The following is a 72089-nucleotide window of genomic DNA, read 5'->3' on the forward strand; positions in this document are numbered from 1 at the left end:
CATTAAGCCAACATTATGTTTGTTAATATGGCATTTGGATATTATGAGTAAATTTAATTGATTCAAGCTTTTTAAATGAATCGACATAGTTTTATTTATATTTAAGATATACCTACATATTCATAAAATATTTGCCAGCAAAACTACCTAACATTTTACTTAATAAATTGTGATTATTCATATGTTTGTGAACAAGAGGTTTACTGAATGACAACGTTGTGAGGACGTCGTGGTAAAGTTCCTTTTTTTTTTTAGAATCTTGGCTAACGTTCCAGAAACGTCGCGGGCACGTTCTCAAAAGACGTCGCTGGTTAATCCCACGGAGAACGTTGTAGCGACGTGGTCCATTGGTCTCCTGATAACTTTCCAGATATGTAACTTTTTGTGTTCAAAATTTACAAAAGGTATACAATGGGAATGTACAACATGAATACATTTTCCAAACCGTGTTTTTGTTGGACCCTGAATCATTGGTACACCTAGATAGTGTTTATATTCGGACTATTTTAGACCAGTCTGGTATGAACCGCTGCGGAGTAGCACAAATACCTGCGTGACTCGTCATCTACATAAACAGAGAGAAGTAGCTCCGGCTACAATGTTCTTCCGCAAGATGCATGCCGTTCTGTGTAACCGTTAGAGCGCCAAAAGTTATGGACATGTTTATAGATATTATACGTTGTGTTTGTGATGTAGGAGATTTATTGGATGGGGCACGCGCGAGACAAATTCGAAATTTTAAAAGAGCAAGTCAAACGGACTTTTGTAACGGTCGACTTCCAGCAGACGGACACGGAGTAAAAGGTAAGCCCTACAAATCTGCTTTTATTCATCGTTTTTGCCCATGTGACACTAAATATCACTTGTGATGAGTAATGTTAGTGCAGTGTTTTTGGTTTTCTAAATGTATTTCATAAATTACGTTTGGTTAATGTGTCCCCGTACGGCGGTCTGAGGTAACGTTAAAATCTGAGACGCAGTTTTATATATATATTTTTAGTTATTTTAAGTGTAACGTTCACTGTTTAATGCTATAAACGGCAGAATAATCACTTATATTCGTTAAACGGCAACTGTAGTAGAGTGTTTGTTAATTTTAGACCCTGCCTGGCCTCCCTGAAGCTCATATGAACCATATTGAAAATCCAATAAAATCTGTATTAAACGATTAATCAGACACGGTTAATTACTTCACGATTTGTTTACTTAAATTCTTTGTAATGACAATGAACCAGACAAATCAATGACTTTAGAGTTGTTTATAACAAAATATTTTCGTTTGTCGCCACTTAACTGTTACTGGTTTAACGATAACGTTATGTGTGGTCTATGTGTATGTCTATTCATTCTAATAAATCTAACATACTTTTTATTTTCAGCAGCTGGAGTAGAGACAGCCTGTGCAGCAACAAGACAACAATGAGCATGGGTGGGTATTAAATTTAATTTCTGACTTATTCAGTACCAATAGATATAAGGTCCTGGACTAATATTGCTGCTATCGGTATGTATGTAACGTTCAGTCATTAATTACTCTTATACAACCACATATCATTCAGATAATCTCCAGGTGGACTGCATGGATCCAGGATCAAGAGATCATTCATCATGCAGACCATGTTCCAGGAGAAGCAGCGTATACTGGGTAACAACTTTGCCTCATTTTTCCAATATCACTTAGGTAAGACTAAATGGATTTAAAGTGATTTCAATCATGGGTCATTTCTTTCAGGTCTGCTTGATCATTTTGTTGTCCTGTATGTGAGAACATGGTCAAAAGGTGTGTCAACCAGCATCCAGCCATAAAAGCAGCCTGCTTGTTAAAAGGCTCAGGAGGACAAACAGGTAATTCACAGGGTTGAATTTCACAATTCAATTACTCACAGAGACAAGGAGATGTTAATAATTCTGAATTTGAGGGGTCAGCAATTTTACTATTTGATACATTTACATTTTTCATTTAATTCAGAATGACATCATTGTGATTGATTGAATCTGAATATAGGTGATGTGTACATTTATTTAGAAATCGGATTTGATATTTTAAAATGCACTGTCTGTCCAGAATTACAGACTTTCCAGCTTGTTCCAAAGCTGTATACATTTCTTCTGTTAAAAACCACCATTGACTTCCATAGTTTTTTTTTTTTTTTTTTTTTCTACTATGGAAGTCAATGTTGGCCCAAAGCAGCCTGGTAACAAACTTTCTTTAAAATATTTTATATAGCTTTGGAACAAGCTGAGGGTGAGTAAATGATGATAGAATTTTCATTTTTTGGTGAACTATCCCTTTAATTCGACTGTGCAACTAGTCCGATTACAAATTAATTATTAGGGTCCATGTAAATGCAGCTATTGTATAGTCCCAAATTATACACAATCACATTACATAGGCTGCTTGGCAACCCTATAACTTTTTAAAATCTGAAGCTATAGCAGCAACATTAGCTGTGTTTACATGGGCTCTAATAATCAGACTTTAATCAGACTAGTAGCACAGATGGAATAAAAAGTCACATGTAACCACATTAGTTGAAATGAATTGGCCGATTGGCATTTCATTCGGATTTAAAGGGCATGATTAAAGCTTTTTTTAAATCTGTTCGATTAAAACTGTTCGAATCAATTCGACTATCATATACAATCCAAAATCTCCTTCCTCCCAGGTTACGTTTTTACAACGTGCCAGTTTGGTTGTTGAGACGTTACTGTCACGTTTCAGAGACGTACCACTATAACGTCGCCACGACGAATATGGGAATCACAAAGTTACGTCCCCAGAACGTTATTTGGTACGTCGCTACAACGAATATGGTCCGGTCCAGTTACGACGTCACAACGTAACTGTGTTAAATTTCTGACAAATGTGGCTTTTTGACAAATGTTTTTTTTTTTTGAGGGTGCAGTCAAAAATGATTTTGCCAGCTAAAACAATTCAGACTGTAACGAGGTTAGTAGATATGGGAAGGAGGCGGAAACCGGCGAACGTTCAAACAAACTTTAATATAAAATAAACAAAGAACAAAACGAAAGTAATGCCGGCAGACCCTCGCGGACGTCTGCCGGCCACACAAACATAATAAAACATAAAATAAAGTCCAGGCCTGGTCCTCTCTCGTCCTCCACCGTCGTCGCTCCTCCTTTTATGCTCCCGGAGCTCCTCAGTGAGAGACTCAAGGCCGGTGCGCCTCCCAGGTGATGCTTGTTATCACTTACGTCACCGGCCTCGTGCCGTTCCCTCACGGCTCTCGCCCGCCCTGGTCGCCACATACCCCCATCACCCCTCGCAGGCCGGGGGGTACTCCCGCGACTGCGCTTACTCCCCCCCGGGGCCTGTCTCGGCGGCCGCAGCACCGGGGGGTAAGGACAGACGAGACGAGAGAAAGAAGACGGAAGCAAGGGGAGCGACAGGACGAGAGAGGGGAGAGAGGAAAAAGAGAAAAAAAAAATTCTTGGTCCGGTTCCTCGACACACTGCCGCTCGGTCCTCAGCCTGCCAAGAGGCTCTTCTTCGCGGTGCCATGCGGTGGCACTGGACGCTTGGTGGACGGCCCGATCCTCGACTGCCTCCTGGCGGCTGGCCATGGCTCCTCCGACTGAGGGCAGCCGGCAGCGAGTCCCCCGTTCCCTGCTCCTCCCCTTTATGGCGGACGGCAGCAGGCTCCGGCCCACGGCGAACGGCGGCGACTCCTCCGCTCCCTCTTGGACGGCAGCCACCCCACCTCGTCCCAGGGGCACGGCCTCGAGCTCTCCGTCCCACCTTTCACTAGGCTCCAGCACCACAGCCTCGGGCAGCCTCTCGCGGTCTTCACTCCCGCGCTGCCCGAACTCCGCAGCACCGCGATTCCCCTCAGCAGCGAGGGCTCTCAGACAGCATGTCCTTCCTTCCTCCCGGGTTTCGGCACCAATGTAACGAGGTTAGTAGATATGGGAAGGAGGAGGCGGGAACCGGCGAACGTTCAAACAAACTTTAATATAAAATAAACAAAGAACAAAACGAAAGTAATGCCGGCAGACCCTCGCGGACGTCTGCCGGCCACACAAACATAATAAAACATAAAATAAAGTCCAGGCCTGGTCCTCTCTCGTCCTTCATTGTAGTCGCTCCTCCTTTTATGCCTCCGGGGCTCCTCCGTGAGAGACTCGAGGCCGGCACGCCTCGCAGGTGACTTATATCACTCGTGTCACCGGCCTCGCGCCGTTCCCTCACGGCTCTCGCCCGCCCTGCTCGTCACACAGACCTTAATTGATGAGTTCATGGAGGTTCATACAAATAGCATGACACATGTCAGATCAGACTCAGAAGTCCTTTTTCAAAAAACATTTAAATTATGTGGAGCCTTTGCAGGTGTACCTAGGCTGCGATGCATCAGGGAAAGAGCGCTATTGTCAGTACATACCAGTGAAAGAAATTCTGAAGTGAGTTCTGAAAAACAGATCTGTTAAAGAGCATGTGGTATGCCTGCATGTTTAATACCAAGGGTCAAACACCACAAAATCTAAAGAAAACACTTCATGTAGATAATCATATTGGCTCTGGAAGAAAAAAAAAACAAACTAGTTGCTGTGTACATGACACTTTCAGAAATGGAGAGACAGTGAGGGGAACAGTGATTGCCATCACAGGAGATAACTTGGGGCCACATAGCATCTGAGGGTTTACTGAGGATTTCAGTAAAGCGCAGACATTTCTGGTGTTACTGTCTTAAACAAACCGATACATTTTTGAAAGCAAAGGCACAGAGTTAAATCCAACAAGAACAAAACAGAATTGTTTCAACAGACCTGGCTTTATACATAAAACACTTCAGCTATGTTAAGCTGAACAGAAACATCTAGCTTCAAATATTGTGGATGTGACATGAATAATATGCCATGTGAAGTAAAATCTGATCACACCTTTACCATTAAGGGACAATATTTGCCCCCTATTTGGCTGTGAATGAATCATTGACTCTCACGATTCGTTCAAAGCCGCAGAATTGTTCACGAAACACAGACGTGTGTTGTAGTTCTGCTGTGGTTTCCATTAGAAGTATTATTTCATTGCAAAATAGAGCAAATACTGACAGTTCTGTGTTTAAAATGTATGTTTAGTTTTTTTTGGCCTGTTGTTTTTTGGCCTGTTGTATAATAATGTCACGTTTGCAGTCATGTGGATATTTGGGAACAATTTCGTTCTTGCTCGTTATCATTAAATACAAGAACTCATACAACAAGGTATGTTTTTGTATCAGAGAAAGTTCGAGTTTTAAATAGAAATTAATCCACTATATGTGTCTATTTGTTCTTCATGTGAGTAAGTGCTAAGTCCCCACTTTTACAAAGGTGCATTGTCGAGAACGGCAGTAATTTAGCATGATTTAAGGCAGCAGACTGCACGCAATGTATCATATGTGGATACACCCATGTGAAAAAAAAGTGCACTTTAGTATACTTTTATAAAGTGTACTTATTGCAAAAATAATATACTTTAAAAGAACACACTTAAGTGTGAATTAAATGTAATGTTTTCATCGCTTAAGTGCATTATATCTGTACTTAATTTCAAATATATCACAGATTAAGTTCATATTAAATGCAATAAATTGAACTTAAGAGTGATTTTTTTGAACAACTTAAGTGGTACTTTAATACAACTTTGACAACCTTCGTAATTGCTTCTAGTACCTTTAAAATATAGTTGAAGTGCACTGCCCAATGCACTAACAAGCAATTAATGTGAACTAAAATATATTTTAATATCAGATATCAATACACTTAAGTGTGAATTAAATGTAATGTTTTCAGCCGCTTAAGTGCAATCTATTTGTAATCAATTTCAAATATATCACAGATTAAGTTCATATTAAAAGCAATAAATTGAACTTCTGAGTGATTTTTTTAAAGCACTTAAGTAGGACTTTAATACAATTTTTTATGTACTTCAAAATATGGTAAAAGTATACTTCCGAATGTACTGACAAGCAATTAATGCGAACTTAAATATACTTTAATGTAATTTACATGTACACTATTATTTAATACATTTGTAATTACATTTTTTGTACATATAATAATGAAGTTACAATTTAGTATATTTCAAAATATTACAATCAACACAAATGCAAATTGAAACCCTCTACATTTACTGACAAAATAATCTCTAAAACAAATGCACAAAAACCTTTTTGTTGATGCACAAGAAAAACCCAAGAAACACTATACACAATCACAAACAATTACAACACTTTAACTCTCATTTAGAAAGAGTCTGGAGGACAGTGAGGCTTATATGCACTATAATTTTCTCCATCACATACAAAGGTACCTAAACCTACCATCACAATCTTTCTGCATTTTTACATTTTCAGATAAAATAATTCTGTATAAGATGATAAATAAGATAACACCCATGAATTAATACAAACAAAATGTAAAGAAAAGAAAAGATTCAAAACTTTGGGTAACACTGTATAATAATTTTCTATTAGTTAACTACTTTAGTTAACATGAACTATGAATGAAAAATACTTTAAGCATTTATAAATCCTAGTTTATATTACGTATGCATTATTAAAATCAAAAGTTGCATATGTTAATAGATAATGCACTGTAAACTAACATGAACAATAACTATACATTTTATTAACTTGAGAAAAAAAAAATTATTGCCTAATGTTAACAAATATTGATAAATACTGTAAAAAAAAGTCAATGCACATAGTTAGATAATGTTATCTAATATATTAATTGATGTTAACAAGCGAGACTGTTACGACCCTCTATTTGTACCAAGTACAAGTATATAAAAAGTATAACATGTTAATTGTTGAAATTAAATAATGAGAAAAATAAATAAATAAATAAACGGGTTCAGTTACGCTACTGAAAAACTTGTGTGGTGAGATGAATCAGACAGAGACGGATTAGAAATAGAACTTTCTTTAGTATCTCATTGAGAAAACACCCGATGGTATATACAATACAGTGAACTCAGAAACAAATATTTACAAAAGGAAAATATATATATATACAAATAATAAACCAAACACGGAACACAGGAGGGAGGGGAAAAGAGCGGCGCTAAAAATCAAAGAAATAAACAAAACCAAACGTATGCTAACTTACCCCATTTAACATATTAATCTAAGAAAGAAAATAAAGCATCAAAATAATACCAATCGTCAACTAAACTACACTAACTAGCAAACATAAGTACAAAGGGTAACGTCCGCTCCTACCTGGTGTGTATAAACAAACTCAAACTAACGTGTTGCATTGTGTAAGTCACGTGACATGCTAGCTACCTCTCCTCTCCGAGTCCGGGAAAAATCTTTGGAATGAAATCAACTCATTACCAAAGTGAACGCCATAAGTTTTCCAAGATTGCACACAAAAGGAAAAACAAACAAACTAATAAATCAGGATCGTTAATAACAGACAGCAAGTCACAACGAGAGAAGTCACGCGCGCCTCTCCTCTCGTCACTTCCGGAACTTTATACCAGACAGGCGAGTTCAGATTGGTTGTTTAGGAGAAAGGTGTCGACTCATTGAAGGATGTGATGATGATTGACATACCCGTCAACCAATTGCGAACCTAAGAGTTATGACAGTAGAGAAAAGAGAAAGGAGACCAACCAAAATACAACAACCAAAATACAATCGCAGACGTAACACCCACACCCTTAAAAATAAACATCTACAATTAAGTAGAGATGTTTAACAAAAAGGAACCCAAATGGTTGTTACCAAAATTGTCATCAAACCCGGGACAGAGCGTCTGCCACCACATTATCCACCCCTTTCTTATACCTTATTTCCAGGTTGTAATTCTGGATGATGAGAGACCATCTCATCAGCCTCTGGCTCTGATTATACATGCGTAAGAGAAAAGTCAGTGGATTATGATCAGTGTAAACAACTACAGGAAGAGCAGAGGAACCAACATATACCTCGAAATGTTGAAGTGCCAACAATAAAGCTAAAGCCTCCTTCTCTATTGTTGAATAGTTACATTGGCTTTTATTGAACTTTTTCGAGAAGTAACAGATAGGGTGATTGATCCCATCCTTATCCTCCTGTAAAAGTACAGCCCCAGCTCCCATCTCACTTGCATCGACCTCCAACTTAAACGCAATGGAAAAGTTTGGGGCCGATAACACTGGCTCACTACACAGCAATGTTCTAATGCTTTCAAAAGCTGTCTGACATTCGGGTGACCATACAAAAGTTTTGGAAGGACTAAGTAAAGCAGTTAATGGGACAGCCACAGAAGAAAAGTTTCGGCAAAAACACAGATAATAACCGGCCATACCTAAAAACCTACGCAACTCGCGTCTGGTCTTCGGCACTGGAAATTCACCAATTGCTGCAATTTTTGCTGTAACTGGTCGTACTTGTCCTTGCCCTACTTGTCTACCTAAATAGGTCACAGTGGCTTTACCAATCTCACATTTAGCAAGGTTTAGAGTCAAAGATGCTTTCTCTAGACACTTAAACACAGTTTCTAGTAACGATACGTGTTCAGACCAGCTCTGTGAATAAACTACTAAATCATCCAAGTAAGCACTACAGTTGGGAACATCAGCAAGCACTAAGTTGACTAACCTTTGAAATGTAGCAGCGGCATTTCGCAAACCAAACGCCATGACGTTGTATTGCAGAAAGCAGTCTGGTGTGACGAATGCTGAAATCTCAGATGCTGTAGGCGTCAAAGGAACTTGCCAGTAACCTTTAAGAAGATCAAGTTTACTGACAAATTTTGCTGATCCTATGCTATCAACACAATCTTCCATTCTTGGCATTGGAAAATTATCAGGTACCGTTACGGCATTCACACGACGATAATCAGTACAGAAACGTTTAGTGCCATCTGATTTCTGTACCAATAAACATGGGGAACTCCAAGGACTAATACTAGGCTTCGCCAACCCCTTCTCCAACAAATACTGAGTTTCCTGTTTCATCATAGTTCTTTTCACAGCATTCACCCTATAAGGATGTTGCTTAATGGGCTGGGTATTACTTACTTTGATGTCATGATATAGCACACTCGTCAGTGTTGGAGCGTCGCCTAAGATAGAAGAAAACTTATTAATCAGCTCGATCACATCCTGCTTTTGATCGGTGTCAAGATGAGCCAGAAAACCTGACAAATTTGCAATCGTTTCAGAATTTAATAATCTAGCTGATAATAATGGTGTATCGGACTCCAAAAACCCATCAAGGTTGGTGTCCCGCTGCTCCATGACTGAACTTGTCTCACACACAATTCCTACAGGAAAGACAGCATCACTTCCTTTATCCATGGTAAGAGAATCTGTGACATCTCTAGTATGATAAGCCTTTAACATATTAATATGACACACTCGTTTTTGGCGCTTTCTGTCAGGGGTTCTCACCACATAATCTGTCTCACTTTTCTTCTCTAGGATCTCATATGGCCCGGCAAATCGTGCAGACAATGCAGATCCAGGAACAGGAAGTAAGACCAACACTCGATCACCAACTGCAAAACATCTTTTCACAGCCCATTTGTCATAACGCATTTTCATCTCCCCCTGAACTTTAGACAATGATTCTCGTGCTAGGGCACAAGCTTCCTGTAGTCGTTCACGAAACTTACTTACATAATCTAGCACATTTATTTTCTCACCATTCACAATACCCAACATCCTCTCTTTCAGGGCCTTCAGAGGTCCTCTCACCGTGTGTCCGAAGACCAACTCCGATGGACTAAATTTGAGAGATTCCTGCACAGTTTCTCGAACTGAAAATAAAAGCAACGGAACCCCTTCATCCCACTCGTTTCCTGTCTCAATACAATATTTCTTCAACATTGCTTTTAGGGTCTGGTGGAATCTCTCCAACATTCCCTGACTTTCAGGATGATAGGCACTAGATACTCTGTGTGTGATATTTAACGACTTAAAAACTTGTGAACACAATTTAGATAAAAAATTAGTCCCCTGATCTGTTTGTATAACCCTTGGTAGACCAAAAGTTGAGAAAAACTTCGTCAAGGTCTTAACAACCGCCTTGGCTGTAACTTTGCGCAGAGGGATAGCCTCTGGATATCTAGTTGCAGCACACATGATCGTAAGCAGAAACTGATTACCCGATTTTGACTTTGGTAATGGCCCCACGCAGTCCACGATCACGTGCTCAAAAGGCTCACCCAACACAGGTATTGGAACTAAAGGTGACAATTGTGACAAGTCCTACAATATTGTGTTACATCACGCTTAAGACCATACCAAAAGAAATGCTGAAGGATGCGGTTGTAGGTTTTTGTAATGCCCAAATGTCCTGATAACAGGTGGTCATGTGCAAGTGACAAAACCTGCTGGCGGAGAACAGTAGGAACTACTACCTGATAAACTGTGTTCCACTCACTCTCTATAGAATTACTTTTATGCCACTTCCGCACAAGTAAATCATCAATAAACAAGAATGAAACATTGTCCGATTTATCGTCTTCTGCCAATTTGAAACACTTAGCTAATGAGGGATCATTCTTTTGAGCCTCAATGAGTTTCTCACGAGTTATAGTTAGAGATAAAGGGTCACTCACAACAATTCCTCTCACCTGGCTATTGCCACAAGGTTTGGTTTGCATAACCTCTTCAGTCTCCCCATCTGTACACAAGAAAGAGTCAGATAAAGATATGTCATCCTTCCCTTTCTTAGATTGGGCTCTTGTGACAACACACGCAGGAAACGCACTTGGGTATCTCTGAAATAACTCGTCAGTTTTGGGTTGGATCAACGGAGTGTCTACCACTTCCAGCAAAGGTATTACCTTGCCCCCAGCCAAATCATTACCTAAAATGAAAGATACCCCCTTTACTGGTAATGATGGACATACTCCTACCTCCACAAAGTCAGTTATCAAGTCAGATTGGAGATGGATACGATGTAAGGGTACCTTCATAACCTCCATGCTGAAACTTTGCACTAACCTACTAGATCCTACAGATGATTGATCTGAAAAAGACAACACATCAACACGTACAAAAGACTGCGCAGCTCCCGTGTCACGTAACATCTGGACTTCCACCTGGTCCTCTTTTTTGCCTGTTAATGAAACAAACCCTTTAAGTAGAAAAGGCAAGTAAGTAGGGTCTGGCATGTCATCTTTCTTCTCAGAATACAAATCCAAATTCACAGTGTTCACAAATGCAATTTCTTTCTTCTGAAAGTTCTGTTTACGCTTCAAAGATAGACAATCAGCTATCACATGTCCTTTCTTGTGACAGTAAAAGCAATCTCGAGTCTCTTTAGACTTCTCACCATTCTGTTTAGGTAACTGAACATTCACTGAAGACCTCTGTAAGGAACTCTTTTCAGCACCTGCTAAATGAAAAACACTTTTATGCGTCAGCACAAATTCATCCGCTAGCACTGCAGCCTCCGAAAGAGTTGCCACCTTCTGTTCATTTAAGTACAGTACTACTCGCTCAGGAAGACACTGCTTAAAATCCTCAAGTAACATAAGTTCTCTCAGTGAAACAAAATCGTCCGCCTTACTAGAAATGCACCATCTGTCAAAAAGAATTCCTTTTTCTCGTGCAAATTCTACAAAAGTTTGAGTAGCGTTTTTCTTGCGATTTCGAAACTGCTGCCTGTAAGCCTCTGGTACTAACTCATACGATCTAAGTATGGCTGATTTGACTACTTCATATTTAAGACCATCTTCTAAAGATAACGTAGAGTATACTTCAAGTGCTTTGCCAACTAATTTGCATTGTAATAGTAACGACCAAACATCCTTCGGCCAACCCAAAGATGTTGCTATCCTCTCAAAAGCGTTAAAATAACTATCCACTTCCGATTCCCTAAAATTAGGTACCAAAGCAATGTGTTTTCCCACATCAAATGTGGTAGTACCCGAATTAGACGAATTATCACTCACCGATAAGAAGTTCTGCTGCACAGCGGAAACCGGAGTAACCTTAGCCGCCTCGATCTCCAGCTTACGAAGCTTCACTTCCTTTTCGGCTTGAATTTCGAGCCTGCGGACTTCCAAACGCAGATTGAACTCTGCTTGGCGGGCGTGTGCTCGATCCTCCACCTCCATACGGAGTCGTGCGATTCGCACCTTCGTTTGTGTCTCCCCTGCCGTGCTGGGAGTACCTGGTGAAAAGGGTTCAAAGGGAGGTAAAACTGCCCCGACATCGGCCTCAACCTCCGTCTCAGCCGTTCCTACCTCGTCTTTCCCTGTTTCGATCACATTCTGCACCTCGCCAAAAGGATCGGTCTCTTTGTCTACGTCAGGCAAAATTTCTAATTCAACCAGCCGATCAATTACCTCGGCTTTAATTTCTTTTTTTAGCGATTGCTTTGTTATAGAAATACGGAAGTGGGTAGCGATTGTCAACAACTCGTCTTTCCTACACTTTTCGATAGCCTCTAAAGAAGGATTATCGAGGAAATTCTGCAAATTAAACGCCATGAGTAAGCTTAATATTATCACAAAATGCTTTAACATACTTCAGAACAAGAAGAAAGGCACTTTAGGAGTCAAAATCAGCCGTCCACACTGAATCTCTGCCATTAACAAACAACCACCCAATTTCTCAATAAACAGTAACAAACGACGAGCCCCCAATTATGTTACGACCCTCTATTTGTACCAAGTACAAGTATATAAAAAGTGTAACATGTTAATTGTTGAAATTAAATAATGAGAAAAATAAATAAATAAATAAACGGGTTCAGTTACGCTACTGAAAAACTTGTGTGGTGAGATGAATCAGACAGAGACGGATTAGAAATAGAACTTTCTTTAGTATCTCATTGAGAAAACACCCGATGGTATATACAATACAGTGAACTCAGAAACAAATATTTACAAAAGGAAAATATATATATATATACAAATAATAAACCAAACACGGAACACAGGAGGGAGGGGAAAAGAGCGGCGCTAAAAATCAAAGAAATAAACAAAACCAAACGTATGCTAACTTACCCCATTTAACATATTAATCTAAGAAAGAAAATAAAGCATCAAAATAATACCAATCGTCAACTAAACTACACTAACTAGCAAACATAAGTACAAAGGGTAACGTCCGCTCCTACTTGGTGTGTATAAACAAACTCAAACTAACGTGTTGCATTGTGTAAGTCACGTGACATGCTAGCTACCTCTCCTCTCCGAGTCCGGGAAAAATCTTTGGAATGAAATCAACTAATTACCAAAGTGAACGCCATAAGTTTTCCAAGATTGCACACAAAAGGAAAAACAAACAAACTAATAAATCAGGATCGTTAATAACAGACAGCAAGTCACAACGAGAGAAGTCACGCGCGCCTCTCCTCTCGTCACTTCCGGAACTTTATACCAGACAGGCGAGTTCAGATTGGTTGTTTAGGAGAAAGGTGTCGACTCATTGAAGGATGTGATGATGATTGACATACCCGTCAACCAATTGCGAACCTAAGAGTTATGACAGTAGAGAAAAGAGAAAGGAGACCAACCAAAATACAACAACCAAAATACAATCGCAGACGTAACAGAGACCTTTTGTAAAGTGTTACCTTTTGTAAACCTTGTTACTTATAAGCTCTGCAACCCTTACTAGCACAAACATTAAACAGGACAAAAAGGTTTCTTCTAAAATCTTACTCCAGCATTACAGTGAATGTAATTTTGAAAAGAAAAAACAAAACAAACAAAAAAACAATGAATTCCAAAGGCACAAAAACAAGAAAACCAAAATTGTCTGTCACCACCTTTTTTTAAGTTGTATGAAAAAGTGCTGTTTATGTCAATGTCCCAGAAGCTCTTCATCGGCAGAAAACCTTAAATGTCCATGAAGCTGCGAACCACCTCTACACAGCATGCGTAAATGAACATGTTCCAAAGAGGCAAGAAAGTAAAAAAAAAAAATACCTGGAGGAAAAAACAAACAAAAAAGAAGTAAGAGTCAGTCCATTATTATAATTGGTTCAATCGAATGAAATCAATAGATATAGAGATATAGACAGAACTCCAAAGTTTACAGTATATCCACCTTTGTAGGTTTGAAAATAATAAAAACCCATTTGGTATTCCCTAAAGGCAAAGAGTTGCTGATAGTGATTGAAGCCTGTGGCCAAGATGTTTACTGTGTACTGATAATTTCCTCCACTTTAATACCAGTTACAGTGTGAAATAAATATGAATGAACATCTGAAGGTATGTTACAAGATACAGTACAACTGATCCATAACATGCACATTTAATCGCTCAATCAGTGTTTCAACGCGTGGAAAGACGTCAATGAAACAGCTTGTAAACGATGTCACGTAACATCACATTTACTTCAGAAAAATCATATTCAGCATAAACTCATTAGTCAGCTATAGAGAGGAGCATTCTGCTAATTATATGCACCACATTACATATTCATTATAATTTTATTTAAATGTTTTTTTTATAATTAATTTATGTATTTAATGTTTGAATACATAATTTATGACAGCTACAATTTAAATGTTTATATTTCAAAAAACAATTTAGAGTAGAAATATGATTACATAATCATAACTTTATTATAAAACAAATAAATCATACAAATTAGCATTGTATTTGTTTCTTTATTTAGTACTTCCCTGATGAAGCAGTTTATTCTGCAAGGTGTAAGTAAACTTTTGACCGCAACTGCATCACCCAAGATGAATTACCTCAGTCATCAGGACAACACTGTTGTAGAATCCTGGGAGAAGCTCCTTCACATTTCCCACAAACACCAGGATTCCAGTGACCACACCATCTTCACTGACACTGGCCTTTCAAAATAGAGAACATTTTTATAAACATTTTTATACTTTACAAGGAATTAAACATAACTTTATCAATTACACAAATATAGATAAATAACCCAAGGCCCAAGCAAATTGAGGGGTTTTGCTTTGAAAATAATTATATAATAATATCATTATATATAAATATAAATATATAATGATTAGATGGGGATTTGTAAGTGCACAGGTGAGAATTTATTACTTGCAAACAGAAAAGATTCAAAGCATTTAAAAGCTATAAGGACAGTTGATGGCAGTGTTTTAGCTTGTAGTGTGTGATCAGGGTGTGCTGGCTGAATTAATGGAAAAACATGGAACATCACCTCATCAATACAGGTCTTTGATTCCATACAGCTTGCACTGTATCTCCAATAACAAATCTGTACTGATCCTACAAAATGAATATATAAAACAACAGATAAGCACAAAAATATTACATATTACAAACACAAACAGTAATTGAACAACTAACTTTTCAAATGCAAAAAGAAAAATAGATTATAAGCATTACTGGTGGTTATAATAGCGATTAAATGTATATAATTGTCTTGTAATTGTTACAAGATCAGATCTTTGAATTTAGTTCTGCAAATTTAACTTAAAGTCATTTAAAATGATTTAAAAAGTCAGAGTTCAGTGTTCTTTGAACATGCCCACACACGCGACCACGTTCATATTGTATAAGAAATTATTATAATGCAATCATAAATAAATTACAGGAAACATGATTAATTCACCTCCATATTGCGATTAAACTAAATAAGTTACACTCATAAGAACTGCTATGTTCCGGTGAAAAAATAAAAATAAAGAGAGCATATATCAAGATACTTACTTGCTTCTTTATTTGTAATACATAACGTCTCATTTGTAGTCATCCAAACATGCGCTCCTTTGTTTACTTCTTTGATCAGCAAAGTTGCCTCGCGCATCGCGATCACAGAAAGATGGCTGAAGGTGCATTTTTCAAACTCTGGTGAAGTAATGCGCCGTCATGACGTAGTATTGTGGCGCATGCGCATGATTAAATTTGTTCAAGTTGGAAGTTTTTCTAATTCATTGTTGTAGTTAGACTGTACGTTTACAGAACTTGACTCATTCACCTAACTGAAATTCAATTATTTTTTTTAGTTTAGTCTGATTAAAATTAAATGTATTTTAACTGAATATGAATTCAAATTATTTTTTAGATCTGTTAAACTTTTGCTTGCAATTAAATAGGTTTAATCAACTTAGAACAACAATGATATTATAAGTATTATACAGATATGTAAAGTACAGCACTGTTGCATTAAGTATCACAAATACAGCACTCCGTTAAAAAAAAAAAAAAAAAAAAATTTTATGTCAAATATTATGTAGAAAACTGACACTAGTCGAGTTTAGAGCAGGAGCTGGTGATAAAAATTTCAACAATAAGTTGTACAGGATTATACACTGTATAAGCAAGTGTTTTGAAATTCAGAAAAATACATTTCAAGTGTATTAATGCACACAGTATTTATTAAAGACTAAGCACATTTAAAATACATTAACAAATGTCATCTTGGACAACACACTTAAGTTGAAATTAAAATTAATTATTTTTCATGTGCTTTAATATATAAGTCAATACATCAGAATAAGTTTACTTATTTAAAACACTATAAAGTCATAATTAGGTAAAAATTAAGTGCATTTTTAAAAAGTGCTCTTAAGCATGTTTAGAAATATTGTCATGAAAGTGTACTTTCTTCAAGTACAACTTAAGTCATTATTACAAAGTGCATTTTTAAAAAAGTGTTAATAAATATTGTCATTTAAGTGTACTTTCTTTAAGTACAACTTAAGTCATTATTACAGTGTATTTTTAAAAACTGCACTTAAGCGTGTTAATAAATATTGCTATTAAAGTGTACTTTTTTTAAGTACAACTTAATTAGACATTATTACAAAGTGCATTTTTAAAAAGTGCACTCAAGCGTGTTAGTAAATATTGTCATTTAAGTGTACTTTCTTTAAGTACAACTTAATTTGACATTAATACAAAGTGCATTTTTAAAAAGTGCACTTAAGCGTGTTAATAAATATTTTCATTAAAGTGTACTTTCTTTAAGTACAACTTAATTTGACATTAATACAAAGTGCATTTTTAAAAAGTGCACTTAAGCGTGTTAATAAATATTTTCATTAAAGTGTACTTTCTTTAAGTACAACTTAATTTGACATTATTACAAAGTGCATTTTTAAAAAGTGCACATAAGCATGATAATAAATATTGTCATTAAAGTATATTCTATTTAAGTACACTTAAGTGGCCTTTAATTTTAATTATATTGTATTATCTGCAAGTGCATTTTTAAAAAAGTATACTAAGTACACACAAAGTACACTTTCAATACAATTAAGTGCACTTCTTTTTCACAAGGGCATTCATATTTGACTGCAAATGATTAGGTCATTTGATTAAATGTACTGGATTTACGGCATTTTGGCAGTTAAAATAATATTAAAATTGATCATGTTTTTCTAAGGTAGAATTAAATGAACTACTCAGCAATTTTTTACGCGTACCCCAGTTTGGAAACCAATGCCCTAATGTAATCGGAGCGATCGACTGTACACAAATTGCTATAAAGGCGCCATCTGAAGATGAATTTGCATATGTGAATTGGAAACATTTCCATTCAATAAATGTGCAGATAATATGTGATGCAGAAATGTGCTTAAAGGGATACTCCACCGTTTTTTCATATTAAACTATGTTATTCCCTTAACTAAGACGAGTTGATACATACCTCTCTCGTCTCAGTGCGTGCGGCGAAACTTTGTTAGCACTTAGTTTAGCCCAGTTCATTCAATAGGGGCCAAGCAGAGAAGCTACCAAACACCTCCACGTTTTCCCTATTTAAATACAGTTACTAGAGTAGTGTAACTCGACCTAGGACGGTGACACAAAACAAAACGTTGCGCTTTTCTAAGCATGTAAAATGGATAACTATATTGTATGGCGGAATACCATAGCAAGTGCTCGGGAGCACTTTGACTTGGCGCAGTAATATCTTCACTCGTGAAAAGTCCTCTCACCGGCCCCCGCTCCCTCTCCTGTAAAAGTCACGTTGGTTCTATTGACGGAAATGAGAGGGAGCGGGAGCGGAGGCCGGTGAGAGGACTTTTCACGAGTGAAGATATTACTGCGCCAAGTCAAAGTGCTCCCGAGCACTTGCTATGGTATTCAGTTGTAGAGCGGGCAATTGGGCAGCTGAAATGTCGGTGGCTGCTAGACTAAATACATATAAATAGTTATAAAGATCTCATTGATTTACATTTTTCATCTTATGGATTTCTTACAATAACAACAACTGAATGCTGAGAAAAAGGAGGCCTCAGAGCTTGTCTTAGCTGTGACCATGCAAAAAAGGCTCTGTTATGTCCCTGATCGGCGTGGGGGAATTACAGTATCTATGTATTCCTGAACAGGGAACTGAAGTAATGTTTAAGTTTGTAATACTGTGGTGTTTCTGTCTTTGTTGTTGAGTTTCCATTTGCATTTACTTACATTTTGCTGATGCAGGTTTCATGTTATATGTTGTCATGGTTTTCCAGGCGATTTCTGGCGGTAAGATTCCGCTTTATTAATTCAGAATTAACAATTCCATCTAACTGTTTTAAGTCACTTTGTCATCCAGTTCAACATAACCTGTACGTTGAATTTAGTTTTTTTCCTGAATGTGATGTTATTTTCTTGTTCAAATGTTGTGGATACATTTACATGTAAATTGAGGGATGTTATTTGAGTTAGTGACTTTTTGGTTCAAAACCATGTTAATTTCTGCCCTACATGGTCTGTAACTGGAAGAAGTCAAACGGATATGATTTACTGCCATAAAATCCTGCTGTACATAAAGCAAGATTAACATGATCCAGTTGGTTTAGTGTTGGTCTGCTATCTGTGTTATTAACTTTAATAATGACAGTAATCCTGATACTACAGCATGAGATCCAGCAGTGTTTATGACAAACATTAAAGAGTTTTAAAAGATGTTGAGCACAAAGATCTTTGATCTACTGTATCATTCAGACATCAACAATCAGCATATGAAACTAAATGCTGACAATCAACAGAAAGCTTCATGCCACAATGCATGCTAGGTATCAATATAGTATAAAGCTCATCCATGACTCCCAGCATGCATTGCAGCATGAATAAATTTTGCAGCTAATTTGTCTTAGTATTTTACTTTTATTTTTGTGGTTGTATTTGTTGTGAGTTTGTAGGAGCTTTTTTTGTGATGTTAAGAGATATGTGCTCATTGCTTCTGGTTGTGTTTGTTGATTTTTGTTTAAGTTCATAATACTGTAAACTGATTGCATATAGATCCTGTGACCATATTACAGACAAATGAAGTGCATTATGTCCTTATTATCTGTTCAGTGTTTCAGTTAGGATCTGTTTGCTAATGTTTAATTGAACTTAAGACACAGGATAGATGGATAACTCTTTATCTTTCCAGGATCAGGAACAAGGAAATGTTGCCTGGGAAATATCGCCTCTGCTCACATCTACCATGACATCCAGGAGAGAACATTAGCGGCAGAGATGCAAATACTGTGTCAATAGATTACTCACTCATGCCTAGATCAAGTTATTTTAATATCAAACATATAATTCCCAATGTCCAGTGATCAATGTACATGAATGTAACTGGATTACAAATGCAAAGTTGTGTTTGCATGGACATGTTTAAATGAAAAGATGTGCATATTAAATAGAATTACATTTAAAATCATATTAATGACAAACATAAAAAGAAAACAACAAAAGCATAAACTTGATTAAAATATAAATACACAAAAACATGTAAGATACTGGGTATACATAAGAACATAATAGAATGATTTGCCATTTACTTGCATGGTCAAATCAGTGTCATACAGAGTTAAGCTCATACAAAAAGTTAATCAATCCATTTTCTAAACCCCTTGTCCTATGTAGGGTCACGGAGCCTATGGACAGTCAGGATCAGAACACCACACATTCTGAATCACGACTGCTTTTACTCGCTGTTCGGTTTTATCACTGGGCTCTGGAAGAGTTGGTTTGTTTTTTTCACGACTGCTTCTACAAGTGCAGAGGAAGGTCAGGAACACTGGTATGAATGCAATGCCATGGACAGCCCCAAACAGAATGACTAAGAACATGATTTTGAAGAAGGTCCTGAAGATGTAGCTTTTAGCAGCCGCGAGCACCACCACACCTGCAATGGTGGACACGGCACCCTGAATGATGGGATAGCCCAGTTTATTGATGGCATCCACGGCTTTCTCATTCGCTGAGGATTTTTCACTTGAAACAAAAGCATAGGATATATGAGCAGAGAAGTCGACAGAAAACCCGATACAGATAACAAGATTAATCATAGACACAGAGTCTAAACTAACATCCCATAATGCCATGAATCCGGCCACTCCCACAATGACAGATGCGATAGCAAATGTCACCCAGAGAGAGCAGAGAGGGTTTGGGATCAACAGGAGTGAAATGACTAACATTGCACATGTAGCAACCACTAAGTTTTGGATTGTATTACTGATGATGACGGCATATTGATCGAAATAGATGAATGCAGGGTGGTACACTATCAGATCAACGGGTGGCTGCAAATTCCCACAATTTTCTGCGGTTTCTCTAAACGCATCCAGCATATTCTTTTCATCGATCGCTGTGCGTATGTTCACAGTCTGAATGAACATGCGTGATGCATGAATTTGATTATTAGTGAAATTAACATCTTGACTAAAACCAGACTGATTAAGAAATACAGTTAAATTGCTTTTGAATTGTGCTTCATTGTTTAAGCTGATGCCTGGATTCTGTCCAAACTTCATGTATTCATTTAGCCAAGAAACAGGCGAAATGCCTGAATCTGCCACTGTCAGATTTTGAAAACTTTCCAAACACAAGTCAAGACTTTCACGAGCAGTTAGGTTCCAGTACTGAAACTCTTTATCCTTTATAACTAACATGACATTTGGACCAAAGGCAGAGAAGAATTCATCTTCTTTGTCATAGTAACTACCAACATATGAGCCGTCTGTTGCTAAATGTTTCAGATCTAGACCTTCCTGCATTTGGAAGCATCCATAGATACTGACTGCCAAATACCCGGCATAGATCAGACACACAAGCGTCTTAACCCACACTCTTGTCAGAAAAGGGCCGTAATAGTTTTTAAAGAATAAATCCACTGGCATTTCAAATTCCTTCAGTGTGTTTTTATCGTACGCCCCACCAACACAACAACCTCCATCATCACCAGTGGCTTCTGGGACTTTCATGCAGGTCAGCCAGTGTCTGTTGCCTTTCTCTCTCCGTCCGTTAAGTGCAAGACACGCGCCGAAGAAGGTGATGTTGAAGATGTAGCAGAACAGAAGAGCTGTGCTGGTGTACATGCAGAAAGACTGAACTGAGCGGAAGGGAGTCATGAGACCAATGTAGAAAGCCAGAACATCTGTCAGTGTGGTGATAGTGATGGACACGCCGGCCTCTTTATATGTTTCTGCTAAACGAATCTCAACAGCTTTATTAACTTCAGTCTTCTGCCAGCAGGAGATCATAATGAACATGTCATCAACACCAATACCTGGAGGAAAGCAAAGACTGTGAACATAAGCTGTGAGACACCTACTAGGTGATGAAATGAATAAACTTACCGAGGATCAGAAAGGGGGATGAGGCCACAGTTATGGCAAACGGCATCCCACAGAACTGGAGCAGTCCAAAGCTGGCCAACACGGCCAAACCAGCGGAGACGACACCGAATGTGGCAACCCACACCTTCGTCCTGACACAGTCTAACCTGTGGCAGAATACAAGGGATAGATGAAATAGCTAGTGATGGAAATGTGCTAATGTGATTAATTTTAATTCTTTATACCTTGAACAAGACATAATTGAAATGGTAATGGCCAGGAAATATGTAACAGAGAACAGGGGGATGATAGAGTCTGAATTGGTCTCAAACTCATTCTGTCTTGATACTGATGTAAAGTAAGACACATGGACCTGTAAGAATTCATCACAAAACACTGTTCAGAATAGTTACTGTATACATGAATGTTTTGCAGTGTTTTGAAGCACACTGAAAAAAAAATATGGCAATTTATAACAGGACATGTATAGCCTACAGAGAAATCAAGCAAATGTACATCAGTTTGATTCATTTTATCAAAATATTTTGTTGTCCAAAAGACTTTTGGTGGTTGAGTTACGGTTGTTCTAAATGATTTGATTATTGATTTTTGAGGTACTTCAATTGTTGATATAATTCATAACTGGCAATCATTTTTTTGACTTACCTTACTTGAAATTTTCTGTTCTGTGTAGTTTGAGAGGAGTTTTAGAAAGCCATCAATCCAGTCAGAGTTTTCCACTGTCTTCTTCTCGTCTAAGAAATAAAAAAGCCTGACCGCTTTGGCACTGATCAGCTTTGAGTTATCCAGCTTTACACCGCCGATGGTTGTTCCCAAAAATGTGCCATTATTCATTGGATATGTTATATCTAAAGAAACTATTTTAGTAGCACTGTAATTTATAATGTCTAGAATTGCATTTGACATGCACCTTCCCTTTGATTTGGCACAGAGTTTTTCAAAAGTGTTTCCTGTCGACATATTTTTCACTTGTCTGTCTAAGTCTATAATGTTGCTAAAAGCTGCTTCATTTAATATATTTTCTCCTTGCAAGCCTGTGATGATCAAAGAGGCATAAGTGCCTTCAGACGCAAGTCGTAACTGAGAAAACTCTTCAGATTGTGGGAAATGTTCAACCACAATCGCCCTCTCCAACTTGGCAGGTCCATTGATGGGTGTAAACTGGTCTTCAATATCATTGGCTTCCCGCTCATGAAGAAAGATGAAACCAGCTCCAAGAGCAGCCACAAATAAAGGTAATAAAAGAAACACATATGGATGTCTACCAACAACACAACCAAGCTTTTCAAAGACCAGAGACAGAGGTTTTTCAATGCAGTCTGTTTTACACTTCGCCATCCTCCATACACTTCCACAGTTTACGGTGAATCTCTTGCTCTTTTGTCAAGCCTCAGCAACATCCTCCTTCTACAATAACTCAGTGTTGTCATAACGTACTTATAGGCTGAGTTAAACACTAATAACTCATGTGTTACTCATTAACAAAATAAGGTTACTCACTAAAAAACTTCCTTGTTGGCAACTGCCCTGTCCATCATTGACACTGCATGCCATTTTCAGTCTTAAGGGACTGTAACCAGGATGTAGTTACATAAGTACATTCTAGTCTTTAAAGAAATAATTGACTACAACACACCAGGATTTCCTCCATTCAGGGAAATTTTTGATAGAACTCAAAACCTGCACTAGCTAAGCAGATTCACTTCTACAATGAGGGCAAAAGACATGGGTCCAGTATAAAAATGGAAACAATATTTTATGATACAAAAATTAATTCAGTTAAAAAAATACATTTAAACAAATAAACATTTTTCCTTTGAAATTACACTGTCTCACAACATGATAATAGAAAAACATGGTTTAGTTTTGTTGTTTTAGTTTTTTTATATACATTTATTTTGATCATTTATATGAGTACAATCTTAGTGCTTAACTCAATCACAAAATATCTTTACAATATACAAACATGTATAAAAACCTAATGTGTTTTAAATGTAAATTGTACTCCAGATTTGTTCAATTCTTTCAGAGTATAACCTTTTTCCTGTGTTTTAAAAAGAAATAAATAAAATAAAAATAGGAATCAAAAAGGGTAACTATGTACATCCAGGGAAAGAACATGTGTCCTAATTAAATTCCATCCTTAATAACGTCAAATGACATTATTATTATTATTATTACTATCTCATAATGTGTGTATGTGTGTGTGTGTGTGTATATATATGTATATCATATGTCATTTGAGAATTGCATATATTTATGTATAAGGTATATCAGCAAAATCAGACCTTATTTCTGATACATATTCAACCCCTTCAAACACATTCTTCTTTAAATTAACAAAAAAAGAGATGTTTTCCATCATGTTAATCTCTATGGTCACATCTATCTAGTGATGTAATGTTGATCTCTCTTGTTTTAACCATTTGCGTGTGTTTGCCTTCTTACTGGCTGCCAAAAGCACACCCATCAGATATGTATTATCTGGTGTTACTATATCTGGAAATACACAACTTTCTATTCATAGCTCTGCAGCTCCCGTAAGCTTTCCATTACTTCCTGATCTCCATTTATGAGCTCGGGAAGGCATGGAAAAACCCTAGCCGTTCAAATTTGTATCTGGGTCCAGACAGACGGGAGGGGGAAGAAGCAAGATTGAATGGATGATCGATTGTAAACACCGCAGCATTTGTAATCGATCCCCCAGCTGCAAGAGCTGCAAGGGCATTTTACATCTACCCTCTCCTATTCTTCTTCCACCTCCTATATATATATTATAGGCGGGACTCGGGTAGGGATCCAAATGCAAAGCTTTATTAAACGTGAGCATTGTCATACAGGCAGGGTCAATCGGGAGCAAACAGGAACAGCAAGAGACAGGCAGAGTCGTAGTCAGAATACAGGCACAGATCAGGACTGGCAGTTATCACTCACAGGTCGGTGTACAAAGCATGAGTCAGGACAGGCAGCAAGGGGTCAATAAACAGTTAACAGGCAGGAACGGTAACACTACACAGGCAGACTGGATATAACGCTTGGAATTGCTACACAGGGTAATCAAGACTTTGCAAACAGGTAGTGTGTGTGTGAGTCTTTTATAGTCCAGGTAGTGTGCTAAGCTGTATGTGGCAACAGGTGATTGGTGTAGAGCAGTGGTCTCAAACTGCCGGCCCGCGGGCCATTTATGGCCCGCCCTCCCCCTCTACCCGGCCCGCAACTGATCTCAAAAATAAAACATAATCCGGCCCGCTAAATTATTATTATTATTCTCTAGTTGCTACCTGTCTGATATGCAAAGAAAAAGTCACCGTTCTATGGGGGCATTCACATATCGCGTCACATAAGCGGCCAAGCCGCATTCTCCTTCTTTCCAATGCGCTTTCGCTCCAGTTGTGTATGTCGTTGCTATGCAACCATGAGCCGCGCTCTTAACCGCGTTGCTTCTATTATGAGCGCGTTTGCCTAAATTACAGTAAAAGCACTCGACTTTAAGTCACGAGCGTCGATTTAAACCACCGAAACACGTCCGATGCAATCATTAAATGTTACCGATGTTCAAGCGGCATCTTGGACAAATGCGCTGCCAGGTGTCTGTCAAGAAACAGAAGAGTGTACAAATGTATTCAGGGATTGTTTTTGTTCAGTACAGTGTTGGTCAGTGCAAAATTTTAATGTTATTTAAGCTAACATAAAGTAAGGGAAAATACTTCCACTAAATATTAAAAGCTAATAATGTATGTAACTTTTTATTTTTTGGCAAAATAAAGTATATATAGCTCCAGTTTTTTATTTCTGACCTCTCCATGCCACAAGTGTTGATGGTTTTGTTCCTAAATTACTAACTTTTTCACTTGAATGTTAATATGGCCCTCCTATGAGGTGTCAATCACAGAAACGGCCCCCCGCCAATTTGAGTTTGAGACCCCTGGTGTAGAGTGAACATGTGACTGGCAGGGAGGATTGTGGGAAATGTAGTCCGGGAACTGACAGGAACTGATGGTGATCGTGACATATACACCCACACACACACACACACACACGTATATATATTTTATGAACATATATAATGCTCAGATACTTCTTATGGTCAGACTGATGGCTGGGCCCATAGTGATTATTTTTCTGACGGCCCGCTTTTCCGGTTTGATTTTGAGAGGATCTCTTAGGCTTAAAAGAACCCTAGATTCCATCCTTTCATGTAGAATGAGGAGCAGAGAGAAGACATGCTTTAATTAGCTCTGCTTTGCCAACTTTATTTTGACCTTGAAAAAGTATTTTTTTCTCATTATAAAAGACCCAGTTCTCTATTGTTCATCTCAAGTTAGTTATATATATGATACTTGGTTGGCTTGTGGTGGAAACATGTCTTTAAAGCAAAAAAGAAAAGGATCGAACACAGGTGCTAACTCCATCGCTACTACCAATGTCTTGATGGACGTCTGTCATGATTATGTCGAACAGTTGATTACTGTTAATGACTAAGACTTCCCTCAACTGCCAGTTACTCCTAGGGAATCTCCTGCTCCAAAAAGAGAAAGAAGAAAAGAAATCACGATGGATAGTGACAATATCATCACCACGCTCTCCCAGCTCATTAATGATCGGGCGGACGGAATTGAAAAAAAGTTGGGTGCTAGATTGGACGAGTTGGAGAAAAAAATTGAATCAAGCTGTGCTGAAGTTGTTATGCTTAAAGAAAACGTGTTCTGCATGGAACAAAAGTGCAAAAGTGTACCACTTCGGTCGATCAGATTGAAAAGCGTGTGTACGATTTGGAAGCATACTCGTTGGAACCTCAAATTATATGGAGTTCGCGAGACCGAGGCAGAGGACGTCTGGAAGGGAAGTCATAAAGATCTGCCAAGCTTTGTTACCTGAGGAGAAATCTAGGCTTGTGGATGGCATAGAAGCAGTACATCGCCTGGGTCCCAAGAGGAAGGAGCAGGATTCCAGAGTGATCATCATGAAGTTCATCTCTCGTGCACTTCGTAACGCAGTTTGGAAAGCGGCCAAAAAATCGTTTTTTCTGCAAGAAAATAAGCTTTGATTCACCGAAGACCCGTGTAAAACTGATCGCGAAAAGAGACAGCTGTTATGGCCTGTGATTGATACCGCACGCAAGGCGGGTAAGAAAGGGTACTTTGTGGGTGGCCGAGCTTTTCTTGAAGGTGAAAGTGGTGATGTCTGACTAACGCCTGTTTCACACATAATCCGTCTGCAGTGCGTGTGCGGTCCGTATGCAGTGCGTATGTGTTGCTGAAACAGGAAGCGGCCATTGTGCTTTCACACAGCACACGTTAGCAGTGCGTTACGAGATTCTCTAGTTTCGGCTTTACCAATACAACAATGGGTAAGTTTTTTCTTATTCTGTGTGTCGTAAATGTAAATACATATTGTAAATGCTAAAAATATCGTGAAAAAGAATTATCAGCATTATTACTTTATTTATTTTGCATGTAGTGCGTGTTGTTGACAAGAGAAAGGCCGTCGCGCTGTTTATGCTGTTACGAAGATTACGGAGGAGTAGAAGACGAGTGTGGGTTCACCCACTCAACCAGCGGAGAAGACAACTTGGAGCATATCACCACCTTGTCTCTGAACTTCGTCTCGACAGTGACCGGCACATGAAATACTTCAGAATGTCTGCTGAGCAAATGGATCAAGTTCTTTCTTTGGTTGGAGCAGACATCACAAGACAAACAACAACTTTTCGGTTGTCCATCGAACCAAAGCAGAGGCTTGCTGTTACACTGAGGTAAGGACAGTTTGAATACTTAAAAAGTACATGTGTACAGTAATAAATACAATGCTATGTTTCTTTAAATTTGTATTTATTAATGTATTTTGCATATATTTAAAATTTACAAATGAAATATTCAACAAGTGTAGTTATAACAAATATATAATACGTATAGTATATTACTTAACTATCTGAAGTGTAATATTCTAATCAGTCTTGCACATATGGAAAAAAATTTAAATATAAGATTAATAACAGCAACACTGCACACCTTGAAAAGAACATGAACGTAATAACTTATTGGCATGACCTAAATGAACAAATATTAAAATATTGCACACATATTAATAATTCACAATAAGCCAATAAGTGTAGTGTACATGTAACATTTCAGAACTAAGGTAACTGATGGTAAACAGCACCGGAATCCTGTTCTAATCCATGGTGATGGTAGGATGTAGTTGGGGGGGGTGACACATGGTGTGGGTGATGGGTCTGGACATTGTGGCAGGAGGTAATGGGGTGGATTGGCTGAAATCCTGGTGTTTGGGTACGTGACAACACAGGGCCAGCTTGAGTGGCTTGATGTTGTTGATTTTCATCGTCTAACTCCAAATTTGAAAGGTAATTGAGGATATGGATCTGTGCCCTATTTCGGTTCCTCGGATGAAGCCTGCTTAGTTTAGGCACTAAACTGAGTGCAAAGTAGTACATCTCATCCTCCTGTCTTGGTACATGTGGTGGAGCAGTAGTTGTTGGTTGAGTGATAATATCCAGAAGTTGTTGTTCAGTTGGACTAGGTGAATCAACTCTTCTCCTTTTTTGTCTCTGTCGACCTTCATTCCTTATTGACTGCACTCTGGGATGTAGGGCGGGTGTATCAGGTACTTGTGTTGATAGTGGAGGAGTACACGTGCCTTGGAGTGGTGTGGGGGCTGGAGATATTTGACTTTCCAGTGCAGGTGTTGCTGGCCTTTGCATAGCAGTAAAGGGACTTTGTGATCTGCTTAGCTGGCAGATCTCTGCATCAACATCCTCCTCAGCCACACTCATATCCACTGGTTCATCCTCCAGTTCCAAAGTGTTTTTTGAACTGAAATAATAACAGGTGTTATTAATTGTACATGTACAATGTAATATAGCTATGCATTTTGAAAACATTTAATCATTAATAAAAAAAGGTACTTCTGAAATGTTACAAGTATTGTTTCCAATACGTTGTTGAGTTATAATGTCAACATCTGACATATACTAACCTTCTGACTTGCATATGGGGCAACAGGAAAGACATCACTCGTTCATACTTCCACTCCTTGACAGTGCCACCAGCAGAACCACTAGGCATTTTCTTTTGTTTTTTACTTCTTACAAAAGCATCTCTTAACAGCCTCCATCGTCGCTTGCATTCAGTAACTGAAATAGAAAGTACATTTATAATTTAATACATTGTTGTTTCTTTTGTTCACAGATTCCTTGGCACAGGGGAAAGTTTCAGCAGTCTAGCATTTCAATATAGGCTCGGGATAAGCACCGTGGCTCAATCTGTGCACATGACATGCAGAGCAATTGAGCGGAAAATGATGGCCTCACAGTTTCCTAAACCAACAGAGGAAATGTGGCAAAATATTGCTTCAAAGTTTTGGGAGAAATGGAATTTTCCTAATTGCATGGGTGCAATTGACGGAAAACACATCACCTTAGTGTCACCAGCACATTCAGGGAGCTTGTATTTTAATTACAAGGGAACATTCTCTATCGTCCTCCTTGCACTGGCTGATGCTGAGTACCGATTCACTTTTCTGCAAGTGGGTGACTTTGGAAGAACAAGCGATGGAGGAGTGTATAGTGGTTCAGCACTTGGACGAGCAATGGAGGCCAAAACGTTGTCTGTGCCTGCTGACTGCCCTTTGCCAGGGTCTGGAGCGCAAGGGCCAATGCCATACACCATGGTGGGAGATGCGGCATTTCCTCTCAAGACATATTTGATGAGGCCATTTCCTGGGAGGCAAATTCCACAATGGCGACGCATTTTTAACTACAGATTGTCTCGGGCACGAATGGTTATTGAGTGTGCATTTGGCATTCTTGCATCCAGATGGAGGGTTCTCCACACAAAGATGAATGTGAAGCCATCGAATGCTGATTCTGTGGTCACTGCAGCCTGCATTCTCCACAACTTCCTCCTGAATCCTTCCGAGAACCAAAGGTGGCTGGATGAGGCTGAAGAAAGAGGGGAAGTGCTACCATGTGTGAGAAATATGGGTGGCAATAGGGGATGCAGGGAAGCCTATGATGTACGCGAGAGGCTTTGCACATTTTTCAACTCCCCAGAAGGCTGTGTTTCCTGGCAAGAACAGATGATCTAGACTTGTATTATCATAATCAAAGAATTTGAAAATAGTCCTGCGTTGAACGTACAGGACATGTTGACTTGTAAATAGTTATATTTTTGTGTGTGGTGGTAGAAAAAAAATTATGGAAAATTGTTGAAAGGAAAAATAGTAAAAAATATAAAATACTTTAAATAGTTCTTGTCTCATTTTGTGTAAGGACAAATGTTTAGTTTTTCATAACATGAAATATTGAATATACATATTTGTACAAAAATATTTCCTTTATTTTTTTCAATCTAAATACATTAATGTTAATCTTAATATATAACTGTTCATATATTTGTCTGCCTGAATACATGGAAGTAAATCCAAATATTTATGATTATAAATATACACATGACAGTGACGTGACATAAAGCCAAGTATGGTGACCCATACTCTGAATTCGTGCTCTGTATTTAACCCATCCAAAGTCCACACACACACTGTGAACACACACCCGGAGCAGTGGGCATCATTTATGCTGCGGCGCCTGGGGAGCAATTGGAGGTTCAGTGCCTTGCTCAAGGGCACCTCAGTTGCGGTATTGCCAGCCCGAGACTCGAACCCACAACCCTAGGGTTAGGAGTCAAACTCTCTAACAATTAGGCCACAAGTTCCCCATTGACATTGATAATATGCAATTTTTACTTTTATTATATTAAGAACATAGACATTTAAACTAAAAATTGCATTTCTATATTCAAAATGTAGAAATGTATAATATTTACTAAAATGAAAAATCATCAAAATAGTAATGTGTACTCCAGATTTATATTTATACATTATGTACACTTTCAACATACTTATTTAGATGTACATTGATACATTAAGACGTTTTATAACAACCTCATGGTCTGCCCTATATAAATGACATGTAAAAACATACAAATGTATGTACAACGAGCTATTTAATGCGTAAACTTAAATGTATACACCTACATGCTAATGACAAAAAAAAGATAGCAACACTACTGTATTCACGAACAACACATAGGCTTTACAGCAATAATATGTTTGTAATCATTTTGAAAAACCATAAACATAAATAACGTAATGTTATATTCTTTACGCTTATATATTGACAGTTGCTGGAGTAGTTTAGTACACATAAACATGACACAAAGATTTGAAAACTTACTGTCGACACCAACAGCCGACGAAACTGCTTCCCATGCCTTTTCCTTTGTAGTCAAATCTTTGTACAATGCATTCTGCGGGTCATACAGAAGTTTGTGTTTTTCGACCTCAACGATGAGCCGAGTGTCATCCATGTCGCCTTGTTTTTGAAAAGGTTGGTTTAGGTCCACCTGTCATTGCCTGCTGGGATGCGAGCCTCCAACGATGGGGAAAAACATATCTGATCGCATTATGCAACTAAATTTTTCATTTTTTTTTTTTTTAAATAAAATAATTGTTTTGAAATGATACAACTGAACTGTGAAATTGAAATGTTTCCTTTTGGCATGAATATAGCCTGTTGCTGGCATGCCGTTAAATCCTTAAAAAAAAAAAAATTCTTTATGTAATGTACTAAATGTACAAAGTAGTTTAAATGTGCATAATTTCAGTTTTTTTTACAATTTCAGGTCAATTCATGTTCATTTTGCCCACACACAATCTGCTGTGCTGCACTTGCAGCACAGCAAAAATAGACTCGGTACGTAAACGATCGCTGCACTGCTGCAGACGCACCGCTCCTGGAACGCAATGACGGACCGCAACTGCGTGCAGTGTGAACGCTCTAATCCGTTAACATGGGTGCGTAAAAAAATACGCAACGCATACGCACTGCAGACGGATTATGTGTGAAACAGGCGTAAGTTGCACTAACGGTGCAGTTGTATGAAGCCATGACTGTTTTGAACTTATTTGGTGTAAACACTAAATCTCAGGTTTTTCTGTTTTATGTATATAAGTTACTTTTTCACAGTTTATTTTGTTTATTGGCAAAGTAGCCTATAGTATTGTTCAGCTGACTGAAGCAGCTCTTGTTCTAGTTGGTTGTTGACATGTCGTTGTCGTTTGTTTCATTAAATGCCAGGGGGTTAAGATGCAATATTAAACGTAAGGCGTTGTTTTTGTTCACTAAAACACTTAAAACAGATTTTGTTTTTTTTCCAGGAATCACATTCTACCATTCAGGATGTAAACTTTTGGCGTTCACAATGGGGCAATAATCTTTGGGCTTCACATGGTTCAGAACATTCAGCAGGTGTTTGTACCTTTCAAAATAATTTTTCTGGATGTATCGTACACAGTGATTGTGATCCTACGGGACATTACCTTCTCTTGGTGATTGAGTTTAACTCACAGTGTTCCAAGATTATTTTGCTTAACTTGTATGGGTATAATTCCAAATCTGATAACGAAGGCTTACTAGACTGTGTTGAAATCGAGCGCAGCGTTAGTTCAGTCAGGCCACGTAGGCATAGTGCTGCGACCAGCTGACGCGGTCAGCTGTCAAATCGCTCCAATCATTACCATTCTCCTATTAGACACGGGACATATATACGTGGCATTGCTGCTCGGTAAGTATGCTCAAACTGCTCCCAACCCTCCCTCCATCCCCATTATAAGCATGAGCATATTACTGTGCACCTTCTGGTTGTCATCTTCTTTTGTTTCAGATCACTACCTTAAAGTCAACAAGGCTTCAAGTCCCGGCTGGCATGGACCGCACTGCTGAGAGACACACACTACAGTATAGACGTCCCACATATCTACATGATACCACGTTCGCTCTTAAAGACATTACTAGTGTCTTAATTGTCTCTGTATTTCCAAGCTGATGGTTCCGGGGGGTTAATGTTAAAGCTCTTGTATGTTCAATTAATTTTGGAGCAAGAACCCCCATAAGGAACCATACCGCCAAAGATAATTGTGTTCAATAAACTCAAGTAACTTGCCAAAGTGGTCCTGTCTGAAATACGGTTACTGTTTTGGCTAGATAAATACCCTGATTCCTTAATAGTTATGGGAGGCAATTTTAATATTGTTCTTGACACCACTCTAGATAGATGGCCTCCTCGCCCTTCAACCTCAGGAAATTATTTAAAAGAATTTATGGAACGCTTTGAACTGGTGGATATATGGAGGGAAAAATTTCTTTCTAAAATATCATATACATGGCAAAATAAAGTAGGCTCCTACCAATCTCGTATTGATTTTTGGTTAGTTTCCAAACAATTTATTAACAATTCATCTGTTGATATTTTAATGACCCCTCTTACTGATCATAAAGCTATATATATATTAACTTGTCTTTTATTCAGGATTATAATTACAGAGCATCTTTCTGGAAAATGAAGAACTCTCATTTGAAACATGAGTCTGTTAAACTTTATTTAGAAGCTTTAATTTTACAGTATTTGGGTAAAGCTACAAAGGAAAAAAACGTTAGTCTTTTTTGGGAACTGTTCAAATTTGAAGTGGTCAAATATGTGACCAGTCACGGAAAGTAGGGACACAAGTCGTTTCTGGGGCATTTTGAGTTATTCACTATATTCAAATTGTAGTCTCCAAGCTTTCCAACGAAATCTGATAATATTTGGAGAAGTTGTGGCCAGATTTTGGCCAGACGGCTGGCGTGTGTACACGTTAGTTCTCCTCTAAGTTTGCTTAGCAACCATTTAGCACATTTTAGCAATCACTTAGCACATTTTGTTGAAGTCTCCCCTCATAGACTAACGTGTATACGCACGCCAGCCGTCTGGCCAAAATACCATAGTATTCAGGCGTCAGACGTCAGATATGAGATGTTAGACGTTACGGTCACGTGTTGGAGCTGCGCTCAAAGTGCGCGGCGACGTAGTGAGAATATATATTTTTTACTTTGCGTCTGGATAAAGTACGTGTGGATAAACGCCTGGATAACGTACGTGTGGATAAACGCCTGGATAACGTAGGCTACATGTGGACTAACGTCTGGATAATATGTGTGGATAACATTGATAATAATATTTTAGCTTTATTCCTATTTTGTCCAAAGGAAGCTTTAATTAAGGTGTAAATTTTCATAACTGATTGAAGCTTGGCCATTCCTCCGGCCACCTCTGTTGCGAAAGCACCGCATAAACTGCTGACTTTACGCCGTTTAAAGGACACACCGGCCATTCCAGCTGAACTAAGGCTTTCACCTCTTAATATGGAAAATAATAATAATAATAGGCTAATAATAATAATAATAATAATAACAATAATAAAATAAGCCCAAAAATGCATATAAGTGGCCATGGTAACACTGCAAGTGCGCGCTTGGCTTGAAGCAGCTAAACAAATAAAACAGCAGAGACGAACTCAACTGTCAAAGATGTTTTTTTTGGCGCATGTTTACTTAGAAAAATAATGTAAAAGTGCTGCAATGGCATAAAAAACCTTAAGGTTAGCACAACGAAATAAACAAATATAGCCTATTGCATGGCTATACACGCTCGTTTGAGATGTGTTGCATTAATTATTATTAGTAGGCCTAGACTTTTTTATTTGTTCTCATGTGCTTGCATTCGATTTGTCTAATACAATAAAATGAATTATATTTAAGCTTTAGTTATATTTTAGGTGATGTTGCTGGGTAAGTGAATTAAGCACAGTGCTCAGTCATAAAAAAATAAATAATGTTGTGTGTGCGTGAGGCGCCGGCGCAATCACTTACATTTTCTTATAAAAGCGGGAAAAATTAAAATACTCAGACATTTATGGTCACATTTATGTAACACATTTCAAATCTGTGAAGGGTTAAATAGGCCTATTATTTCTGTACACTCACAATAAAAAGAAAAAATTGCCTGTAAAATAAAGAAAACAAAAAGAATTTCCTTTCTGTGGACTTATCAAAATGAACCGAAACTCAGATAACTTAGTTACTTGTCGCAGTTTGTTCCTTTCATTTTGTAAATATGTTTATTATTTAGGTGAATTAAATTTCGTGCATAGGTTATTTATTCCTTTTATAGGATATAATCCTGTTTTTTTCCACTCAGAAGCGCTGCTGCCCAGTGATGATGATGATGATGAATCCTCATGTTGTTTATTCTGCTATTTGTTCATGTAGGCTAAAACTAATTAAACCCCTGGGATTTTATTAATGGGTCACAGACACGTATCCATTCTAATTTTATTTTACCTTGTCGGTTAATAAAAAGATAATGATCTCGTCAGTTGAAAGTCAGGGGGGGGAACAAAATGGCATTGACAAGGCAACATTTAGTTTAAGTTTTTTTTTCTTCTTATATTCAGGTTTATTTCGATTAGCATAAATGTTTTAATAGCTAGTTTTATTTTTTCTTAGTTAACTATAATAACCCTGCCTGGGAAAAACATCCAAAACTGCAGTACAGTCAATTTTCCAGCTGTTTAAGCCATGAATATTTACAAATTCACAAACTATTTATTGCCGTCTGGGACACAATCTCAGGCCGGAAGTCTCAGCTTCCCGAGCATCATTAACTGTATTTGGCTTCGATGAGTCTAACAGCAATTTCTTAACGTTCAGCATTTCATCTGAAAGAGGTTCGCCTGAAAATGTTGTCCAATAGAGGGAGCCACAGGATAAGGAATATTTTAAGCTTATTTTCCTTATTTTTAAGCTTATCTGTTTCCATACTTTTGAACTATAACCATTAAATTTCTTTAACCATGTTCTGACAATATAGTTTTACTGTACATTGACATATGAGAAATGCTTATCCCATGAATAATTATTTTTATTTATCCTAATATGCTGTCTTAACTAATATGACAGTTTGTTCTGCATGTGTATTTCTTTTTTCCGGTATATAGAAATTATAATATTGTTAGCTAATAAAATACATGATTAAACTGTTTGATAATAGGTCATAGCTTGCACTCTGAATTAATCTTTTAATTTCAAATTTGGTCTTTTAATTGAACTATCTTTAATGCATCATGCATTTTTTTTTTTTCTATGGATTTCTATGGGGGACAAAACTCTGAAAAAATATGTTTTACTTGGTGTCATGATCACCAGTGAGAGTGCCCTATCAGCCACTAGAGGGCACTCCATCCCGGACTCTTATTTCCACCCATTACATGCACTACATATCCCATAACACACTGCCTGGACTCGTCATCACTTCATTGCACCCAGCTGGATTGTATTATGTTATTAGTGTCTGTCTATTTATACTGAGTTGTGTCTGTCTTTGGTGTTGGTTCGTTGTTTGATGTCACCCTCGTGTCTGATCCCTGGTTTTCATGTTCTCCCGTTTTGGTTTATAGTTTTCTTGTTTCGTGTTTTATTATTGGACTGCTGTTTATGGATTATGACCTTTGCCTGTACCCTGGATTACGCCTTTTGGATTTGCCCTTAATAAACACCTTTTGCTGCACTTGGATCTACCTTTTGTCTTCGTGTTTACCGTGACACTTGGATAATGCTGTCATTATCAGTAGTGCTTATGACAGGAGAAATGTGTTGATTAGTTGTCTCTGGTTGTCATTTTAGGACATTAAGCCCAGGCATTTTCAAGTTAAGCAATAGCACATCTTTTAATGTCAGTTGGCTAATAGTGTAGGTCATGTTTTCGTCAACATATTTAAACAAAATTAGGAATGGAGAAATATTCAGCGATTTTGAGGTGCTAAAACGTTAAATGTTTTTTTTTTTTTTGCTCAAAACAAAGCAAAAACACTAATTTACAGAACTTCAGACAATTTACAAACAACTGGCAAAAGTTACTTCAGACGTCACGGCGCAGACGTCACGTAGCTTCTCACACGGTTTCTCAGGCAAGAAGAGGGGCGACAAAAGTGTCACGCTTCTTATCACACGTCATTAGTCACGGCTTCTGCTCACGGCAAGGTACGCGACGATCGACACGACTGATTGCTTAGTTAGCATTGTAAATAGCAAAACGACACCTCATATGTTACAACGTCATATTAATGAGCTCTTCCAAACGCTATAATTCACACCCAACGGTTATTCAGGAAAAACATTCTCCGAATGCGCCTCGGGAAACATGGATTTGGTCTTACGAACTTTTAGCATTGTGTCAGTTGATTTAGATTATTATGTGTGAGGTAGAGAGAGTGCAAAAACGGTGCTTACTTTGAAGACAGAGAGCTTATCTAACGTTAACGTTACGTTACTTACATTATCTGTGGTTTAGTTTACCACCTCAAGATACCCGTGAAGAGATGGAGGAGGAATTAGCCAACTCATCCAAGAGGATAAGAACGGCTAAAATCCTTAACGTTCACCAGGATGATACGGGGAACGAGACGGCAGCTGAAAAAGGAGCATTGAAGAAGAAAAACATAACGTTATTTGTTAAAAGCTTATTTTGATTTTCTAAACCTGTTGACTTACCTCAAGGATGGACGTTTTCCCTCGTGCTCTCACCGTTTAGTTACTTCCGGTTCGGAAAGCAATCTCTTTTGAATGAATTGATTTGAATCCAACTCACTAAGGCAGTCCATTTGAATTGCTGCAGGGTTTTTTATTTTATTTTTTTATTCACACTCGAAAGGATTCACGCTGTAGCGGTAGTTGGTTAAGAATCATATCGCAAATCGGTTCTTTAGAACTCTTCAGTGAACCTGGCTTATATGTGCACATCAAAGTTTGTTTTTATTTAATAGACTTCAACCAATTGTATATATAATTTATTCTTAATATTTTAAATAATTTTAATACATTCGTAATTAATTTTAACAACAATTATGGCAACATGTATATTTCTGAATTTTAGGCCTACTTATGTGTTATATAACTTTAAATATATTAAAAAAATATTAAAACACTATCATCAAATTTCTTTACAAAGTGTAATGTCTTATGTTTTTGACCCTATAATGCACTGAATTCCATTATCATTAATAGCATGTAGCAATATAATGCATTATAACTTTTGATAAAAGAATGAGAATATATAATTCATTGTATTGGCAAAAAAAAAAAGCACTTCTAATGGATATTAGTTTGTAAAGTTGTCAAGAAAAGTCTCTAAAAGGATAACTCTAAAATGCCTGTAATAATTTACTCACTGGTTCCAAACCTGTATGAATTTATTCCTTTCAGTCTCAGTCACAATCTTTTTTTTTCCTCCATTAAATGAAAGCAAATAGTGACTAAGTCCATCAGTCTTTAACATTTAAATATAATATAGCTGTATTTTTCTTGACCTCTACCTTTAAATATTTGACAATGTAACATTTATTGAAAGCTGATGATTTATTACAGTTTTGTACAACATATGTATTACATTTTTATCAATAATCATGCTTTGCAGAAAACACTAAAGAATGTTGAAGCATCTGAAAAAAGAAAAACTCTTCTGAAAATTCTTGAAGAAAGAAGGGGAAGGAAGAGAGAACCCCCACTTTTTGAAACAGACCCAAGCAAGACTTTCAGGAAGAGCTGGAAGAATTCAAACATAAGTAAGAGTTTATGAATAATTAATAATTTCCATTTGTTTACAAACATAGCCTATAATAAGAAATTCTTAATAATCTGAAAATCTGATAAGAAAAACGTTTTACTGTTTCTTGTTCTCTACAACACTAAAGATTAGCTGAATTAGAAAAGGAGAAAGTGGATCTGGTTGCAGAGTTGATTACATACAAAAGCATTACACTACAGCAGAACCTAAATGAAGTGCTACAAAGAGCCTTCTCAGAAACAGGTATTGTTCCAAATCTTGATGGATGGCCATTTTAAGTTCTCTCCAGTGATGTTATATTGGGTTCAAATCCAGGCTCTGACAGGGACATCTATGGACATTCACAGAGTTGTCCCTACCACTTGTGTTGTCTTGGCTATTTTGATTATCTAAACTCTGGTTTTTGTTTTGTCATTATGGAGCATCTAGACTGTGGAACTTTAAGACATTTTAGAATATGACTGAAGCATAACAAAATGTATTATTGTAAGTAAAAAAAGTTATACATAGAGAAGAGAAATATATAAATAGATAATACATGGTAATTGGTATGATATATATATATATATATATATATATATATATATATATATATATATATATATATATATATATATATATATATATATATATGAGAGAGAGAGAGAGAGAGATGTAATGAAGTGATATTACACTCAATTAGAATATGACTTCACCCTTTTATTTTAATGTATGAATATATTTGTCCCTACCATTGTTTGGTTGGTTGCAGGTCCATCTCTTCTTAACAGACCTTCTGCACCTTTTGAGAGCACACCTTACAGAGGACCAGATGAGCTGCCCAATAGTTCAGAGGGCAACAACCCACCTCTGAATAAAAACACTTCTGAATCAACTCTGAGCCTTTATGGAATAAAGGATGGCAAGGTACATTAGAACAATTGTCAAGCCTTTTTACCCCATTTGTTTTCACACATCAAAAAGTTCACTTTGCCCCCAATAATGGTAATAATATACTTATGATAAAACTATTATATTATATTACATTATATTATATTGTAACGATCGGCCCTATCGGTCGATTTTACATTGATTGAAATTGGGGTCAGATTGTACTGTGTGAGCAGTTATGAGTGTTTAAAAAGATGATACAGACAACAGAAATGAATAAATAAGGTGTATTTACAATAATCACAAGGAACTTAAAACAACACAATAAAACTAGAAAAACTTAGGCCGTTTAAAAGCAGGGAGTCCATTTGCACCATACCCTAAAACAGTCCTTAAGAGTCCTAGTAATGTGCTGAAAGTCCCAATGTGAAAGTGTCCACCGGTGTATATACAAAGTCCACGGAAGTGTTAATCCAAGTGAAGGTGATGTGATTTGCTGGAAAGGCAAGTCCATAAAATGCAACTCCACAGTCCAGCTGATTTGTGATCACGTTTATAATGGGCGGGCTGATTGTTTGATATGCTGCCTCCTTTATGCTGGCTTACTTCCAGTCACATGACAGGCAGACCCATACATATTTAAAGACATACACACATTAAAATAAGTAAGAGGAATAAAGACTAAAACACATGTAAACCAATTAAAACTCTATTATACATAAAATCATTGTAATAAATAGAGTGGTAAAACATGCATTTTATGTGACAGTGTTACAATATTATATGTTAAAGGTGCCCTAGATTGTTTTTTTACAAGATGTAATATAAGTCCTAGGTGTCCCCTGAATGTGTCTGTGAAGTTTCAGCTCAAAATACCACATAGATTTTTTTAAATTAATTATTTTAACTGCTTATTTTGGGGCATCATTAACAATGCACTGATTTTTTCAGCACGGCCCCTTTAAGAGATGCGTTCCCTCTGCCCCACGAGCTCTCGACTATACATCGCATAAACAAAGTTCACACAGCTAATACAACCCTCAAATGGATCTTTACAAGATGTTCCTCATGCATGCTGTATGCATGCTTCGAATTATGTGAGTAAAGTATTTATTTTGATGTTTACGTTTGATTCTCTGAGTTTGAGGCTATGCTCTGTGGCTAAAGCTAACATTACACACTGTTGGAGAGATTTATAAAGAATGAAGATGTGTTTATGAATTATACAGACTGCAAGTATTTAAAAATGAAAATAGCGACGGCTCTTGTCTCCGTGAATACAGTAAGAAACGATGGTAACTTTAACCACATTTAACAGTACATTAGCAACATGCTAACGAAACATTTAGAAAGACAATTTACAAATATCACTAAAGATATCATATCATCATGGATCATGTCAGTTATTATTGCTCCATCTGCCATTTTTCACTATTGTTCTTGCTTCCTTACCTTGTCTGTGCACAGATCCAGACCTTAATACTGCCTTTCCTTGTCTAATGCGTTGAATGGGCTGGCATTATGCAAATTTTGGGGTCATACACAAGGCTTGACATTAACACCCGCCAACCCGCCAAATGCGAGTAGATTTCAGCTGTGGCGGGTAAGACAGCCACTCCCACTAGCCACTTTGGCGGGTTGAATATAATTTCAGTTTACAGCCAAATGATCGTCGAAGATTGTCGTAGCACAAAATTAAAATCCAATCACACAATTCGTTATTTAGGCTACGTGCAGTTAGTGAATGAGGGATAGGCAGAATTGCGCTGAATGACACAACAGAAGCGCTCTGTCGCGCGCGCGATCAGTTCTCCTCGTGCCTGAATAGTTGAACAGAGCACACAGATGTCTAAATGTCCATCGTGTGGAGTATCTCGCGTGAATACAGTCGGTTATGGCTTAAGTGGACGTAAACAGGTGAGTAATAACTGGATATGCGACCAGTTACGTCCATGCATTCAGCAGCCCAATTAAATACCTCTCTGTCATTAATGTTAATCAAACAACAAAAGATGTTAAATAATCTGAAAAAAGATTATTTTTAATTTACTATTGTTTTTGTAATTTGCTTTTTTGTTCTTTTATATAGCCTAACACAAATAACTTATTTACTAAAACTAACAATTTCTCATATTAGCCCATGCTTATATTGTCCACCTCTTGCCCACCTGTACATACCAGCTGATATACAATGTATTCTTGATTTGGGTGGTCAATCTGCATTTAAAAGTTTGAAAGGGTTTTAAATCTTCTAAATCAAGTAAAATGACTCAAAATAAAGTAATTTAAGCATAACAAAGTCAACTTTAATCATATAAAATGTAATTTACCAACATCAAAATTGTGGCCAGTGAAAATGCTCAGTGGCTAGTAAATTTGGAAAACCACTAGCCACAGTGGCTGGTGAGCAAAAAAGTTAATGTCAAGCCCTGGTCATACATATTAATGATCCCGACTGTTACGTAACAGTCGGTGTTATGTTGAGATCCGAGTGTTTTCAGGAAGTCTTTTAAACAAATGAGATTTACATAAAAAGGAGGAAACAACTCAATGTATGTCTTTTCCATGTACTGAACTCTTGTTATTTAACTATGCCGAGGTAAATTCAAATTCTAATTCTAGGGCACCTTTAATAAGTATATTACCACCATATTATATATAATTATATTATTATATAATATATATGGTAAATATTTTACTTTTTAAATGTAATTTTTTTTTTTTTTTTTTTTTTTTACTTGCCATAGCACTTGCATATTATTGCTTTTTTGTTGGTTTTGATTGCTTCTATTGTCTTCATTTGTAAGTCGCTTTGGATAAAAGTGTCTGCTAAATGACTAAATGTAAATGTAAAAAAATATATATATAATAATCCAATTAAGAAGCATGTAATAATCTAGAACATTTATATGGTATAACCTTTTAAACCGACTGTATGCCTATCCCACACAGCCTAATTTTTAATCACAATTGCAAATATGGCATCTACCCTGACTAAGCCCATTTTATCCTTACTGAAAGGTTCCACTTGAACTGTTAAGATCCAATGACTAGAGGTCTTGGTATAGTTAAATCACATCACCTTGTTTTTAGTATTAAAATCTTTCAAAAACAAATGCAGGTCTTATGTGGTAGGCAAAGTACTTCAGTCACGGAAAAGCACAACATTTACAGCTATCAACGGGAATAATAATATCTTCTTCCTCTGGTCCTTAGGAATAATGATATTTATACTATATTGGGACCCTTGCTACTGGTGTAAAGGGTGGTAATTCTAGGGGTGAACAAACACTTCTCCCATCCCTGGTCAACAAAGATCAACCATATCCTTTTTATATTCCAGCTGATTTGTGCTACCCTTAAAGGAATATTTAACCCAGAAATGAAAATTATGTCATCATTTACTTACCTATATGTTATTTTAAAACTTGTTTAAAACTTGTAGTTTCTTCTGTGGTAACCAAAAGAAGATATTTGGAAGAATGTTTGAGGGTCTGAATGTTTGATACTGAAAGAAAAGATTGTTAAGACCCAAAATCTTAATCTTGTATAAAAAACATGAACAGTGCAACTGTGAACTGTCACCATGTAATGCAACAAAGATTGCTAGGAATAGCAATCTTTGCTTAGCAATTGCGCCCCGGACCGAACAGAGGAGCGCGTGTGGCCACCGGACTCTGCCCCTTACCTGGACCCTTCCTTCCTAAACACTGCCCCACCTGCACAAATATATATATATATATATATATATATCAACTAAATCCAAAAATTTAGGTGGGGAAGTTGCTAAAATGTAATTGTTTTGACACGGAATGACCCTTGAGAGGTTTTATTCATACAATTTACTGTAAGTCAGTGGAAATCAAGAATGTACTAAATATAATAAGAGATGGCTGTGGCATTGTGGGGGACAGCCACTTTACAAAGAAGAAGTGTGTCAGGAAAGGAGTGTCCCACAAACAGACATTCACAAAAGCCTCCCCTGACACCCTCCAAGTTGCAAGTTTTGAGAGGTAATCTAATTTCTCTATTTAGTAATGCATGCACTGTGTGTAACCATTAGCATCACCAATTTTGTAAAAACAGTTGAAAAATGTTCATGCTCAAGATATTCTCATTCATATTTATCCATTTATACTTATTTATCAGTCAATGAAAATATATAGAACATAATTAAACGCTTACATAATTTCATTGCTATGTCTGAAAAAAGCAATATATGAAACAAAAACATAATAATTGCCTTTTTAAGTAGATTTACTAGTTGAAAATTCACAAATTAATAATCTAAATTATTTCTCTTTCAAGTCTGTTTCAGTGATTGGCTGAAACAAAAGAAAACAAGGGAGAAACAAGTGGGGTATTACATATCCCAAAAAATACAAGATATCATAAAAAAAGAAAGGAAAAATGAAAATTTATAATATGTTATTGTTCAACTTCAGTTAATTCAGTTAATAAGTTAAAATAGTTTTTTTTTTTTTTTAGCATTTTAATCATTCCAATAATTTTGTAAATATTTTTTAGAATAGCTATGTTTTTTTTAAGTGCCTGCAAGATTAAATAAAAAATTGAGTGGTTGCTTGTGGTCCTGCAGATTATTTAAAGTAAAATTGGAATGATTTAAATCAATTTGAACAGCTAAAACCAGCCAGCCTGACCAGCTAAAAAAGTGGTCAAAACCCCTTTTAGGGTGCGTTCACACTTGTAGTTTGGTTCGTTTGGTTCATTTTAGTCCTGGTCTGGTTAGCGTTCAGATTGGCAATTTTATCACCGAACCAAAAGATACCGAACCTTAAGGCATAGGGATACATTCACAACGTGACTGGTCGGATTTTATGACGTATTGCCTATTTTGAGAGCTTATAAAATGTGTAAAGTGATGGGCAAACTCGCGACTATGACAAGAAACACCGACATGCGTGAGGATTCTGTCCTTTTTAGGGTCTCGTCTTCCTGTTTTTGGTCCGTTTACATGTCTTTGGTCCGTGTTGCTTTCATATATCATTCGAACAGCACCAGAGTTCGTTTGGAAGCGGACTGAGACCCATCTTTTCAGCGGTCTCGGTCCGCTTGTTTGGTGCGCACCAGGGTTCGGATGGCAGCGTTCACATATTTTCAAATGAACCTCACTAACTGAGCAAACACTCCAAGGTTCATTTTAATTGAACCAAACATGACAAGTGTGCACCCTTAAACCAGCATAAGAAACCAGCTATGACCAGGTTGGGAGACCAGCTAAAACCAGCTTGACCAGCTTAAGCTGGTTTTAGCTGTTTTTTTCAGCAAGGTCAGACCCGAAGACTTGAAAGATGAACAAATAATTTCTATTTCTGCATTATAGGCCTGTGCCTGTGACGGGATGAACGAACCACTCAAACCCATCCCGAAGACTAGAGAGGCAAACTAATCATTTGTGTTTCCAGTACTGCATTGCATATAGGGCTGTCATGGCCCAATCAGCTCCCTAGTTCAGTAGTCAGGGCACTGATCAGGGAATCAGCCATATTCACTTTCATCATATACTGATTCACGACCTAGGGAACTAGTGAGCGGATTGAGACGCAGGGTTACACGACTCAAACCCGAACACACAAGAGGTATCTAATCTTTTTTGGTAACAGACGTGATAAATGTGAGGTGACAAAAGAAAGAATGACTCGGATCTGGAGGTGAGGTGAACTGCATAGCCTGAAGACCCTGTTAAGCAATTAATTAATCGTTTCTTACTCATAATTTGGCCTTCATGGCTGCATTAGCAAGTATTTTATTTTTTATTCCAAATGAGATCAACATTTGCGTAAGGAGTATGCATTGGTGAATTAACCCTCTATCTTCTACATTATGATAGACCTATAGAAAAAAAATAATTGACTCTTTTTTGCTTAACTTGAAGTGTTACAATACGGCAACAACATACAACAATGGAAATAACTTAGAGTAAGTCTAAGTTTACTTATAGTTAATATTTTTCCTCAGAACTATTGTTTGTATTGATTCAATGGACTACCTGCACTCCCAGGTGAAAAAAAAGTACAATTCTATAACATACTTAAAGTGCTCTATTTTCACGCACTAATTTTGTACTTTATATACTAAAAATTCATCTTTAGTACTTCTTAAAGGTACCCTAGAATCAAAAATTGAATTACCTCAGCATAGTTGAATAACAAGAGCTCAGTACATGGAAATGTACCTTCTTATATAAATCTCATTTGTTTAAAAGACCTCATTAAAACAGGCGAATCTCAACATAACACAGACTGTTACGTAACAGTCGGGATCATTAATATGATCATTAATATGATCATTAATATGTATATATAATTCATAAACACAACTTCATTCTTTATAAATCTCTCCAACAGTGTAGCATTAGCCTGTTAGCCACGGAGCACTATCAAACTCATTCCAAATCAAATGTAAACATCCAAATAAATACTATACTCACATGATCCGACGCATGCATGCAGTATGCATGACGAACATCTTGTAAAGATCCATTTGAGGATTATATTAGCTGTGAACTTTGTAAATGCACTCTATAGTTGAGAGCTCGGGGGCAGGGAGCGTGCGATTTAATGGGGCCGCAGCCTGAATCGGTGCATATTTAATGAGGCCAAAATAGGCAAAATATTTAGCTACCACTTATAGTGCATTTGAACCCATAGTGTACTACAAGTGGTAGCTAAATATATTTTTTAAATACAGAGGTAGTATATTAAAAGCACATTTTAGTTCATATTTCATGCTGTCTCAAAATAGCACAGTTGAGTACACTTAGATGTTCTTAAGATGATCTTAAGAAGTACTAAAGAAGAATTTTTAGTACATTAAGTACAAAATTAGTGCACGAAAATAGAGCACTAAGGCCCGGTTTCACAGACAGGGCTTAGCCTAAGCCAGAATTAGGCCTTAGTTCAATTAGAATATTTAAATAGCATTTATAAACGTACACAAGAAAAAAAAATTACTGGTGTGCATTTTAAGACAAAACAATGACACTGACATATGTTAAGATATGTCTGTACAAGTTATCTAAGTGATTTCGGATTGGAGTGGTTTGCCAGCTCAGATGAGGACATTAGATTGTACACAAGGTAAGCCTGAAGTTTGGTAAAATGCCTTGTGGTTATAAATGAGCTCAGTTTACGTTGACAGCATATACTCATATAGACGCATGAGTGTATAAAGTGATGTCCTTTTGGTGGCCAATCAAGGAATCCGTCCACAAAATCATTAGTGTTTCCAGATCCAAAGCTGCTGCTAGGAACCATGAAGAGATTACACTTGCACGGCCATTAGTGGTGGGTTATTTACTTACACACACAATAAGAGTGACTGTACATTTACAGTTAGGTGCAAAACACAATACATTATGAATTTTACTATGCTGCTTAGGTGAATACAAACTTACCTTTCACGTATGTTTCCAGATACAGCTGCTGCAGCCAATTGATAAGTTTTTTCTTTTCCTCATGTATCTGTCAGTTGGTTTGAAGGAGACCGACCTAGCACACCGTTTCCACATGCACCCATCCACAGAAAGCAGAATCATTTTAACGTGGACAAACTACCTCTATTCACTGTTGGGATCGGTGTGTGTGTTGCTTTCAGCAGATGAAGTTCATCTAACCTCCCTGAAGAGTTCAGTGATTTTCCAGACACACAGGTTATCATTGACTGCACTGAACTCACTAAGGAAATCTTTAAACAATGTGGAATAGCTAAAATACTGACAGTTGACATGGCAATTATGGTAGACGAGGGCTTCCTGATTAGTGACTGTGTCAAGTGTACTGTCCACCATTCCTGTCTAAGGTAAAGCAGATGCCAGCACATGAGGTGAAAGAAACACAAGCCATAGCATATGCGAGTGCACATGGAACGTGTCATCGGGAGGATAAAACAAAACAAACTGTTCGATGGTGTCATCACACTTTCCCACACTGTTAATATTAGTCAACTTTTTACAGTTGCATGCCTGTTGTCAAATTATCAAAACAAGGCATTAGTTAGGACATGGGTCAAGTAAGGCAGAATCTTGCTCTCATCGGTAGTTTCCATGTTTTCATTTTGTGTACTAATTTCTTCCAAATTCTTATGGCTTTCTTCAATCATTATTGTTTCTATAGTAATTTTCAGTAATTACAACTCTTAAAGGGTTAGTTCACCCCAAAATGAAAATGTCATTTATTACTTCACCCTCATGCTGTTCCACACAGTAAGACCTTCAGAACCCAAATTAAGATATTTTTGTTGAAATTCGATGGCTTGTGAGGCCTGCATAGCCAGCAATGACATTTCCTCTGTCAAGATCCATTAATGTACTAAAAACATATTTAAATCAGTTCATGTGAGTACAGTGGTTCAATATTAATATTATAAAGTGACGAGAATATTTTGGGTGCGCCAAAATAACGACTTATTTAGTGATGGCGGATTTCAAAACACTGCTTAATGAAGATTCGGAGCATTATGAATCCTTTGTATCGAATCATGATTTGGATTGTGTGACAAACCCAGAACTGCTGAAATCAGACTTTTGCGCTCCAAACCGCTGATTCGTGATGTAACAGGCCACTGGTTTCACAGACAGGTCTTAGATTAAGCTAGGGTTAGACCATTTAAGTAGCTTTTATAAACATGCCTTAGAAAAAAGCATTTCTGTTGACTTGACTATTTTAGCAATGTTTTTACTACTTAACTGGACCTTGAATGTGGTAATTTCATTGCTTTCTATGGAAGATAAAAAAAACTCTTGGATTTCATCAAAATATCTCAATTTGTGTTCTGAAGATGAACGAAGGTCTTACAGGTGTGGAACAACATGAGGGTGAGCAATTAATGACAGAATTTTCATTTTTGAGTGAACTAACCCTTTAAACGCAAGTGAAGGAACAACTCTAGGAAGAGAGTATGCAAAGTCAGGAAGACGTTCAGATCATGTCTGTATAATATCCATAAGTTCAGAGTCAGACCCACTTTTGTACATTCAATATCTGAACGTCTGAGTAGGACCCCTTTTGGATGTCTGTGGAAGTGCAAAAGTGGTTCAGTATCTAAACATCTGGGGCCGTATTCACAAAACATTTTATCTTACCACTGAGAGTTCTCCTAAATATCAGTAAAAGTTCTTAGCTAAGAGTTTTCTCTCAAAACATATTCACAAACCTGCTGAAACAAACTTTTACTAAGGGATAGACTGGAGTCTTAAGCTAAGAGTAAGGGCGGGGTTGACCTCGTTGCTATGGAGTAAACACACAGTGATTGGCTGATGGGGGAGGAGTCAGCGATTTAATCATAGAAATATTGTAGAATGAGTTTCCATATTCAAATAAAGGTTTTAAAATGTAGGCTAAGTGTCACTAATTAAACTAGTATATACAGTTAATTGTCCACCTCTTGGATGACTGCATCTCAAGCAACAAATTATGTTTTATAAATAAAGTTTAGGAGAAACGCATTCAAACTGTCTTTCTAATCAGCTTGAGAGGAGGAATATACAGGCTACACAGACAAGCCGACTCGCCTATAGTTACTTTGACAGTTTTCTGTATCCCTCCGCCACCCTGTCCCTCACTCTCGACTGGGGATACGGGGAGAACTTTGGGTTTGGGCTAAATTCCAAGCTCTGAGCCCTCGATCCCCTTGGACAGCACACCAAATACGTTTATTATATATATGTTTTACTCTATTCAATCATTTGTAAGTGTGAACTCATGAAAACTACTGCCACAGGTAATCAGACAATATATATTTATTTATTAAAGATTTATTTTTGGTGTCTCATTGTAGATTAAAATCTATAAATCAAAATGTATTGCGTTTATGAAGAAAATGTTCAGCACCCAAGGCTCTATCGCTATTGCCTCAGTGGTGTTCAGTGTCTTTGGGTGGATTAGGACTGTTTGTGATTTGGTCTTAGTGATTTAGGAGTCCTCTTGACTACTCCTAACGTTTCACAGATTAAGGAGCTAGTTTTAGCGTTAAAATGCTTTGTGAAATGTTCTTAGAGCAAAAAATTTTGGACTCCTAAAATTAGGACTGACACGCCCATTATTTTTAAGAGTTTCTCCTAAATCGGCAATTTAGGAGCTACTTTTAGCCTTAAAGTGTTTTGTAAATACGACCCCTGACTAGGACCCTTTTAGGACATCTGTGGATATGCAAAACTGGTTCAATATCTGAATGTCGGAATAGGGATGTTGGATGTATATGTAGTTATTTGAACGTCCAACTAGGAGTTTTCTTGGATGTCTACAAGACGTGCAAAACAGGTTCAGGAAATCGCTTTTTAATACAAAAGAAATTGACAAGCAGTCCTAGGTGTCCTAAATCAAAAGATGTAAATATCAAATGTATTTTTGTGAGAAAATGTATGTAGGTGTTTAAATCATTTTTGTATATATAAATAAATATTTAAAAAAAATTGACAGTACCAAAAAAAAAAAAAAAAACACCACATGGAATGTTCTTTTGTGTCACTCTTTAATATTATTTTTTCCTTAGACATACAGAAAGCGTAACGCCGATGTGTGATTTACAAAGCTTTTGATCAATTTAAACATACGCTCGCACAAGGGGCATTATTATGTTATGACACAGTGATGTAAACGTGAAATTTATGTTGATCTCTTTTAGTTATTTAAGTTTGTCACTTAACACATAACATCACAATAATATATTTCATATTTTATAAGCTTTATCTGGTGTTCTTTGCACTCACATGAGCCTGTAAAAGGCTGCTTAAAAATATAGCTAATTCAAGAAATACTAAATTTAAAATACATTCAATTGCCATCTTCTGGTAGTGTCTTTGCTAAGTGGGAAGTCACCTATTAAAAGGGGAAGAAATCACAACAGATACTACATTTGTGCTGCGCTGACGCATGGCACTGTTGGGGTTTCAAAGTTCATGATTTGACAGGACTGATGGTTTATTGTACAATATCAACAAAACCATAATCAAAGCTTGTTATCCTGTAATTTACAGTATCCAGACTAATGTAAGCTTCAGCTATGAGTTCAGACAGTTTAAACCAATTTCTGTATAGGATGTTAGTCTGTAAATCCTGACTATAATTCAGTGCATTGCCCAGCAAATTTAGATCCTCTGCTGTCTGGCTTGTTTGTAAGTTTTGCACAAACAACAGTCACTATTTGCTCAAAAACACCCTGAAAAACCAAGAAGAGAATTCAGGGCAAGATTGTCCCCACACACCTGTACAACACCAAACCTTATGGTACCACTGAATTGTTCAGTCTCATTTTGAAGGCCATTTTGTTTTAAATCGCTCAAATCTTTAATTATGCAATCAAGAACTGCACCCATGCCATATGTCTTGATGTCCTCTGACTTGCACAAAGCCAACATGGAACACATGGAAGCTGACATCTCAATTGGAAGTAAATTAGTCCCAGTTTGTGAATTGAAGTCTTAGAACCGATGGGATTTACAGTTTCACAGTCATCATTACACAGCATCAGCGAAACAGATTTCTTTGGAAAACAGGTGGCTGGTTTTGTACAGCACACCTTCAGTGTGATCAATGAGGGCAACATCTTTATTTTGCTTCTGAGAAAGGATTTTTTCCATGGTACCTGGTCTTTCTTGTGTTTTTTAAGGACAGGCTGCAAAGGAACATATTGGAAGGTGTCCTGGACTGCTTTTGTTCTCAAAAAGTTCTTTTGTTTCCCTTGAAATTCCCTTACTGCACTTGAAACAAGTCAACAAACAATTGATCAAAAACAGTCATTGTTTAGCTAGTATAAACTTACTTCCAAAAGTTCTGAATGAATTTTTTTTAATTTAACCCTGAGAGCAGTTGCTGTTATTAGCGCAGCAATGCTCGCGTCATCCAGCAGCATAAAGCTTTCCTCATCCACTCCTTCCTCTGTGTTAAGATAAAGCAGAAAAAGAATCATTTAGTCTATGAAAAGTAAACTAGTCTTTAAAAACAGTCAAATTCAGTGGAATTAATGTGTATAGTGTTTTTTCACAATGCATATGTTTTTTTTAAATGCAGCTTTACATAAAGTCATAGGCTTGGTTTCACAGACAGACAGACAGATTAAGCTATGATTAGGCCTTAATTAAACTAGGACATTTAAGTAACTTTTATGCACACGCCTTAGAAAAACATTAATGGTGTAACTGGTTCTATCAATGACGGCCATGCATAATCTGCAGTCAGTAGTGGTAAACAGATCGGTTAGTTTCTTTAGTGGGATAGTGGAAAAGTAGTGAGTTCGTGGGATAGGGGCGGGGCAGTGGGGGGTATCAGTCAGCAGTGGTCAATGGGTCAGCTGGTCACTTTAGTGGGTAAGCAGACAAATAGTGGGTTCGGGGGATAGGGGAGTGGCTCCCGGGGCACGGCAGTGGGGGAATAAGTCAGCAGTGGTCAACAGGTCAATTGGTCACTTTAGTGGGTAAATGGACATATAGTGGGTTTGTAGGATGGGGTGGAGTCTCGATGGGCGGGGCAGTGGAGGGAGGGGTCAGCAGTGGTCAATGGGACAATCAGTCACTTTATTGGGTAAATAGTGGGTTCATATATTTAGGTTTATAGCAGGTCTGGTTCTCACCTTATTGATAAACGGGAATCGTATTTCTGAGTAAAGCTGCAAATTCCTCCATCAACGCAGCTGCCTCTGTAATAATCTTCTGAAACATGCTGCACAATCAAGTGAAAGTAGCCAAATGGCACAAATGGTAACTTTTCGGCATTTCTCTTAGGTATAGTGCTTTTCTTCCAGTTTCCTTTAAAACAGAAAAAGTTGAATTGTAAAGGATGCAAGCGTGTTTTGGTTCAGAACATGAAGTGCCATGTGAGTGCAGGCCAGGGTGGAAGAGGAAGGGGGGGGGGGGGCAATCATGCTCGGGTTTGGTACAAGGGAACCATGTCAGTACACCCAAAGTCTGCTTCTTTGGGAATGTAACCACTGTACTAGTCACCCTGAGACATTGTGAATAATACCAAACATGACTGTTAAATCACTTGCATTGACATAGAATACTATAGTTTTAAATAATCATTCTGAGTGAAGAGAAGAATGGGTAAAGGGAAGGAAGTGGGGAAGAAGATACAAATGTTAAGGAAGGACAGGAGGGAAAGAGCCTTTCCCTGCATTTTCACTCTGTTGTAAGACTGGAAGAACCTGTGATCTGTCTCTAAACCCTACAGTCACAATGGTTTGGCTAGTAGTGTAGTATTAATATTAAATAAGGTGCTGTATTGATAGATTGATAACTTCTTTTATATGGTGGCTGATTATAAAATATTCTAGCTCTTTCTTAAACATAACTTAAATAACATGGTCCTGGAAAGATAAGTTGCTGTCGAGTTTTCTGACTTTTAACATTATATTTCAGTTGGACACTTCTAGGGCGACCGCTAATGTAGCCAATCAAAGAACTTGAAACATCACAATAATTGTGTGACTGTTCATTCATGAATATTTGGGTTTATAATGGTGAGTTTACATCTGCTTCTTACCTTATTGATGAATGGAAACTGTAGTCGGTGTTAAAGGTGTATATCCCTCTCTCAACATCAGCTGCCTCAGTAAAAATCTTCGGACATGTGCAGCACAATTAAGTGAAAATCTAATTGAAAATCTAAAAGTGATTGTTTATAACTATTAGGCAATCTATTAGCCATGTGAGTCATTGCACCCCAAATGACTCCAAATAAGCCACAAAATGTGTAACATTACAATGCACTCTGACGCTGGAAGTGATCTCTCGCACTCACTGACCATATGTGCGAGAGATCACTTCTGGCATCAGAGCGTGTTTTCAGACCTCACACACTGGATGCTCAAGGCAGTTGGACATAGTGGTGTATTAGAGGTAAAAAATTATATAAATACTGTTCGGTTTCTCACACAAAGCGATCGTTTCATTCATTTTTTTTTTTTTTTTTTTTAGTCTTATAGATGGAGTTCCCATTGACATGCATTATATGACTGAGAGACGGCAACGGTCGGAGTTAAAAAATCATTATTTGTGTTCTACTGAAGAAACAAAGTCACCTACATCTTGTATGCCCTGGGGGTAAGCAGATAAACATCAAATTTTCATTTTTGTGTGAACTATCCTTTTAACTTATTACATTTAATGAGTCTTGTGACTGCACTTAACAACATGTTTATGTGTGTATCTACTTGAATCAAATAAATGAATCAAATAATGCAGTTCAACATTCTTTATTTCACTCGTATCATTTTATTTATAATCTTTCATTTACATTGCAGTATTTTTCACAGAAAGAAAGAAGGGTGTAATATAGTTGTTTGTGAATGTAAAAAATATGCAAAAAAGTTTCAAAGATGAATTTCATATTCAGAAAGGTGCCTTGAGAATTTTTTTTTGAGAATAACTAAACTATAGCAGAGAAGATGTAGGTGCAGCCATAGGAGTTCACATGTATAAGACAAAATTAATTAAAAAAAATGCTTAGTTAAATTATAAAGAGGTGAAGAATGCAAATGGTCATCAAGGTGGACAATCACATTCAGCTGCGGCAGATGTGAATTTTCTGGTGCCATTTTAAACCGCTGAGCCATTTAAATCTCTTTCCACACAACGAACACACATGTGGTCTCACATCTGCATGACTGTTCAGAGGTATCTTTAAGTGTGACAGCAAAATACATTTTTTATTAAACTGATCAGAGTTAAATTGCCTTCCTCCAGATTGAATGCATTGAACATTTCCATTCTCAGAGCATTGCGATTTCTTTCCAGAACGTGTTTGCAAGTGACGTTTCAGATCTGTGATTATATGTGAAACTCTTCTTGCACCGAAGACATGTAAAAGGTTTCTCTCCAGTGTGAAGCCTCATGTGAACATCAAGTGTTATTTTCTGACTGAAACTCTTTCCACAGTGAGTGCAGGAGAAAGGCTTCTCTCCAGTGTGAACTTTCATGTGAGTCTTAAGGTTTCCTTTAAATCTGAAACTCTTTCCACAGTCATGGCATGTGAAAGGCATCTCTCTGGAGTGAATTTTTAAGTGCCATTTAAGGCGTCTCTTGTCTGGGAAACTCTTTCCAAACTGACGACAATTAAAGCTGTTCTCTGTTGAGTGAAGCGTCATGTGGTAAGTAAGGGTTACTGAATGTGTAAAACATTTTCCACACTCAAGACACTTGAATGGCTTCTCTCCAGTGTGAGTTTTCGAGTGAGCTGTAAGATTTCCTTTATGGGAGAAGCTCTTCCCACAGAGTTTGCAGGTGAAAGGTTTCTCTACAGTGTGACTTCTCATGTGGCAATCAAAACGTGCTTTATATGCAAAGCTCTTCCCACACAGCTTGCAGGTGAAAGGCTTCACTCCAGTGTCGAGGCTTACTTTACAACAGAAACTATTCTCTCCCAAGTGTTCTCTCTGAATGTGGGAATTAAGGGATTCTTTATATTTGAAAGTCTTTTCACACTGATCACAAGTGAACAGCTTCTCTTCAGTATGAACTCTCATGTGGGATTTAAGGTTTGCTTTTTGAATGAAACTCTTTCCGCACTGTTGACATGTGAAAGGCTTCTCTCCGGTGTGAGTTCTTATGTGGATTTTAAGGTTTCATCTTTTATTAAAACTCTTTTCACAATGAGAGCAGGTTAAGTTAGTGTTAGATGTGGTCTTCTGAACATTTTTTTGTGAAGAAGTAATTTCGGTCTGTATCGATTTTTCCACAGTCGTGAAATCATGTCCTTCATCTTGATAGTTCTCTTCTTTATCTTTCAGTTCATGATTCTCTTCTTTCAGTGCCATCAGGTCTAAAGAAAAAAAAGGCAAATACAAGTTAATGTGAGTTTAATGACTCAAAGCAACAGACATCAAAACCAACTTTGTGCAACAAAACTGCATTGTTATAAACCAATCGTTAATCTGCCATTCAGATCATAAATATTAGAAAAATAGAGTCCTCTTCACTATGCAATAGTACGAGATTTAAGCTACATAATTTGTTAAAGTGATAAATGACCTTCTTTTGGCACATTCTGGGTACATTTTTCTTCTAGTGCTATTTGTATCACTTTTTTTACACTAGATCACAGTTTACTATGTTTTGCAAATGAAACTCGGTTTTACATTTCCTCACAATGTGATAAACCTGCAAATATCTCCAAGTTAACAGAGTATTGTTGATTTTGCAGCTTTATCAACCAACTGATAGTATTGACAAAAACCATAATTGATACTGAAAATAATCACATCTACTGTTTATTAATCATATCTGCACACAATGAATGGTAAGATTTCCCCCAGTCATGTCATTTTTCAGTAGTGAACAATGCAGTTCTATGGATCCCAGTTTGCAGATGTAAGGACTCTCATCTGTGTGTCTTTTTATGTGTGAATCAAGGCTTACTTTACAACTAAAACTCTCTCCACAATGATGACATGCATTACAGTTCTCACCTGAGTGTTTTCCTTTTTGTGGAAGTTAAGGGACATTTTATGTAGGAAACGCCTTCCACACAGATCACATGGGAACGGCTTCTCTATATTGTGATTGTTCATGTGGTAATTAAGGGTTTTTTATATTTGAAACTCTCTCCACACTGTTCAAATGTGAACGGCTTCTCTCTATTGTGAATGATGATCATGTGTTGTTTAAGGCTTGCTTTTTGAGTTAAATTCTTTCCACACTGTTGGCAGGTGAAAGGCTTCTCTCCAGTGTGAGCCGCACCGTCACAAATGTGAATCTTCTTGTGTTGTTTAAGGCTTGTTTTCTTAATAAAACTCTTTCCGCACTGTTGACATGTGAAAGGCTTTTCTCCAGTGTGAGTTCTTATGTGGATTTTAAGGTCATATCTTTGATTGAAACTCTTTCCACAATGAGAGCAGGTGAAGTTAGCGGTCTTCTGAACATTTTTTCGTGAAGAAGTAATTTCAGTCTGTATGGATTTCTCTTCATCCATGAAGTCATGTCTCTTATATTGATCTTCCTCTTCTATTTCTTTCAGTTCATGATTCTCTTCTTTCCGTGCCATCAGGTCTAAAGCGAAAAAAGACAAATGTTAATGGGAGTTTAATGACTCAAACAGATATCAAACCAAGATAAGTATTAAATCATCAAAACCAACATTGTTATTGTTATTAATTGTGCATTTTTCAAATTTAATTGTATCATTTGGATTCCTCTCCGCTCGCACTCAGTACCCTCTTGGGACTTTTCTTTTACAGCACTGCAGAGAGGGCCCTCCGAATTACTGCAGTCAGCGGAGTTAAAAATTCTGTCTTTAAAAACAGTACTCATGGTTGCATTGGCTTCTATCAAGAGGGTAGCAGACCTCCAAGCGTTTATGGTTGACGAATCATGCCTAGAATTCAGTCCAGCTAACTCAAGTTGTCCTGAGACCCAGGCTCAGATAAGTGCCTAAAGTTCCCACCACTTCTCCAAGGGACCAAAAGTGAAGCTGCAAGTGCTGCCCCTAGAGGAGGCACCAAGCCAGAGCTTTGCTTCGTCCAGTCCGTGCTTTGCGCCTGTATGTGGAACGAACACAGAGCTTTAGGACCTCAGATCAGCTCTTACCTGTTATAGAGGCCAGTAGAAGGGAAAGGCTGTCTCCAAGCAGAGAATGGCCCACTGCAAAGTGGATGCCATCACCTTGGCATATCAAACCCAAGGAGTGCCCTGCCCACTCGGGTTAAAGGTGCTAAAGAGGATCTTTTCGTCGACTGAGAAACCAAAGACTGTTAGTGAGTTTTTGAAATGAGCGCATGAGTGAGAACAACCCCCCCTCCTTCACAGCTCATTTTGAGTGAACGCCTCCAAAAACTCGTGCACGAGTATTGGAACACAATTTTTTACCACCGGCATTCGCTGTGTCGTGTTAGTGGATTCATTATGTCGGACTCACCGCAGGTAACTCATAATCTGCAGTTGTTACTCCTGTCTCCTGACAAAAACATTGCATGCAGCGCCTGTAGCGTGTGGAAAGAGTGTAGTCTCGCACGTCTTGCACAAGGAACGTCATGGAAGTGGATTGACAAGCCAGAGGGCCAATCGTTTAATGATCGCGTAAACGATTGGCTGATGTTTTTAAGGCCCTACCTCATGCACAGATGATGTATATTAATATTATTACTTTCAGTGCACCTAATAAATAGTCTTAGTAAGCAGTTAGTAAAGACAGTTTCAAGTAATATTGCAAAAATGTATAAAACAAAAAATCCTCTTTAGCACCTTTAAAGGGTTAGTTCACCAAAAAAAATGAAAATTCTGACATTAATTATACTCACCCTCATGTTGTTCCGGTCCTTCATTTCAAAACACTTCTTCATTAAGCTTCGAAGCTTTACAAATCTTTTGTTTCGAATCAGAGGTTTGGAGCATGTATCAAACTGGCAAAGTCACAAGAACCATTAAAATTTCAAAACGATTCGAAACAGTGATGATGTAATGAAGCCTCATTTACTGAAATCACATGACTTTGGCAGTTTGATACATGCTCCAAACCACTGATTCAATACAAAACATCCATAAAGCATCAAAGCTTTATGATGTAGTGTTTTGAAACTGCCCTTCACTAGATACTGTAGAATTCATTATTTTATTTTTTTGGCACACAAAAAGTATTGTCATGTGTAAAGTAAGTAATAATTGACAGAATTTTCATTTTTGGGTGAACTTGCCCTTTAAGAGCTCACTCCACCATGAATGTTGCTTTTTTTTTGGCCGCTGGCATACGGCAACTCGCTGATAGATACATGTAGAACTGCAGCCTGAGCAACACCCAACACGTTCAATACATTCTATAGCCTTTGTGTAGAGCAAGGCAAGTTCAGTCCTAGAGAGCCGCTGTCCTGCAGAGTTTAGCTCCAACCCTGAAAAAAACCTTCAGCTGCCTATAGCATTAATCAAACACACCTGAACAAGCTAATCAAGCTCTTGAGGATTACTAAGGCTATAGGCAGCTGAAGGTTTTTTTCAGGGTTGGAGCTAAACTCTGCAGGACAGCGGATCTCTAGGACCGAACTTGACTCCTGTTTACTCGCCCCAAATGGACAGTGCCATTCCCCTCCTAATGACCGGATAAGTGCACTTATTGCTAAAGTAGGGTTCCCTGGTTGGCAAACCCTGTTGAGTTCCTCCCACCCTCAGCAGTCAGATGTGTAGGAGCGTCTGACACCAGGCCTAACACTCGTATGCATTTGTGGAACCTGTGCTAGGCTGGGTACCATTTGTTGTGATCCCCATGGTGATCCCTCATGTGTATTTTTCCATGGTACGGCTTCCCTAATGGCGAGCCCATGTCTTTCCCTCTAATGTGGCTGTAACCTCTCCAGGGACATTCCATTTGTTGCACTGCCCTAAGTTGGCCAATAATCTCCACGATACCTGCCTATAGGCAGGATGTGGATTCTGCAGAATTCCTATTCAATTAAGAAAGAGCATGCTTTCCCAGTGTTACCTAATAACCTTTACAGAGTAGATCATGCAGAACAGCAGTGATAGACTCTTTCGGTGTAAGCTCTGTTCCATCTTCTGCCCCAAGGTATGGGGAGATTAGGAGGGTTGGAAGGGACAGCAGAGATTTTAACAGAGGTATGTGTGTTGAACACCATTGAAGACAATGTTAGCATCTGTTAGATTTAATAGTGGGGGGGAAATGGTTAAATTTTAGTTTTTATACGCTATTTTCGTCTTCCGGGTTTAAAATCTTCATCCTGTCCACGTCACAGAGCACGATAGTGCTTTGATGACTCATTGGTGTTTCATAATTATTAACGAGACTGAGTTTTTTATCCAATGAGAAGACACTCTCTTAATTATTCATGACACCACGTGGATCTTTCCAATGACGAGGACGGTTAACGGCACTAAACAGCGAGAGAGACTGACTGACTGACGGTGCGTGTCCGTTGGCGCGGAGCGAGTGGGTAAGCGCGAGTGTTTTCGGTCCATTCCTATGGAAGTTGAGCCACGCGTAAGTTAAATGTGACGCTCAACTTCGATAGGAATGAATCTAAAAATGCTCTGGTCGCTTGCTCTGCTCCAGTCGACACGCAGCCTGACTGACTGAGCGTGTTGCAGGTTCGGCGCGTAGATCTATGCTATTACGCAAGGTTTTTTTTTTAAGCGTTTTTTTTTTTTTTTTCAAATATATGGATGTATAGTGTGTATATAAACAACTATATATTTTATAATGACTGTAATTACACATGTACATTAATATGTTTTAATAGAATTACGATTACTGTAGGATATATGTAGCAGGGCATTCAATAACTCTTGAAAAGACAAAAATAAAGTGTCAGTGTATTTCATTAGATTTGAACTTTTCCAGTTTTTAAAAAAAATTTAGTATTTCCTCACGTTTTGCCACTGATTTTTAGTGACAGTCGATATGCATGGGCTACTGGCGATGATAGTATCCCCCCTCTTCTCTCCTCTCCCCTCTTCTCACAGCCACCACGCCCATTTAAGTTGCATTTTTCAAAAAGATTGTGAGCTAGACTTGAGCTGAAAGAGGGGGGTTTCATGACCCTTTAATAGGGTTCACAATACATCTGTCCAATACACAATACATCAAACATGGCCGACTACCCTTGTTCCCTAAAGGAGGGGACAGATATGTTATGTCCAGTCGCCACAATTGCTGTGCCAGTGCTGAGCTGCAGGGTCACTAGCTTGTTTCTTCAACGAAAAACAAGGGTGCATTGCATCTGCTTTCGTATTTACACCCAAGCTGCAAGGTGGAGCACAAGATGCAAATCTTGCATGCTAATGTGCATTGGCACATTTAGTTTACACTCAAAGGTGATTGGGCTCCCATGCGATACACCAATACACTAGTAATGTCGACGAAATGTCTCCATTTCATCCTTCAGGGAAAGTTGTCTGTCCGGTCACAGTTTTATTCATCATACAAATATTATTAAACCTTTTGTAGTTTGGAAATTTATTCATCTTAAAACATACTACCACTAAGCTCTATTTTAATACAGCAGTTACTTTACAACTGAAACTCCTCACACTAATGACATATAAAACAGTTCTCACCTGAGTGTTTTCTCTTTTTGTGGAAATTAAGGGACACTTTACGTAGGAAACTCTTTCCACACTGATCACAGGCAAACAGCTTCTCTCCAGTGTGACTGTTCATGTGGGAATCAAGGGTGTCTTTATATTTGAAACTCTCTCTTCAGTGTGAATCATCATGTGGGAATTACGGTTTGCTTTTTGAATGAAACTCTTTCCACACTGTTGACATGTGAAAGGCTTCTTTCCAGTGTGAGTTCTTATGTGGGATTTAAGGGTTGCTTTCTGAATTAAACTCTTTCCACAATGTTGACATGTGTGAGGCTTTTCTCCAGTGTGAATCATCATGTGGGAATTAAGGGCTGATTTCTGAATTAAACTCTTTCCGCACTGTTGACATGTGAGGCTTTTCTCCAGTGTGAGTTTTCAAGTGGCATTCAAGGTTATGTTTTTCATTGAAACTCTTTCCACAATGAGAGCTGTTACTGTTAGATGCGGTCTTTTGAACTTTTTTTCGTGATGAAGTCATTTCAGTCTGTATGAATTTTTCTTCATCCATGAAATCATGTCCCTTATATTGATCTTTCTCTTCTATTTCTTTCAGTTCATGATTCTCTTCTTTTAGTGCCATCAAGTCTAAAGCAAAAAAAGACCAATATAAGTTAATGACAGTTTTGATGTCTGTTGCTTTGAGCCATTAAACTAAAAGTATAAAAACACCAAATTAACATTGTGCAACAAAACTGCATTGTTATAGACCAACCCTAGAGAGTCCTCTACCATGTGCAAAAGTACTTCTAAATTTCAGTCAGAAATTAAGCACCATTTATTAAAGGTACAATATGTAAAATTTTTGCAGTAAAATATCCAAAAACCACTAGGCTAGTGTTATATATTTTGTCCAGCTGATTATTAACAATATCTCTAATGTTTTCAACTACTTGTAAATCATGAGAAAATTCCCATTCTAAACAGTGACACGGGGCAGTGCAGTCGCCTGTCAAGGACGTCAGTTACCTTTGTTACCGCCTTTACTGACGTAGAAACCACATGACAACAGTGCCGTGGACAAAAGCGGAAGTAGAGTTAACGTCCAGCAAACCACTAGCTTGCTTCAAGCAGTTCCTTATTTACTTCTTGCACGTTTTATGGTGGATTGTGTTACTTATTTATGGAACATAACTACTTTTTACCATCTGCCGCTGGTTCTGTCGACAAGGACAGCTCCCGTAAACTCATGACCGGAAAAGCGGAAGCGGCGCCGGCGGCTGTGTCATAATAAAAGTCCCGCTGCTCGTGAGGCGTGTGTTGATCAATCGCTTCAGCTCCACAACACTCGGTCCTGCTCTGCTTCACACTACAGTAACGTTAATAATCGCATCCACAAACATGAGTTCTTCCAGACTCCAATCCCTATTCTTTTGCACCGTCCATTGAGATGGAGACCACATGTCCCAAGTTTCCGCTCTAAAACTTGGCGTCATCAAACTACGCCTTTGTTTTGAATAGGCTAATAGCGACCTCTAACGGAAAAAAATATCACAAATTGTACCTTTAAAGTGATACATGACCTGCATTTGACATCTAATCATGAATGCATCTTTGTTCTAGTGCTATTAGCACTTTTGACACTATAGATCACAACATTCTTTTATATAGCTTGATAATTATGTTGTCATTTGTCAATAAGCATTAGCACGGTTTAAATCAAATCTATCAAAACTGTTAATACTTTGTGTAAACAAGTAGACACCAGAATAGAGTTAGAATTCACTGTTTTGACAATTAAAGTCAGTTTTACATTTCCTCACAGTATTGTTGATTTTGTCCCAGGTGAAAAAAAGTACACTTTTATAATGTGCTTAAAATGCTCTATTTTCACGCACTAATTTTAATATACTAAAAATTCTTCTTTAGTAATTCTAAAGATAATCTTAAGAACATCTAAGTGTACTCAACTGTGCTATTGAGATACCATGAAATATGAACTAAAATGTGCTTTTAATATATTATCTCTGTATTTTAAAAAATATAGTACATTTGAACCTACATTTAGCTACCAAGTGGTAGCTAAATATAAGTGGTATCTAAATACATTTTTTAAATATTACAATAGTAACATTGTACATAGTACTACAATAGTAATAAGGCTACATTTCTGTTACAAGTTAAACCAAACTTTTATTACAGGTTGCCGTAAAGATATTAAAATTTCTGTGTGTATATGATAACATTAGTTTTTTCCAAATGAAACTGTAAAATGCTCATAAAGAGATTCTCAGAGCAGCTCTGGAGATTAAGTTTTTATTTGATCATATCGTCATATAGTCAGATGGCAGATGCTTGGAAAAAACACTGCGAGTGTCACATGTTTTTCAGTATGTGTAGTAAATGTATTCAACGGTCTGCGCCAGAGACACGCAGAACATGCAGGATTCATATGCAAGTAGTCTTCTTGCGGTTTAATATTCACAGGCACTAGTCCATATCGCAATTTGATTTAAGTGTGCCCACCTTCTTTTGATTTATTAATTTATATTAATACAGTAAATTCCATTTTTTTATAAATGGATTCCGTCTGTGTTTTCGGCATTGTGAAAACCATAGGCAGATAGTACGCTTTTCTTTGATTCAGACAGACAGCAAATCATAAATGAACTTAAAGAGATAGCTCAACCAAAAATGATTTTTTTATGTTTATCTGCTTACCCCCAGGGCATCCAAGATGTAGGTATCTTTGTTTCTTCAGTAGAACACAAACAATGATTTTTAACTCCAACCGTTGCCGTCTGTCAGTCTTATAATGCATGTCAATGGGAACTCTATCTATAAGAGTCAAAAAACAAACAAACAAAAAAACATGCACAGACAAATCCAAATTAAACCCTGCGGCTTGTGACGACACACTGATGTCCTAAGACACGAATCGATTGGTTTGTGCGAGAAACCGAACAGTATTTATATAATTTTTTTACCTCTAATACACCATGTCCAACTTCCCTGCACATCCGGTTAGTGAAGGTCAGAAAACATTTTCTGATGACAGAAGTAAAGTCTCGCGCTTAGCTTCAATGAGCGCGACTCATCACTTCCGTTGTCAGAGTGGAGGGCAGTAGGATATAGTGGTGTATTAAAGGTAAAAAAAAAAAATGATATAAATACTGTTCGGTTTCTCACACAAACCGATTGTTTTGTGTCTTAGGACATCAATGTGTCATTATGAGCCGCAGGGTTTAATTTGGATTTGTATGTGCATGTTTTTTTTTTTTTTTACTCTTATAGATAGAGTTACAGTATTTGGTTTGTTTTAGTTTTCATGAACTTCTATTATGTTTTCAATCACAACTTGTTCCTTTTTTTTTTAGATTGCCGCCATTCATCCGTTACTATGGACACTAATCTTTACAGCTGTACATTGTTAGTTCATCATCATTGAATATCCTGTTCACTCAGTTTGTCCAGTCAGTTATTTTCATCGTGTTTGCTGCCTGTCTGCTAGTTGTTTGGAACTTTATTATTTTGCCTTGTCTGTCTCCCTGTAATATATACTATCAAAAGTTAATTTTTAATGGATTATTATGAATTATTCATGAATTAATGAATTATTCAATGTATAAAAATATGTGGGCAATACATTAAATACATTTTGTAAATATTGTTCATATATTCTTATATTTTAAGAAATTCAGAAGTCCATGTCTGATGAGTATATTTAAAAGTGTATGAAAGGTAACTAAATACATTTTTATACAAATAAAGAGATATTATGATAAAAGCACATTTTAGTTCATATTCATGGTGTCTTAAAATAGCACAGTTGAGTACACTTACAAGTTCTAAATTTTTAGTATATTAAGTACAAAATTAGTTTATGAAAACAGAGAACTTTAAGTACATTATGGTACATTATGGAAGTGTAAATAAAGTTATTGCGTTTTTTTTTTCACCTGGGGTACTTTACAACTGAAAATCTCTCCACACTTATGATAACATTAAAAAAAAAAGGTCTCACCTGAGTGTTTTTTATTTTTGTGTAAATTAAGGGACACCTTACGTAGGAAACTCTTTCCACACTGATCACAGGCGAACGGCTTCTCTCCAGTATGACTGTTCATGTGGGAATCAAGGGTGTCTTTATATTTGAAACTCTCTCCACACTTTCCCATGTGAACGGCTTCCCTACAGTGTAAATCATCATGTGGGTATTAAGGTTTGCTTTCTGATTGAAGCCCTTTCCACACTGTTCACATGTGAAAGGCCTCTCTCCAGTATAAATCATCATGTGGGTATTAAAGGTCTGATTTCTGAATGAAACTCTTTCCGCACTGTTGACATGTGTGAGGCTTTTCTCCAGTGTGAGTTTTCAAGTGGTATTTAAGGCTGTGTTTTTCATTGAGACTCTTTCCACAATGAGAGCAGGTGAAGTTACTGTTAGATGCAGTCTTTTGAACTTTTTTTCGTGATGAAGTCATTTCAGTCTGTATGGATTTTTCTTCATCCATAAAATCATGTCCCTTATATTGATCTTTCTCTTGTATTTCTTTCAGCTCATGATTCTCTTTTTTTAGTGGCATCAAGTCTAAAGTGAAAAAGAAAAAAAAAAGTTAATGGCAGTTTAATGACTCAATACTTTTATCTTGGTTTTGTTGCCTGTTGCTTTAGCACATCCAAACCAACATTATGGTCTATAATAACCCAGTTTCGTTGCAGTCTTGAATGTGCCATTCAGGTCTGCAATAATACTGGTGAACAAATTCAACCAGGATTTAAGCAAAAAATATGAAGTGCAACAGGGCTCAGTATTAGGTCCTCTGCAGGACATTATCATTAGATGTAAGGTTCAGAAATGCTGCTCTTATTAACGCTGTCTTTCTTAATGTACTAATAAAATTTTGTGTAAAACAGAGCAGGGTATAGCGATACCTTTAAGTACCAGTATCTTAGTACACTAGCGATATCATGTAATCATAGGCATATGTAAAATAACACAATCATCAACATTAAACAGCATATAAATCAAAGCGTCCTAAAGCTACTGAATGAAATGGTGTCCCAGGATGAGCTGTAGGACTGTGAAGCTTTGGGGGTGTTGATAGACTATCTACTTCCTCTGTGTTTTGATCATCATTCTGAATTCGATCCTGAGTCTTTGAGAAAAAAATTTGTTTTCCTCTACTTTTTGTTAAAAAAGATGCTTTTTTTAGAAACGTACCCACATTCAAAATACCGTTCATTTCTGAAGAACTGGGCATTTTAATGAGGATCAAATAACTGAGTTCAGCTATGAGAATGAAACTAACCTGTTTGTCCCTCAATATCTTGTTTTACTCTGAATGTTTCTTCAATCCTCATGTCTTCACTCCCCTCTTGAATAAACACCATCTTTGTTTGTTCCTCAGTATCTTCATGTTTCAGTCTGAATACTTCTGCAATCTTCACGTCTTCACTCTCATCTTTAATAGATGCCATCTTTTTGATAGTGTCACATTGATCTCAGTCGCTTCACCAGAAGTTTTGTTGTGTGCTGTGTGTTTAGAAGCTCTGTCCTGTGTAAGTAGAGAATAATTAAGAAAGAAAAACACATCTAAACTAAATCTCTGGGTGCTGTAGTGATAGTGTATTTATCGATGTGAGTACTAAAACACACCACGAGTCAGTAGAGTAGATGTACTGTTGCTGTTCTGGCTCCCTCCTGAAAAAAGTATAAAAGATAAGTTTGTTACAAAACTGTTTCTTACATGGTACTAGAAGTGGTGATGATGATCACCAACACTCATCTTGGAAAGTGTTAAGGCCTCGGTATACTTCAAATGAAATCGAAGAACAAAGTGATGTGATGTCATTTCGAACAAAATCAGGCCAAAACGAAGTTCGTTTTGTGTTCTTTTTGGAAGTTTGAAACAGCTTGCCAAAGCGAACTTTCAGGAAAAGTTTGCTCCAGCTGCAAAACACCTTCGTACTATCATTGGTCCGTGACAATAACATAACAGGAGGTGTGCGCAGAGGCTCCGCCTTCTCTCGAGTGGATCGCGTCTCTGACTCATTTGATCTGTAGAGTTTGAGGAAAGAGCTCCGCAGGTGAAAACATGAACACACAGGATAGCCGCTTTATAGTACAAAATTAAGTTGTGCTTCTGATGAAATGAGGCACTGACATTGTTTTTCATGTTTGATGCTGTAAAACTGTTTGGATTTTAAGCAATCTATTGAATAAAGTGCTATATGAAGACGTGACGTAACTGGAGTGCTACTTTGCAGAGCTCATGCTAACATACCAATGTTGTTTTGATCAGACGTTTTTCTTATGCTTAATAATAAATGCTTGCTGTTTTCTCATTTTTGTTGTGTTTATTTTGTTACTGAGAAGAAAGTGCACGGCACATATTTACATATTCATCTAACCATCACTCTCAACAGTGTGGGCGGCGTCAGATGTTCGTTTACAGTATATCGCTGGTCACGCATTTCGAACTTCGTTTTATACACCTAAACGAAGAACGAAAAAGAACTTCGTTTGAAGTATAACCGGGGCCTTTAAACAGTCTATGAACCAGATTGGAAATATTGATAAAGAATACCAGATGCTTAAACATTTACACTGTACTTGAGAGCAGTGGGCATTGGTGAAGTGTCTGAAGCACATAAGATTGCACTGCTACTCACCATCGATGGACCTCAGTCGATAGAGGTTTTTAACACACTCATGTTTGAACAGGCCGAAGACAAAGGCAAATACAACATGGCAATTGAGAAAACTGAAGTTTCAGTAAGGACGTATGGGCTGAAGTTAAATAAAGACAAATATCAAGCTTGGGGGAGAAGGAAATCACATTCCTATGAGACAAGCTGTCTGAAGGGGGTGTGGATCCAGACGAGAGTAAATTACAAGCAAATCTCAAAATGCCCAAACCCACAGACAGAAGAGCTGTATTGTGAGCGATGGGGATGACCAATTTAGTCGGAAAGCTCATACCAAACTTGTCTTCAAAAACAGTGTATTTGAGGGAACCGTTACATGTTAAAGATGAATTAAAATGAACAGCTGGTCATGTACAAGAATGGGGACGACTGAAGTAGGGATGTGCAAGAATGAATAGTACAGCTGCTACTAATCGACACTGAAAACAATAGTCAGTTACACACAAAAAAAGAAGTTCAAATTACTCTTGTTTTAATGTTACCGTGATAAGCAGAGCAAATCTTAAATGAACGTCACCTGCATGCCGCACCATTCTCGCATCCCAGGAGCTCTGGAAGGATAAAAAGAGAAGTGACGACAGTGGAAGAAGAGAGACAAACAGTGTGTGCGGCAGTCGGCTATGATGTACCTGCCGTAAACTTGCGTTTACAGTTTGCACGGTTCCCCCTTCTTTCCTGAGCCCTGAACTTTGTTACAATTATATTTAAAGACATTTTAAATAACACATTAAATTACAAAATGGGGGAAAATAAGAGGTACTCTTTTAATTTTGTGTCAGATCTCACATGCTTCATGTCAGTCACAGTAAGCTCAGAAACTGCTCGAAAGACAAGCAAGGCACAGAACTATTTTGAATTAGAATTAAAAACATTAAGAATTTAAAAATTAGAATTAAAATCACGTCATTCATTTCAACACTGAAAAAAAAAAAAACCTTCTCTCCGTGAAGACAGCAACAGACATGTTACCACTCAGTTATGTTGAGGGAGAAGGCTTCATAAAAGTCATAACACAAGGCAAGCTTCCGTTTAAACAACTGTCAAATTAATCAAAGTGCACATGCCTAGACTGAAGACTCTCCGAGAGTCTCCGCACTACAGAGCCTGACGTCAAAAGGACAAAGATATCGCCAGAAGCATCCAAAGATGATCCTGGGTGCAGGCGGAGCAAGAGAACTGGAGGCCAGAGGCATATGCCACGAGAACAATGACTCCGTCTGAATGTCGATACGCACAAACAGAAAAAGAGTGCCTGGGTTTGGTGTATGGAGTAAAGAGATTTCACAGCTATGTGTTAAGGGTGTAAACCGTGTGTAGAACGATGTGCCTGAAGCAACACACAATCACAGCAGTTTGAGTTTATTGATCATGCTCCTATGCAGCACTATGGTATTTTTCTTTTAACAGTTTTGAATTTCAGTTACTGTGTGTATGAAGTGCGATTCATAGCACTATATTCTCCAGTGTTGTGATGTAACAGACACTGTTTGAGATTCATGTGCGCTGCTTTTTGCAAGGCTTTAAACATTTATAAACTTAATTATAAACTTTAGTGAAGATTCAGCACAGTTCCATCTACTGTCCCGAGCCTCTCTCACAAGCTCTGAAAGATTATTTAAACGAGATTGCATGTGTTGGCGATAATGCATAGACTGACATTGTTTGAAAATGTGGAGAGTGTTAAAACGAAGGTGCCTCTTAAATACAATATTGCCGAAAGTATTGGGACACCCCTCCGAATCACTTCCATGGCCACAGGTATATAAAATCAAGCACCTAGGCATGCAGACTGCTTATACAAACATTTGTGAAAAAATGGGTCACTCTCAGGAGCTCAGTGAATTCAAGCGTGGTACTTTGATAGGTTGTCACCTGTGCAATAGGTCCATTTCATGAAATGTCCTCACTACTAAATATTCCACAGTCAGCTCTTAGAGGTATCATAACAAAGTGGAAGCAACTGGGAACAACAGCAACTCAACCACAAAGTGGCCACGTAAAATCACAGAGCGGGGTCAGCGCATGCTGAGGCACACAGTGCTCATAAGTCACCAATTTTCTGCAGAGTCAATAGCTACAGACCTCCAAACTTTGTGTGACCTTCAGATTATCTCAAGAACAGTGCGTAGAGAACATCATGCAATGGGTTTCCATGGCTGAGTAGCAGCATCCAAGCCTTATATCACCAAATGCAATGCAAAGCATCGGATGCAGTGGTATAAAACACATCGCCACTGGACTCTAGAGCAGTGGAGACGTGTTCTCTGGATTGACAACAGAGAGAAGTATCTCCAGCTACAATGTTCTTCCGCAAGACGTGTGGTTCTGTTTATTAACCACTAGAGCACCATTTTAACTTATTGTTCATTTAACTGTTGTATAACAAATATCACATCTGCAATTGTGCTGATATTTGGGGAAAACTGCACTCTTGCTCATGTGACACTGTAATATAACTACATTATATGATATAAATATAAGACAAAAACTCACTGGGGCAAAAATGCCCGTGTGTATTGAATTTTGGGGGCATATAAGTGCATAGTTGATCACTAGGGGTGGGAAAAAAAATCGATATTGCAATATATTGTTGTGCTCTCTGTCGCAATAAATAATCGATACAGTAACGCCCAATATCGATATTTTATTACAACACAAAATGATTAATTTACCCGTTGTCAGTGTCACTGTCACTACCCAATATCTACCATTCTGTTTGCGGGGGGCGCTGTTCGAGTAAATAGGGGTAAAGTGGCACAAACAACTAATCAACAGAGAATTGCAGAAAAAAAGAGAAGCGAGAAGAATGGCGGAAAACAATAAAAAACTAATCAAAGACCCACCCGCTAGTTTCCACTCTAAAGTGTGGAGACACTTCGGGTTTTACGAGACAGTCGACGGAAAGGCACTGGATAAAAACTATGCAATCTGCAAGAACTGCTTTGCAAAGATAAAATATAACTGCAACACTACGAATCTGCAAATGCACCTCGTTCGCTATCACGGTGAACTACTCTCAGGTGATAATGAGGGTAAACCAAGTCAGCCGACAATCACTACTGCGTTCAAAGCAAAGCTCCCCTTTGGGTCGCCGAGGGCACAGAGTATCACTAAGTCCATCGCCGAATTTATTTGCAAGGACCTTCGCCCTTACAGCGTGGTCGAGAATGATGGATTTTGCAGAATGTTGACAACACTGGAACCGAGATACGAGATACCGAGTCGTCGGCACTTTACAGACAAAGTCATCCCTGCATTGTATGCAGATACCAGAGCCAAAGTGGAGGGCGCGCTCCGGTCTGCTAAACGAGTTGCACTAACCTGTGATGGTTGGACGTCAAGGGCCACCGAGTCCTTCGTAACTATTACTGCCCACTTCATAGATGACAACTGGGATGCCCAAAGCTACGTCCTTCAGACTCGGGCTATGAATGACAGTCATACTGGCGCTCACATGGCAGAGGTGCTTAAGACGGCTGTAGACGAGTGGAAGCTCACCGAGAAAGAGCCAGCAGTGGTGACTGACAACGCAGCGAATATGTCCGTAGCTGTTGAGATTGCTGGATATCCACACGTTCGCTGTTTCGCTCATGTTTTGAATCTCGCGGTGCAGCGTGCCCTCAAACTGCCAAATGTCGCTCGACTGCTCGGGAGAATTAGTAGAATTTGCACATTCTTCCACAGGAGCACCTCAAGCAGCTGAGGCACTGAAGAGGAACCAGAAGATGTTAGGCCTTCCGCACCACAAGCTGATAACTGATGTTGTTGTCCGCTGGAACAGTGCCTATGAGATGATCAGCCGGTTTCTTGAGCAACAGCCAGCTGTTACTGCTGCCCTCTTATCTCCAGAGGTAAGGCGTTTATTGTTTTGTTACTTAATTGCATATGATAACTGTAATGTGTTATAAAATATTATTGTTAACATGATATATATTTTGTTCCTTAGTGTAAAGTGCTTTTTCCTGACTTCTTGGTCTGGATTAATAAGGAATATGTGCATTATAAAGTTTAAACTTTTGACTTCATTCTGTTCTTTTCCTTCCTTCTTTAAAGGTCAGAAAGAATACCACTGACATCTCTACCCTGACTGATGGAGACATCAAGAATGCAGAAGAGGTTGTGAAAGCCCTCCATCCAATGCTGGTAGCAACAAAGAGCATGTGTGAGGAGAAAAGTCCAACTGTTTCCATCATTGCTCCTCTTCACGCCCAACTTCTGAGCGACACACTCAGCACAATTGAGGATGCCCCTCCCGTCAAGGACATAAAGTGTGCCATCCATGGAGACCTATCAAAGCGCTACATGTCTGCAGAGGAGAAAAACTTCCTCTACGTTGCTTCCGCCTTAGACCCCAGGTTTAAGTCGATGCTCTTCTTGTCGCCTTCAGAAGTGCAGGAGACGTATGCCATGGTTGTGTCCAAGGCTGCTGCCCTGATGGTAATTACAACTTGTAAAAACTGAACAGCAGTTACTTGGGTCATTGAAATTCTCATTGTATTTGTACCTTTTAAACTTTCAACTCTTGCACTGCTGGTAGAAAAATGTCATCCACACATCTAACCATGTGCAAAGATGTGTTAAATTTTAAAATGATTAGGGGCTGAGGATTTCTTGTTGTGATGAACATGTTATTTCATTAATAACAAAAATAACAATGAAGATGTGCCAAATGCTTTTTTGTCTTATAGGGGAATGCAGATGTGGGAATGCAGTCTGATGGTAATGTAGAGGAGGGAGGAAGCACTGAAGAGAGTGGTCCTGCTGATGACACCAGTGATGAGGACCGACCACCACACACACCAAAAAAAAGGAGATCCGCACTTGCAAACCTCCTTGGACAAACATTCCAGCATGCCAGATCTTACCTGACCCCATCATCATCACCTAACTCCAAGGCTAAAAAGGAGGTTCAGCAATATCAAGAATCCTCACCTCTACCACTGTCAGATGAGCCGTTGGGTTGGTGGAAATCTGAGGCATGCAAGTACCCACACCTTGCCAAGCTGGCCCAGAGGTACCTGTGTGTGCCAGGGACTAGCGTGCCATCAGAGAGAATCTTTTCTACCACCGGTGACATATTCTCTGCTCAGAGGTGTGCTCTTACATCTGAGCATGCTGATCAGTTAGTTTTCCTCAAGAAGAATATGCCTTGATGTGTCCACCGTTTACAGTAACTTACTACTGACGTTTCAGTATTATGGTTTACACATGTTAATGTTCATGTTGTTTTGTAATGTTCATGCACTTTTATCTGTCTAGATGTACAGTGTTTACATTTAAGACCAGGAGGCAGTGAGTTATTATGCAAATGCATATTTCTTTGCACAATGTTGGAAATGTTGGCATTAATAAATATCGTGGACCACATATCGCCACAGAATTGAGTCGTGAGGTACCTGTATCGTCCCACCCCTATTGATCACACAGTGAAAGTGTGAGTGACTAACATAGTTAAACAATAATGAATGGACTTTTACAACTGAACTTACAGTTGTCTGTTGATTATTTACTGTGATTGCAATGTAAATAATTCTTGAGGCTG

The 72089-nt window shown here is 37.8% G+C and overlaps 3 protein-coding genes and 1 long non-coding RNA gene across 4 annotated transcripts; all 4 read right to left on the reverse strand.

The window, feature by feature from the left end:
* Positions 1–12819: 12819 nt before the first annotated feature.
* LOC137007906 (uncharacterized) lies at positions 12820–15444 on the reverse strand. The gene is made up of 3 exons (XR_010892692.1): positions 15100–15444; positions 14657–14761; positions 12820–13883 (listed from the first exon to the last, which is right to left on the reverse strand). It is a non-coding gene; the product is annotated as an uncharacterized lncRNA (long non-coding RNA).
* Positions 15445–18557: 3113 nt separating this feature from the next.
* On the reverse strand, positions 18558–22870 carry LOC137006281 (patched domain-containing protein 3-like). The gene is made up of 4 exons (XM_067366917.1): positions 22115–22870; positions 21694–21821; positions 21470–21615; positions 18558–21399 (listed from the first exon to the last, which is right to left on the reverse strand). The coding sequence occupies exons 1-4, from the start codon at positions 22805–22807 to the stop codon at positions 19763–19765; spliced, it is 2604 nt and encodes an 867-aa protein (XP_067223018.1). The 5' UTR covers positions 22808–22870; the 3' UTR covers positions 18558–19762.
* A 4735-nt stretch (positions 22871–27605) lies between these two features.
* LOC137005044 (transcription factor Adf-1-like) lies at positions 27606–30855 on the reverse strand. The gene is made up of 3 exons (XM_067365796.1): positions 30723–30855; positions 28466–28622; positions 27606–28302 (listed from the first exon to the last, which is right to left on the reverse strand). Exons 1-3 carry the CDS (start codon positions 30853–30855, stop codon positions 27606–27608), a joined length of 987 nt encoding a protein of 328 aa, XP_067221897.1.
* A 22728-nt stretch (positions 30856–53583) lies between these two features.
* Positions 53584–55380, reverse strand: LOC137005050 (gastrula zinc finger protein XlCGF57.1-like). Its single transcript, XM_067365810.1, has 2 exons — positions 55279–55380; positions 53584–54378 (listed from the first exon to the last, which is right to left on the reverse strand). Exons 1-2 carry the CDS (start codon positions 55378–55380, stop codon positions 53584–53586), a joined length of 897 nt encoding a protein of 298 aa, XP_067221911.1.
* Positions 55381–72089: the final 16709 nt, after the last annotated feature.

This window comes from Chanodichthys erythropterus, chromosome 3 (assembly GCF_024489055.1).
Source record: "Chanodichthys erythropterus isolate Z2021 chromosome 3, ASM2448905v1, whole genome shotgun sequence".
Classification (NCBI taxonomy): Eukaryota; Metazoa; Chordata; class Actinopteri; order Cypriniformes; family Xenocyprididae; genus Chanodichthys; species Chanodichthys erythropterus.

Coding starts and splice junctions, on each gene's coding strand:
- LOC137006281 (XM_067366917.1), bottom strand. CDS start 22,807: ATGGCGAAGTGTAAAACAGACTGCATTGAAAAACCTCTGTCTCTGGTC. Junction 21,616..21,693: donor TCAATTATGTCTTGTTCAAG/GTATAAAGAATT, acceptor ATTCTGCCACAG/GTTAGACTGTGTCAGGACGA. Junction 21,400..21,469: donor ATCCCCCTTTCTGATCCTCG/GTAAGTTTATTC, acceptor GCTTTCCTCCAG/GTATTGGTGTTGATGACATG.
- LOC137005044 (XM_067365796.1), bottom strand. CDS start 30,855: ATGGATGACACTCGGCTCATCGTTGAGGTCGAAAAACACAAACTTCTG. Junction 28,623..30,722: donor GTCGGCTGTTGGTGTCGACA/GTAAGTTTTCAA, acceptor TTTCTATTTCAG/TTACTGAATGCAAGCGACGA. Junction 28,303..28,465: donor CCCCATATGCAAGTCAGAAG/GTTAGTATATGT, acceptor TTATTATTTCAG/TTCAAAAAACACTTTGGAAC.
- LOC137005050 (XM_067365810.1), bottom strand. CDS start 55,380: ATGAACAATCACAATATAGAGAAGCCGTTCCCATGTGATCTGTGTGGA. Junction 54,379..55,278: donor ACAAAAAGGAAAACACTCAG/GTGAGAACTGTA, acceptor ACATGTCAACAG/TGCGGAAAGAGTTTCATTCA.